The sequence below is a fragment of the Bubalus kerabau genome, chromosome 5 (assembly GCF_029407905.1).
Source record: "Bubalus kerabau isolate K-KA32 ecotype Philippines breed swamp buffalo chromosome 5, PCC_UOA_SB_1v2, whole genome shotgun sequence".
Classification (NCBI taxonomy): domain Eukaryota; kingdom Metazoa; phylum Chordata; class Mammalia; order Artiodactyla; family Bovidae; genus Bubalus; species Bubalus kerabau.
In genome coordinates this window covers 33,097,761-33,169,849 of record NC_073628.1, presented here as the reverse complement: position 1 = coordinate 33,169,849, position 72,089 = coordinate 33,097,761, and positions in this window count along the sequence as shown.

The window sequence follows — 72,089 nt, the reverse complement described above, 5'->3', positions numbered from 1 at the left end:
GACCTTTTCCAGTCCTGTGGCCGCTGCTGACTTTTCCAAATTTGCTGGCATATTGAGTGCAACACTTTCACAGCATCATCTTTTAGGATTTGAAATAGCTCCACTGGAATTCCATCACCTCCACTAGCTTTCTTCATAGTGGTGCTTTCTAAGGCCCACTTGACTTCACATTCCAGGATGTCTGGCTCTAGGTGAGTGATCACACCATCGTGATTATCTGGGTAATGAACATCTTTTTTGTACAGTTCTTCTGTGTATTCTTGCCACCTCTTCCTAATATCTTCTGCTTTTGTTAGGTCCATACCATTTCTGTCCTTTATCGAGCCTATCTTTGCATGAAATGTTCCCTTGGTATCTCTAATTTTCTTGAAGCGATCTCTAGTCTTTCCCATTCTGTTTTTTTCCTCTATTTCTTTGCATTGATCTCTGAGGAAGGCTTTCTGATCTCTTCTTGCTATTCTTTGGAACTGTGCATTCAGATGGGTATATCTCTCCTTTTCTCCTTTGCTTTTCGCTTCTCTTCTTTTCACAGCAATTTGTAAGGCCTCCCCATACAGCCATTTTGCTTTTTTGAATTTCTTTTCCACAGGGATGGTCTTGATCCCTGTCTCCTGTACAATGTCAGGAACCTCATTCCATAGTTCATCAGGCACTCTATCTATCAGATCTAGTCCCTTAAATCTATTTCTCACTTCCACTGTATAATCATAAGGGATTTGATTTAGTTCATACCTGAGTGGTCTAGTGGTTTTCCCTACTTTCTGTAATTTAAGTCTGAATTTGGCAATAAGGAGTTCATGATCTGAGCCACAGTCAGCTCCTGGTCTTCTTTTTGCTTACTGTATACAGCTTCTCCATCTTTGGCTGCAAAGAATATAATCAGTCTGATTTCAGTGTTGACCATCTGGTGATGTCCATGTGTAGAGTCTTTTCTTGTGTTGTTGGAAGAGGGTGTTTGCTATGACCAGTGCATTTTCTTGGCATAACTCTATTAGTCTTTGCCCTGCTTCATTCCGTATTCCAAGGCCAAATTGCTTGTTACTCCAGGTGTTTCTTGACTTCCTACTTTTGCATTCCAGGCCCCTATAATGAAAAGGACATCTTTTTTGGGTGTTAGTTCTTAAAGGTCTTGTAGGTCTTCATAGAACCGTTCAACTTCAGCTTCTTCAGCATTACTGCTTGGGGCATAGGCTTGGATTATTGTGATATTGAATGGTTTGCCTTGGAAACGAACAGAGATCATTCTGTCGTTTTTGAGATTGCATCCAAGTACTGCATTTCAGACTCTTTTGTTGACCATGATGGCTACTCCATTTCTTCTGAGGGATTCCTGCCCACAGTCATTGATAGAATGGTCATCTGAGTTAAATTCACCCATTCCAGTCCATTTTAGTTCGCTGATTCCTAGAATGTCGTCATTCACTCTTGCCATCTCTTGTTTGACCACTTCCAATTTGCCTTGATTCATGGACCTGACATTCCAGGTTCCTAAGCAATATTGCTGTTTACAGCATCGGACCTTGCTTCTATCACAAGTCACATCCACAACTGGGTATTGTTTTTGCTTTGGCTCCATGCCTTCATTCTTTCTGAAGTTATTTCTCCACTGGTCTCCAGTAGCATATTGGGTACCTACTGACCTGGGGAATTCCTCTTTCAGTATCCTGTCATTTTGCCTTTTCATACTGTTCATGGGGTTCTCAAGGCAAGAATATTGAAGTGGTTTTCCATTCCCTTCTCCAGTGGACCACATTCTGTCAGATGTCTCCACCATGACCCACCCATCTTGGGTGGCCCCACGGGCATGGCTTAGTTTCATTGAGTTAGACAAGGCTGTGGTCCTAGTGTGATTAGATTGATTAGTTTTCTGTGAGTATGGTTTCAGTGTGTCTGCCCTCTGATGCCCTCTTGCAACACCTACCGTCTTACTTCGGTTTCTCTCACCTTGAACAAGGGGTATCTCCTCACCGCCGCCCCTTCTGACCTTGTACTTGGAATAGCTCCTCTAGGCCCTCCTGTGCCCATGCAGCCACTGCTCCTTGGAGGTGGGGTTGCCCCTCCCGGCCACAGCCCCTGGCCTTGGACATGGGGTAGCTCCTCTTGGCCGTGCTAAGTGTGCCGGTCGCAGCCGCCCACACTAAATGCGCCAAAGATCCTTTGTATGGTATAAAGGAATAGTTATTGCATACCTCACGGCCCAAATCTTTGCTAGTCAATGAAGGTGATCTCTACCTGGGGTAACATAGGTTAAGGGGGAAAGTAGTTTTGATATAATTGCTATAAAAGCATTATAGATATGGGAGGGATTTATATAAATTGATGTGGAATTACATAGGAAGAAAAACAAGCACATTGCAATATACACAAACTAGGATAGTAATTTGAACTAAGTTTTAAGTTCATATTAGGCTTATCAGGCAGAAGATAATGAACTGTTTTAGAAGATATAAATCATTATCAGTTCAGTTCAGCCACTCAGTCATATGTGACTCTTTGCGACCCCATGGACTGTAGCATGCCAGGCGTTGCTGTCCATCAGCAACTCCCAGAGCTTGCTCAAACTCATGTCCATTGAGTCAGTGATTCCATCCAACCATCTCATCCTCTGTCGTCCCCTACTCATGCCTTCAATCTTTCCCAGCATCAGGGTCTTTTCCAGTGAGTCAGTTCTTTGCATCAGGTGGCCAAAGTATTGGAGTTTCAGCTTCAGCAACAGTCTTTCCAATGAATATTCAGGACTGATTTCCTTGAGAAAACAGTTTTAACTGTTGCTTCCTGACCTGCATACAGGTTTCTCAAGAGGCAGGTCTTGAGGTTGGTGGTCTGGTATTCCCATCTCTTTCAGACTTTTCCACAGTTTATTGTGTCCGCACAGTCAAAAGCTTTGGCATAGTCAATAAAGCAGAAATAGATGGAACTCTTTTGCTTTTTCGATGATCCAGCGGATGTTGGCAATTTGATCTCTGGTTCCTCTGCCTTTTCTAAAACTAGCTTGAACATCTGGAAGTTCACGGTTCACGTATTGCTTAAGCCTGGCTTGGAGAATTTTGAGCATTACTTTACTAGCATGTGAGATGAGTGCAATTGTGCGGTAGTTTGAGCATTCTTTGGCATTGCTTTTCTTTGGGATTGGAACGAAAACTGACCTTTTCCAGTCCTGTGGCCACTGCTGAGTTTTCCCAGTTTGCTGGCATATTGAGTGCAGCACTTTCACAGCATCATCTTTCAGGATTTGAAATAGCTCAACTGGAATTCCATCACCCCCACTAGCTTTCTTCATAGTGATGCTTCCTAAGGCCCACTTGACATCACATTTCATGATGTCTGGCTCTAGGTGAGTGTGAGTGATCACACCATCATGATTATCTTGGTCGTGAAGATCTTTTTTGTACCGTTCTTCTGTATATTCTTGCCACTTCTTCTTAATATCTTCTGCTTCTCTTAGGTCCATATGATTTCTGTCCTTTATCGAGCCCATCTTTTCATGAAATGTTCCCTTGGTATCTCGAACTTTCTTGAAGAGATCTCTAGTCTTTCCCATTCTATTGTTTTCCCCTATTTCTTTTTGCATTGATGGCTGAGGAAGGCATTCTTATCTCTCCTTGCTATTCTTTGGAACTCTGCATTCAAATGGGTATATCTTTCCTTTTCTCCTTTGCTTCTCTTCTTTTCACAGCTATTTGTAAGGCTTCCTCAGACAGCCATTTTGCTTTTTAGCAAGTCTGGGTCAGTCTCTTTTGGGGTCACTATTCCTTTCTCCTGGGTCCTGGTGCACACAAAGTTTTGTTGGTACCCTCCAAGAGTCTGTTTCCCCAGTCCTGTGTAAGTTTTGTAATCAAATCCCACTGGCCTCCAAAGTCAAATTCTCTGGGGATTCTCAGTCTCTTTGCAAGATCCCCAGGTTTGGAAATCTGTTGTTGGTCCTAGAACTTTCTTAACAGTGCAAGAATTTATTTGGTGTAAATCATTATACAACAAAGCAAAGGTGACTGGAATCATTTTTTAGACCTATATTGGCTTCAGATATACAGAAGCCTTGTTAATTTTGCTTGTGACTCTACGAGTCCATCTCTTAATTTTTTGCTCTTTTCTGTCTATACATGTTACATCAGTTGTTGAACTAAAAAGGTGAGATATCTAACAACCTGGTTATGCTGTATGGTATATATAAAGTATACACCAGAACATATGTACCGTTGCATATCTGTGTGTATGTGCTTTCACGCCTGACTTTTTGTGGCCCCATGGACTGTAGCCTACCAGGCTCCTCTGTCCATGGAATTCTCCAGGCAAGAACACTGGAGTTGGTTGCCATTTCCTCCTCCAGGGGATCTTACTGACCTGGGGATCAAATCTGAGTCTCCTGTGTCTCCTGCATTGGCAAATGTATTCTTTACCATTACACCACCTGGCAAGCCATATGCATGGTTAGAGGCTGGGAAATGATAGAATTTCTTAATATGTATATTGGAAAAAAGATTTCCTTTTTTTGTAATTTTAATCTATCTAAAAGTAACTATACATGATATTTGAATTTTATATTGTGTTTTTCTTTGGAGATATTTTATTGCCAGAGAACTCAGAGGTAGCCATTTTTATTTCAATATAGAAAAACAAAAACAAAAACAAAAAACAACACAATGGATCCATGCACATTAGAACTATATAAATGTAATATTTGGAAATGGAGTTTAAATATCACTTTTTTTTTTTTTTTTACTGAATTTTCAGCTCAATGCAGTGAAAAAGATAAATTAGAAAAAATAAGTTTATTCTATATAGCCTATCAGAGTAAGACATGGCAACCCACTTCAGTGTTCTTGCCTGGAAAATTCCACAGATAGAGGAGCCTGCAAGTCTATAGTTCATGGTGTGGCAACGAGTTGGACACAACTGAGCACAGCAGCAGCATATAGCCTATTATAGTTTAATTTTTGTGAATGATTATTTGGGTTAATATCATACAGCAGAATTTTAGGACCTTCTGACATTTAGATGTTCATTCCTTTTCTTTTTCTTTCAAATCAACTGCCAGAAATGAAGTCTCTCTAGAAAGATAATGTTTTAGCTGATACCCAAAGCAGTTAACCAACATTTTAGAAGAAAATATAACCTTTTAATGTTTCAGACTATAAATTATCATATAATCCTTACAAATTATATAACATTTATAAATTAAAAAATTATAGTTTAATTAGAAGTGTGTTTGATATAGATTCTCCTTCCATTAAAGCTTTCAAATATTCAACATATAAAAAAATAGGATATTTAAAGAATTCAGTATATCATTTAGTTCAAGGTAGATATTTAAAATATTAGTATTCCTTTCTTTCTCCACCATGTAGCCCTAAAAAGTGTAAGTGTTTAGGCTTCAATATCTCTGTTTAGTTCCTGTCACCATGAAAATATTTGTATATGTGTGTTTTTTAATGATGATTGATGATTCACGATGTAATGTTATGTCTGAAACTACTTGGTTTCTGCAAGCAGCAGCCTGTCACCCAGCAAGGGTTTAATAAGTAACTCCTTGATTTTTAAATCATGACAGAATTTCAAAATGGTTTCTGCATTTAACTAATTGGACCATTACCATTTTGTATAAAATTAATTGCCATGTGATGGTTTTGTTCATTGGCTTCCTTCTGTGCTAAATTCCCAACCAAATGTTATTAGAGGCATATGATTTCTGATTTCTTCATTAAAGATTTTATTTTGTGATAATGTGGCTAAATTTGAAATGTGTGGTTTACTCCTCAACAATTATTTAATAATAATTCTTAAGTATTGTGGGGGGGGGGGTTGAGGTTTTGCACTCTTTTTTTTTTTTTTTTTTAAGAAAATTATATATAGATGTAGATTTTTTTTTTAATAAAATTTCCTGATACATAAAGTGTTGAAATGTGAATTAAAATTGTAAGGCCTTATTTAGCTGTCCAGATGTTTTCATTTAGATTGAAAATAGTTTGCTTCTGTTGAAGACATTAATGAATTATGATGTAAAATTTATAACAGTTGCATTTTGCTTTCTCTGACTTAAGCATCTCATATAAAGAACTAGGGAATTTTAAGTGCTTTCAGTATTTCAAAGACATTTCCTTTGAGGGTTGGACAGATTTTAATGTGTTATTCTTGGTCAATGTTAGTTTTTTCCCTAACAAGCTCAAATTCAAAAGAGATTTCCTTTTGAAATACTGGCAAATTTGAAAGACTATGAAATAGATTTTCAAATGCAGTAAATTTACTTCAGTGATGCCTCTTGGAAGAGAGCAATACTCTTCTCCCCTCCAAATTTAGCCTTAACATTTAATCTATAAGGTTATTATTTTCTATATTTCTTTATATCCCCCTAACCCAGCAGGAGAGGGGGACACAGAGGACAAGATGGTTGGAGGGCATCACTGACTCAATGGACATGAGTTTGAGCAAGCTCTTGGAGTTGGTGATGGACAGGGAGGCCTGGTGTACTGCAGTCACCAGGGTTGCAAAGGGTTGGACATGACTGAGTGACTGAACTGAACCCAGGCTCTGAAACAAAGCTGTGCACTTAATAGGCTTACTTCTTTCTTAGTACTGGAATTGCCACTTGGAACAATTCTTGAGTGAAAATTTTCATCTCATCTTGAGACTATGTCTGCATATGAACTCAGTGCACAAGTCAAGGTCTTAGGGAGGAAGGCTGAGTGGGAAAGCCATTGGCTACTAAACTGAAAGACCTAGATATTAATCTTTGAACTACCATGAACTTCTATTGGAGAAGGCAATGGCACCCCACTCCAGTACTCTTGCCTGGAAAATCCCATGGACGGAGGAGTCTGGTGGGCTGCAGTCTATGGGGTCGCAAAGAGTCGGACATGACTGAGTGACTTCACTTTTCACTTTCATGCATTGGAGAATGAAATGGCAACCCACTCCAGTGTTCTTGCCTGGAGAATCCCAGGGACGGGGGAGCCTGGTGGGCCACCATCTATGGGGTCGCACAGAGTCGGACACGACTGAAGCGACTTAGCAGCAGGAGCAGCAGCAGCAGCACCTCTATAAGATCAGCAAGTCAGCCCAGATTTCTTAAACTTCCTTTTCCTCATCTCAGATCAAGAGGATAACCCCAATGTTCTTCACAGCACTGTTTACAATAGCCAGGACATGGAAGCAACCTAGATGTCCATTGGCAGATGAATGGATAAGAAAGCTATACACAATGGAAATTACTCAGCTGTTAAAAAGAATGCATTTGAATCAGGTCTAATGAGGTGGATGAAACTGGAGCCTATTATACAGAGCGAAGTCAGTCAGAAAGAAAAACACCAATACAGTATATTAAGGCATATATATGGAATTTAGAAAGATGGTAACGATGACCCTATATGTGAGACAGCAAAAGAGACACAGATGTAAAGAACAGACTGTTAGACTCTGTGGGAGAAGGTGAGGGTGGGATGATTTGAGAGAATAGCATTGAAACATATATATTATCATATGTGAAACAGATCACCAGTCCAGGTTTGATGCATGAGGCAGGGTGCTCAGGGCTGGTGCACTGGGATGACCCTGAGGGATTGGATGGAGAGGGAGGTGGGAGGGAAGGTTCAGGATGGGAAACACATGTGCACCCATGGCTGATTTATGTGAATGTATGACAAAAACCACCACAATATTGTAAAGTAATTAGCCTCCAATTAAAATTAAGTTAAATAAGCAGGGTGACAAAAAAAAAAAAAAGATGATAATACTTGCCTCATGGATTATAGTGAAAATTCAGTTCAGTTCAGTTGCTCAGTTGTGTCTGACTCTTTTCGACCCCATAAATCACAGCATGCCAGGCCTCCCTGTCCATCACCAGCTCCTGGAGTTTACCCACACTCATGTCAATCGAGTCGATGATGCCATCCAACCATCTCATCCTCTGTAGTCCCCTTCTCCTCCTGCCCCCAATCCCTCCCAGCATCAGGGTCTTTTCCGATGAGTTAACTCTTTGCATGAGGTGGCCAAAGTGTTGGAGTTTCAGCTTCAGCATCAGTCCTTCCAATGAACACCCAGGACTGATCTCCTTCAGAATGGACTGGTTGGATCTCCTTGCAGTCCAAGGGACTCTCAAGAGTCTTCTCCAAAGCATATATATGCTGGTTAACACTTACGGAGTACTCACTGTGTAGCAGATATCATGTTAAACACAGTAGAACACCAAAATCCTGTGAGACAGGTACTGAAATCCAACATTTCAGGGAGAAAACTGAAGCCCAGAATGAAAGTAAATTGCTCACCATCACTCAGCTGGTAAATCAGGCTCCAGACCTGTGTCCTTAACTAGGCTTCAGTCCAATTTCTGTCCAAAGTATAAGATCAATAATCAGTAGCCTCTCTCATCTCTGTCTTCTCAACTCACAGGTCAGGATGCTTATGAATGGTAATCCACAGTCCAGTGAATGTTGAAGCATTCATTTCAGGCCGTGGTATAAATCGCTTTCCTTTAGTGTTTTCTGTCTGGCGATTTATTTTTTATCTCATCTTTGACATACTCTGCCTCCATCTGGTGTTACTCTTTTCCCGATAGGAGCTTTAGGTGTTTAATTAATAATTTGGTTCTTTATTTCATAATATTGCTATTTTTTTGGTTTCTATGGTGAAACTTTTTCAGTCTTCTCTCTGGCAATTTATTCTCAGCCATTGTTCTCTCCTCATCCTCTGCCAAACCCTCTAATTACTGAAATGCTCCTTCCTACTCTTATATACAGGCTTCCCTGGTGGCTCAGATGGTAAAGAATCTGCCTGCAGTGCAGGAGACCTGGGTTTGATCCCTGGGTCAGGAAGATCCCCTGGAGAAGGAAATGGTGACCCACTTCAGTATTCTTTCCTAGAGAATTGCATGAACAGAGGAACCTGGTGGGCTACAGTTCTTGGGGTGGCAAGAGTTGAACACGACTGAGTGACTAACTTACACACTCTTCTACACTCTGTCTTTCCTTTCAAATGTATTCGTTTTAAATCAGGAAAGCAAATATTTTTCTCATAAGGACCCACACTAATTAGAACTGGGAGACAGAGTTGAGCAGGACTCAGTGTAGCTCTAGAGACGTGCTGCTTATTCCCTTCCCTTCATTTGTAACATGGCTTCCATTTCACGAGGTCTATAATTCTCACTTGTGTTCAGTCTATTTTCCTTACTCTGCTGATCATCTCTCTCAGCTTATTTGGAGTTTGCACATGGTTCATCATAAAAATGCATGATAGAGAGAGTTTTTAACCTAAAGTGCCACTGCCAACAGGTCCATTATTTTATTATTACATAGTTCACATTCCCAAGCAACAAACCTTTATAGTGATGTATTAGTATTTGACTTTTGCCTCTATCTCTGGCTGCACTTTGACCCTTCACTCCTGTGGTAACCATGTGCTGTCTCACTGGCTTTCTTTCTGTAACTGAAATGGGACTGGCTTATCTCCCCCTCAGGTTTTTTGTACTTGCTATTTTCTGCCTGGAGACTGTTTCACATCTTTACATGGCTGATGTCTGTGAAAAACTCTTTTTTCTAGATGTAACATTTAATCATCTTTATTCATCAAGCTGTGATTGATTTTTGAAATCAAGATTTCAAAAAGGACACAAAAAAGATGCATACGTTTTTATAATTTATCATTGATCTATGATTTAAAATTTTCCATTTCTTTGTTAGATTGACTTTTTTGTCAACTGTGGTTAATTATTTGTAGCACAAGCAGAAATATTTAATTTTATCCAGTAGCTTTTCTATAGAAATTTTTCATCTCTGGGGTTGACTTTGTCAAGTCACTCCAAGACTCAATAACCTTTCAAGCAGTGTATGGACCCTGAGATACAGTGGCTCATTTGTCATGGATGTCTGAGGCAGAATTTAGGCATATCATGGGGACTGATACTCAAAGTGAGTCTAGGTCAGTCAAAGAATGAGAATCGCTAAGCTATTAATTATCTGAAATCTCATTTTTCTCTCACAGTTTATTTTGAATTCATAGCTCTGGAGATCACTTCATCTTTTAAGCTCCTAGAGAGTGTTGAATTTATTTATATTAAGTTTCCTGCTTGTATAATTATTGTCATTAGTTCACTGATTAATACTCATTCATTGCTTTTTGTGTTTACAAGACACTTACCTAAATTTTTAATGTTTACTTGCTTAAATATGACAGGTCTTTATGGAGGCAGTTGGGGTTTTTCCCCTCATAAATTGTATTTGGCACTAAGGCAATGGCACCCCACTCCAGTACTCTTGCCTGGAAATTCCCATGGATGCAGGAGCCTGGTGGGCTACAGTCCATGGAGTGGCTAAGAGTTGGACACAACTGAGCGACTTCACTTTCACTTTTCACTTTCATGCATTGAAGAAGGAAATGGCAACCCACTCCAGTGTTCTTGCCTGGAGAATCCCAGGGACAGGGGAGCCTGGTGGGCTGCCATCTATGGGGTCACACAGAGTCAGACACAACTGAAGTGACTTAGCAGCAGCAGCAGTAGCAGCAGCAGGGGCACAAAATTTGCAAAATGTCTCTTTAGCTTGTGGATCATTTCAAGTTTTAAACAATCAAGGTCCAAAAGACTCAGGAAGAAACTTTGACCTTCCCCCTATAACTGCCTGAAATTTGATAGAGGGCCTTTGCTGAGATAGAGCTGTCACCAGAAAGGTGGTATATGGTGGGGGAAACTCGGCAAGGCCAAGGAAGCAGAGTGCTCTCTGTTTCCCATTATTTCTGCTGGTCCCAGCGAGCATGTGTTTACCAAACATTTGCTTTTCCATCTCCATGTCAGTTGCCTCCCTCCCCTTTGAAGTCCCAAACCACTCCTCTGAACATCCTCTGCAGTCTTAAGCTGACAGTGGTATTTAAGGTGAGAGTTTCAGCCTTTTGGTGAGTTACTTAGTTTCCCTGGATCTCCCCCATAGATACCTGTTATTAAGCTTTAGTCTGATTGTCTCCTGTCAGTTTAAATTTTAGACCAGCCAGAAAAGCCTAGAAGGATAGAGGAGAATTTCTTCTTCTTCAACACACTTTCCCCAAATTCCTTAAAGTTTGTGTGTGACAGTATTTAATGCAGTCTTACTCACTCACTGCATGGGCATGTTTGGAGACCTAGAAGATAGGAACCTTAAGAAGCAGGGGTTGTAACTGTGTACTGTTTACTTGCTATTAAGCAATAACTGAAATTGTATTAACTTCTCTATTTGACAAAAACTTACTGAACACCTATGTTCTGATTTCTTGGAATTATTTGGAACAGAGTTAGCAAAGATCCATGACCTCAAGAAATGTCTGCTATCTACCAAAAACAAAAAATAAAGAAGGCTGTAAATAAGGAGGAATTATTTGGTATCTTGGGAGTTACAATTCAAGAGACACAGATTTGAGTAATAACTTAAATGAGATAGGAGAGAAATAGAAAATGGTGAGGGTTTACAAACATGACAAAAATAAAAATATTCAAGAGGAGTTACACAGGTTGTTTTACAGAACTATGATTGGTGCTGTCAGGCATTCAGTTTCTTGTCAGCAAGTGATAACTTGCCAAACTGCATTTTCCAAGGGGTAAAGAAAATGAGTTCCAGGTGGCCTGTGAATGGCCTGGTCCAGGGTTTATATTGCATCTAGGTGAGGATATGTTTGAGCGCTGCATCCTCAGTGGCCTCCTGATTGCATTATAGGTCCCTTTGACATAAGTGACTCCATTTTGTGGTTCATAGTTAACACTATCCCAGTGACTTCTGTGGATTATAGAGGGGAAGAAATGTCAAAGTCACTTATGCATTTCTTTTTTTTTTTTGAGAGAAATTGTGATCTAAGGGATTTTGCTATGTTTAGAAATATGGACAGAATTCTGTGGAAGGCTTTTAGGTTTTGCACATTTAGATTTCAAGTTTCTTGCATCTAATAATCAAGTATGGTCAAAGCCATGGTTTTTATACACACACAGTGTGATACTCAAATAATGTACAACAAACTAGCAACATACAGTGGGCTCTGCTCTGTCTCCAGCACGTCTTAATTGTTATAAAGACCATCTTTGAGTGAAAGTCGCTCAGTTGTGTCCAACTCTTTGCAACCCCATAGACTATAGCCTGTCAGGCTTCTCTGTCCATGGAATTCTCCAGGCCAGAACACTGGAGTGGGTAGCCATTTCCTTCTCCAGGGGATCTTCCCAATCCAGGGATCGAACACTGGTCTCCTGCATTGCAGACAGATTCTTTACTGTCTGAGCCACCGGGAAAGCCCAAGGCCATCTTTGAAGTCCTATATTTGAAATCATGCTCCTCATTTTAGGCCTGTTACTGCTGACAGTTCTCACTATTATCCCTGGTAATAACATCATGTGGCTGCAATCTCTGCCCTCTACCAGAAAAGTAACCTCTCTAAACTCCAGAAACTACATTTCTCTCTAAAGGACCAGGTGTTTCTGTCCTGGTGCTAGTTGATTTTGTTGGTCCACACAATGGGATTAAATGTCCCTTTTTGTCTAGAAGTATCCTTTTTTTTTTTCTTCTTGGCTTAGAGCTATAATTTACTGTGCCCCTTTTAGCTCAATGAGGTGAACAGTCTTCCAGGGAGTATGTCTATAAATAGTTGTTGTTCTTGTTGTTCATTTGCTCCGTCATGTCTGACCCATGGTGACCCCATGGACTGAAACACTCCAGGCTTCTCTGTCCTTCAACATCTCCCGGAACTTGCTCAGACTCATGGCCATTGATTCGGTGATGCCATCCACCATTGAGTTGATGATGCCATCCAACCATCTCATCCTATGTTGTCCCCTTTTCCTCCTGCCTTCAATCTTCCCCAGCATCAGGGTCTTTTCCAGTGTGTCAGTTCTTCGCATTATGGCCAAAATATTGGAGCTTAAACTTTAGCATCAGTCCTTCCAATGAATATTCAGGGTTGATTTCATTTAGGATGGACTGGCTGTATCTCCTTGCTGTCCAAGGAACTCTGAAGAGTCTTCTCTAACACCATAGTTCAAAAACATCAGTTCTTCACTGCTCAGCTTTCTTTATGGTCGAACTCACATCCATATATGGCTACTGGAGAAGAAATAGCTTTGACTATATGAATGCTTGTCAGCAAAGTAATGTTTCTGCTTTTTAATATGATGTCTAGGTTTGTCATAGTTTTTCTTCCAAAGAGCATCTTAATTTCATAGCTGCAGTCACCATCTGCAGTGATTTTGGAGCTGCATATCTGAGGTTATTGATATTTCTCCCGGCAATCTTTATTCCAGCCGTGCTTCATTCACATTTCACATGATGTACTCTGTGTATAAGTTAAATTTGCAGGGTGACATGTCCACTTCTAACTGTTGCTTTTTGACCTGCATACAGATTTCTCAGGAGGCAGGTCAGGTGGTCTGGTATTCCCATCTACTTAAGGATATTCCATAATTTGTTGTGATCCACACAGAGTCTTTAGTGCAATCATTGAAGTAGAAGTAGAATTTTTATGGAATTCTCTTGCTTTTTCTATAATCCAATCAGTTCAGTTCAGTTCAGTCGCTCAGTCATGTCTGACTCTTTGCAACCCCATGAATCGCAGCACGCCAGGCCTCCCTGTCCATCACCAACTCCCGGAGTCCACCCAAACTCATGTCCATTGAGTCAGTGATGCCATCCATCCAGCCATATCATCCTCTGTCATCTCCTTCTCCTCCTGCCCCCAATCCCTCCCAGCATCAGGGTCTTTTCCAATGAGTCATGTGTTGGCAATTTGATCTCTGGTTCTTCTTTCTTTTCTAAATCCAGCTTGAACATCTGGGAGTTCTTGGGTCATGTTCTGTTGAAGCCTCACTTGGAGAATTTTGAGCATTACATGTGAGATGAAAGCAATTGTGTGGTAGTTTGAACAGTGTTTATCATTGTCCTTCTTTGGTATTGGAATGAAAACTGCCCTTTTCCAGTCCTGTGGCCACTGCTGAGTTTTCCAAATTTGCTGGCATATTGAGTGTAGAGCTTTAACAGTATCATGTTTTAGGATTTGAAGTAGCTCATCTGGAATTCCATCACCTCTACTAGCTTGGTTCGTAGTGATACTTCCTAATTCAGTTCAGTTCAGTCACTCAGTCAAGTCTGACTCTTTTCGGCCTCATGGTCTACAGCACACCAGGCCTCCCTGTCCATCACCAACTCCTGGAGTTTACCCAAACTCATGTCCATTGAGTCGGTGATACCATCCAACCATCTCATCCCCTGTCATCCCCTTCTCCTCCTGCCTTCAATCTTTCCCAGCATCAGAGTCTTTTCAAATGCATCAGCCCTTCACATCAGGTGGCCAAAGTATTGGAGTTTCAGCTTCAGCATCAGTCCTTCCAATGAATATTCAGGACTGATTTCCTTTAGGATGGACTGGTTGGATCTCCTTGCAGTCCAAGGGACTCACAAGAGTCTTCTCCAACACCACGGTTCAAAAGCCTCAATTCTTCGGCACTCAGCTTTCTTAGTAGTCCAACTCTCACATCCACACAAGACTACTGGAAAAATCATAGCTTTAACTTAGAGGGATCTTTGTTGGGAAAGTAATGTCTCTGCTTTATAATATGTTGTCTAGTTTGGTCATAACTTTTCTTCCAAGGAGCAAGTGTCTTTGAATTTCATGGCTGCAATCACTATCTGCAGTGATTTTGGAGCCCAGAAAAATAAAGTCTGTCACTGTTTCCACTGTTTCCCCATCTATTTCCCATGAAGTGATAGGAGCAGATGTCATGATCTTTGTTTTTTGAATGTTGAATTTTAAGCCAGCTTTTTCACTCTCCTCTTTCACTTTTATCAAAAAGCTCTTTAGTTCTTCTTTGCTTTCTGCCGTAAGGGTGGTGTCATCTGCATATCTGAGGTTATTGATATTTCTCTGGGCAATCTTGATCCAGATTGTGCTTCAGTCAGCCCAGTGTTTCTCATGATGTACTCTGCATATAAGTTAAATAAGCAAGGTGATGAAATATAGCCTAGACGTACTCCTTTTCCTACTTGGAACCAGTCTGTTGTTCCATGTCCAGTTCTAAATGTTGCTTCTTGACCTGCATACAGATTTCTCAAGAGGCAGGTCAGGTGGTCTGGTTTTGAGTGTCTCCTATGGAGGTACGGGTCACCAGTGGACTGCCACAGGGGCAGGGGATCTGGGTACAGCAGACCTGGGTGTGGCATAAGCCCTCTTGGAGGAGGTCGCCATTAACCCTACCATAGAGCTGCCAGAAGTTACACAGGACTGGTAAATAGACTCTTAGAGGGCACAAACAGAACCTTGTGTGCACCAGGACACAGGAGAAAGGAACACTGACCCCACAAGAGACTGACCCAGACTTGCTCATGAGTGCCCAGGAGTCTCTGATGGAGGCTTGGGTTGGCTGTGGCCTGCTGCAGGGTTGGGGGCACTGAGTGTAGCAGTGTTTGCATGGGATCTTTTGAAGGAGGTCTCTGCTTTTGAATATGCTATCTAGGTAGAGACATTACTTTGCCAACAAAGGTCCATCTAGTCAAGGCTATGGTTTTTCCAGTAGTCATGTATGGATGTGAGAATTGGACTGTGAAGAAAGCTGAACACTGAAGAATTGATGTTTTTGAACTGTGGTGTTGGAGAAGACTCTTGAGAGTCCCTTGGACTGCAAGGAGATCCAACCAGTCCATTCTGAAGGAGATCAGCCCTGGGATTTCTTTGGAAGGAATGATGCTAAAGCTGAAAGTCCAGTACTTTGGCCACCTCATGTGAAGAGTTGACTCATTGGAAAAGACTCTGATGCTGGGAGGGATTGGGGACAAGAGGAGAAGGGGACGACAGAGGATGAGATGGCTGGATGGCATCACTGACTCGATGGACGTGAGTCTCAGTGAATTCCAGGAGTTGGTCATGGACAGGGAGGCCTGGCGTGCTGCGATTCATGGGGTTGCAAAGAGTCGGATACGACTGAGCCACTGATGTGATCTGATCTGATATGTATATATTCTTAATATAAAATGTAGTAAAACACAAACAAACCTTTTGGCCAACCCAGTAACAGCCACAGAAGTTAAAGGCTTAATTGTAAATGTACCAATTCCCAAGCTATTGCTCCCAGATTTACTATTTTTGGTAGTGCATGGTGTCTGTGGATGAATTAAATATGATGTCTGGCCTCGGAGAGCAATTAATACCCTAAGATACCATAGGGCAAGGCAGATACACAACTATAAGCAATATTGTCAGACTAACATTTACTTAGTGTTTACTCTGGATTGGCATTTGCATACACTTGCATTTAATCATCACAACAAATCATCAAAGTCAGTGGGTGGCATGTGTTGGTACTAACCCGAACATAAGTTCCTTCTAATATATCCTGTCTTACGATGCATTGTGATTGGTCATAATCAGTTAAGACAGATAATCTGCGATTTCTGAGTCTTTCTTGAAGCCAAGGTCTGGCCACATTTTTCATTTCTGGACAGTGATAAATAAGGGAAAAACTTCTGGGTAGTAGGGACAACTTTATAGAATGTCTGCTTTCCTAGTGAAGGGAAGCCCAAATAAACAAACCATGGCACTGTCTGTTGAATCAACAACTGTAATGCCTTACATCTGGATTTTATTGTGTGTGAGAAAAATGCACCTCTGCTTAAATCAGTGATAGCTTCCTGTTATATGTAGCTAAACATATTTCTAACTAATGTTACTTTATATTTTTGTAGGAGGATAAAGGGAGAGCTAAGGTCTAAAGACACTAAATGACTCAAGGTGACAACAAAATAAGTGAGGGGGGGGCTAAGATCTGAGCTGACTCTAAAAGCCATGCTTATCCCATCACATATACCATACTTTAAGAGGATATAACAACTCATCCAGGACATCAAGGCGGATTTTACAGAAATAGAACAGCAAGATCTTCCCAATGGGCATGGGAAAATTCCACTGCTAATACTGAGAAAGTTATTGTCATTAGAAGACATCTGCTGAGGTCTGGTATTATCCAGAAATCTGTAACACGTTAAAAAACAGTATTACTAAAGATTAGGGATGAAGTAAAGAAATACTCGAGCTGGGTATACTTTAACCTTTCTAAATTTATTTTAGAGAAATTAAACATTTTCTTTGCTTAGTGGATAGATAGTTTTATCTAAGCTTTTTAAAAATGATGGATGAAAAATCAGCTCCTATCTGTGAAAACAACCAGACATCTCTGTGGACCCCATCTCTCTGCCTTCTCTGCAGCCAATGAATGATTTGCTGACAGTTTGCGTGAACTTGTCACTGGGCCAACTTTGCTGAGGCTGAGCATGTTGAGGCTCAGTGAGGCTAGTGTGTTGATGATTGTGCTCAATGAAGGTCATTTTATCCTGTGTCTGTCCATTTTGCCTGACTTGGTAAGCCAGAAGAGCAAAATAAATTGTGAAGCAAAGTAAAGCAGACTCCAATAGCTAAATAGACTCTGTGACCTCAGGGGTCATTCCCATCATGGATGTGTGTGGATATGTGATTTTTCTTTGAGTTTAAAAGGGTTTTGTTGATGTAATTGTTGAAAACCTTGTTTTGTTTTGAGTCAGCTTTCTATATACACTTTTCAGCAAGCCTTTCAAGATTTACCCTCTCTCACTCCTGTTCTCTTCCATTAAAAGTATCCATTTTATTTGTATTTACCAATCTTCCTTTACTTACAATGTGGCTACATCCCAATAAGCCCACTGTAAGCTGAGTATTACAATTAGAAAATGCATTTAATACACCTAACCAATAGTTTAGCCTAGCCTAATATGCTCAGAACAGTTACATTAGCTTACAAGTGGGCAAAATTATCTAACAGAAAGCCTATTTTATAATCAAGTGTTGAATCTCTCATGAAATGTATTGAGTATGTACTGCAAGTGAAAAGCAGAACGGTTGAATGGGTGCAGAATGGTTCTAAGTGTATCAGTTATTCGTGTAATTGTGTGGCTGGCTGGGAACGAGGGCTCTTTGCTGCTGCCCAGCATCACAAACATATTAGACCACATATCAATAGCCCAGGAAAAGATAAAAATTCAGACTTTAAAGTTTGGTTTCTACAGAATACTTCCTGCTTTTGCTGTACCTTGAAGTAAAAAAATCATAACTCAAAGCATCGTAAATCAGGTATCATCTCTAGTTACCTCATGGATATCTAAAGATGATTTTCCATGTTTTTTATTAAAAAAAAAAAAAAAAGTATTCCTCAGCACTAAAAAAAACTGAACTATCAAGGCATGAAAAACACACAGAAACTCCAAATATATATTACTAAGTGAAAGTAATTTGATTTCCAACTCCATGATATTTTTGGAAATGCAAACTTTTGGGAGTATTAAAGGGATCAATGATTTATAGTGTTGGGGAGGGTGCAGTAGGCAGAGCACAGAGGATGTTTAGCTAAGAGAAAATATACTGCATGATACTATGATGATGGACCTGTATCATGCATGATACACTTGTCCAAACCCATAGGATGTACAATACCAAGACTGAACCTTAAGGTAAACTATGAACTTTGTGTGCTTAACATGTGTCGATGTAGGTTCATATTTGTTTAAAAAAATTCTAGGGAGTGATGTTGATAATGGGGGAGACAATGCATGTGTGGGGGCAAAGAGTATCTGGAAAATATCTATACCTCCCTGTCAATTTTATTGTGAACTTAAAATTATTCTGATAAGGCCTTATTTTGTTAAGACAATACAAAATTTGAAAAAAAAAATCAAGGAATTGAATGGTAGCATATCTCTCTTCACCAATACTTATGTTTGGGTGGGGTTGAGACATTTTTACACAACAAAAAAATTGGAGACAGCTTTGAATTCAGTAAAGTAGCCTAAAATAGAGAAATTTCAAGTATGATATTGTGTTTGTGTGTGTTATTTGCTCAGTTGTGTCTGACTCTTTTGTGATTCCACAGACTGTAGCTCTCCAGACTCCTCTGTTTATGGGATTTCCCAGGCAAGAATACGGGAATGGGTTGGCATTCCCTTCTCCAGGGGACCTTCCCAACCCAGGGACTGAACCCGGGTCTCCTGCATTGCAAGCAGTTTCTTTACTGTCTGAACCACCAGGGAGCTTCAAAATGTAAATTAGGAAATAGAAACTTGAGGAGAAGTAGAATTTTCACCCATAGGTCAGTAGTTCTATAGTTATAGAATGAGGTTCAAATATATTTTCTATAGTTACCATTGATGGCATGTTATGTTGCAGACAGGATATTGTTTTCCAATACCTGTCAACACCATCATGTGCATATAAGATGCAACTAAAATAAGACATTTGTTGTCTGTGCATAATCAGGGCTGGGAAAGTCACTGTGTCACAATCTGCTTCTTATAACTTTGAATTTGGTCCAAACTAACTGTAATTTTGAATGATCTGAAATCTCCTTGCAATTAATCAAATAGGTTGAGTTGTACTCAAGTTAGTGAAAAATACAGGGTACCTATTTTATACATTAATATAGGTGTACATATATACACTCTGTACAGAAGCTTATCATTTCTTCATTTGCTAGAAGTGAATACAGTTTTTTAGCCAGTATTTTTGTCTGGTCAAAGTCCTCTATTTTCAGTGTGTGCTGATGCTCTCCTGGATAGCTTACAATTTTTTCTCCAAGAATTTGCATCAGTTCAGTTCAGTCACTCAGTTGTGTCCGACTCTTTGTGACCTCATGAACCGCAGCACACCCGGCCTCCCTGTCCATCACCAACTCCCAGAGTTCACCCAAACCGATGTCCATCGAGTCAGTGATGCCATCCAACCATCTCATCCTCTGTTGTCTCCTTCTCCTCCTGCCCTCAATCTTTCCCAGTATCAGGGTCTTTTCAAATGAGTCAGCTCCTCGCATAAGGGGTCCAAACTATTGGAGTTATGGCTTCAACATCAGTCCTTCCAATGAACACCCAGGAGTGATCTCCTTAAGGATGGACTGGTTGGATCTCCTTGCGGTCCAAGGGACTCTCAAGAGTCTTCTCCAACACCACAGTTCAAAAGCATCAATTCTTCGGCACTCAGCTTTCTTTATAGTCCAACTCTCACATCCATACATGACCACTGGAAAAACCATAGCTTTGACTAGACGGACCTTTGTTGGCAAAGTAATGTCTCTGCTTTTGAATATTCTGTCTAGGTTGGCCATAACTTTCCTTCCAAGGAGTAAGCGTCTTTTAATTTCATGGCTGCAGTCACTATCTGCAGTGATTTTGGAACCCAGAAAAATAAAGTCAGCCACTATTTCCACTGTTTCCCCATCTATTTGCCATGAAGTGATGGAACTGGATGCCATGATCTTCGTTTTCTGAATGTTGAGCTTTAAGCCAACTTTTTCACTCTCCACTTTCACTTTCATCTAGAGGGTCTTTAGTTCTTCTCTTTCTGCCATAAGGGTGGTATCATCTGCATATCTGAGGTTATTGATATTTCTCCTGGCAATCTTGATTCCAGCTTGTGCTTCTTCCAGCCCAGCGTTTCTCATGATGTACTCTGCATAGAAGTTAAATAAGCAGGATGACAATATACAGCCTTGACGTACTCCTTTTCCTATTTGGAACCAGTCTGTTGTTCCATGTCCAGTTCTAACTGTTGCTTCCTGACCTGCATACAGGTTTCTCAAGAGGCAGGTCAGGTGGTCTGGTATTCCCAACTCTTTCAGAATTTTCCACAGTTTATTGTGATCCACATAGTCAAAGACTTTGGCATAGTCTTATTTATATTTCTCTTTGCAATGTGCACAAAACGTGATATTTGCAAATTTACTTTCAAAACTGTCTTGATCCCTTAGGTTTTGTAAGTATTTTGCTTCTCTGCAATGCATTCAACATGATGCTAACGTTCCCATTCACCTGTAAGTGTCTTCTTAGTCTTCATGAGCAAGCCATTTTGGGTCTCTATTCCCTTCTGCTATTCCCTCTATTCCCTCCTCCTAGTCTCTGAGGCTCTTTGAATGAAAAACAGGCCATCCCCTGCTGTATTTGAGAGAGCCACATGTGGATTGGTATGTACTCCAGAAATTTGTTCCATTGCTTTATTGTCATGACCCCACTGTGTGTAACACCATTCAGTGCTAGTTATCAGCAACTTCCCTGGTGGCTCAGATGGTAAAAAGTCTGCCTGCAATGCAAGAGACCCAGGTTTGATCCCTGGGTCAGGAAGATCCCCCGGAGAAGGAAATGCCAACCCACTCCAGTATTCTTGCCTGGAAAAGCACATGGATGGAGAAGCCTGGTGAGCAACACCCTATGTGGTCACAAAGAGTCAGACACAACTGAGCAACTAACACACACACACACACACACACACACACCGGCAGCACTTCTTTTAACCTTTTTTTTTTTTTCCCCCACAACAAGTCTTCAAACTTCAACTTCTGCACTGAGGACAAGTGTTGTCTGGTAGCTATTTGTTAAATGAAAGAATGTAAGAATAGCATCCATTGGCTAGTTAGGAGACTTTAATATCAGTAAGAGTTTTGAGTTTTCACTATTTCCTAAAAAGTGTACTGAAAACATAAGCTAACATGTATGTGATTTGCTTTCTGATGCTCATGAACTACTCAAGAAAGATCTTACCTGGCCAAGGAGATTTTGGATTGGCTCCTCCATTTTCTTAGGAAAATGAATTACATGATTCTCAATGCAGTGAAGTATCCTTAGTTTACTTGTGTGTAACAACATCCTTCACATCCTCATTCACAGACTGTTCTGCTGTTTCCAAAGGCTTTCTAAGGGCTATGCCAGTAAGTTGAAAGAACAAATCAAGTAACCCTGAAAGGACCTTGAGGAAGATGAGGGAAATAAGAGGTTATTTTTGGTAGCTGTCCACTTTCTTGGGTCAGAACATTGGTTGATTCATCACAATCCAAATCTATTTCTTAGCCTTCAGGTTTAAGGATTTTTTTCCTTGGTCATTTCAAAGTATTTTAGTCAAGGGAACATGACAATGGGAGAACAAGAGTCAGTGTTTTTCCTTTTTAATAACTGAAATGTTTGAGTCCTTTAAAAATCTGGAAATCCCACTAGCAATCAGAATATTATTTTATAAATATAGACCAAAAAGGTAGAATGTTTTACCTAGATTCTGATAAAGCTGTATGAGCCATTCCTGCTCCACAGCACGCCAATGTCCTTTGGATTTTTATATCTCAATTCCATGGACAAGATGCTTTGATGAAAATTTAATGAAACCTTTTGATGAATATTTTAGTACATAACTATGAAGTTTATATTTGGCATAGAGTTTATTTGGCCATAGCCTGGACCTAATTATTATTAATAGTTATGATCAAGCTACAACTTACAATATTTTACATTCTTTGTATTATTAGCATCATATATGTATAACTATGTTTTTCTTGGCTTATGGTCAATTTAATGCATTTTGCTGTTATATCTCTTCATTATTCCATGGGTGTGAGTTAGGTTAATTTTTATTGACATCTTCTTACATCTAGTTTAAACTTTAGTGGTATATATAACTTAGTTGTGACTGGAAATCACATGTGTGCATTGCTTTAATCAATTTGCCTTTTGGGACCCAGGCTCCCTTTTATATGCTGAGTCAATTATGGAGTTTATATCCCAGTCTACTGAAGATAAGTGTGAGTATTACTTAAAATTTGTATTCAAAATATTCATGATGATACCTCATGAGGCATATGTTATTTTTAGGTAAAATAGGTGTGAGAGCACAGTGACATTAACTGATAAAGATCAGATAGGAGGAGTGTTTTATGTATTATTCAAAAAATGTGGATGTTGTCCTGGAAGCAAAGGAGGACATTCTGACATATTTTAGAAAGGGCACATGGAAATATAGAATAAAATTTAGAAGTAATGAGATGAGAAAGCAAAAGGGAAGAGAAAGACTAGTAAGAGTCTATTGCAATGATCTGGTGAATGGGAACACAGAATCACAGCATAGAGGGAATCATGGGATAAGTGTGGAAATGGGGGTTGTATTAGGATTCTCTAGAAAAACAGGACCAATAGGGTGTGTTTAGAGGATATTTATTACTAAGAATTTGCTTGTGCAGTTTACAGAGGCTGAGAAGTTCTGCCATATGCCAACTGGAGACTCAGGAAAGCTGGTGGTATAACAGTCCAAGTCTAAAAGCCCAAGAAATAGGGAGCCTCTGATGTAGATTGGGCTTCCTGGGTGGCTCACTGGTAAAGAATCTGCCTGCCAATGCAGGAGGCGCCAGAGACACAGGTTTGATAGTGTGGGGAAGGTCCCCTGGAGTAGAAAATGGCAACCTGCTCCAGTATACTTGCCTGGAGAATCCCATGGACAGAGGAACCTGGTCGGCTACAGCACATGGGGCCACAAAGAGTTTGACATGAGTGAACGACTGAGCAGACACGTGATGAAGATTATAATCTGAGTTTAGAGAACTGAGAACCAGGAGCACAGAGAGGTGTCCCAGCTCAAGACAGAAAAGCTGAATTCTTTCATCCTCTGCCTATTTGTCCTATTCAGGCCCATATTAGATTGGATTGTTTTCACCCATATTGAGGATGGCAAACCACTTTACTGAGTCTATGTATTCCAATGCCAATTTCACCCAGAAATGTCCTCATAGAGACCCAGAAATAAGGTTTAGCCTAATACCTGGGTACCCCATTATCTAGTCAAGTTGACACACACACAAATAACCATCATAAGTGGGAAACTGACAAGTGAGAATTTGCTGGTAAACGACTGAGAAACTTGAGGCAAATTATTTTTAATAATCAACTACATTTCTTAACTGATCGTTTCTGATTCACATAATCTGATTCCATTATCTAATAGCTTGCCATCATTATCCATTGTTATCTTTATAAAATATACAGTGCACCACTGCCTTGAGTTATTGGAATTTTGGTTGACATGGAGAAAAGAGAAGAGACTATCCATGAGTCAAGACAGAATACTTCTAAAAGTCTAAAGGAGTAGGACATTCGAAGTGGGAGTTGACCAAGAGACTCTGATAGTTCACAAACTATGAGTGAGGTCCTGGATTTATTATTGTATATGGGAGGAGCTCCCCATGGCCTTCTATTTTTTTCCCTAAATGTTAGGGAGAAAGCAATCCCCAAGTCCTAGCTAACTTGTGGACATACGAATTAGAGATATTCAAGTTACAATTTAAAAAATAATTTTAAAGCATTTTTCATGAGAAAGCTTTGTACAAACTATGAGATTCTTAAAATAATGTATATCTATGTTGGAAATCAGGCAAAAGCTCTAATTCTGTGATGCTTGTTCAGTGTGTAACTTGGGACAAATTAGTATGTCTCGTTTTACTTATCTTTTATATTCAAAAGTGATTATAGATGCTACAAAATGTTACTTCCTAACTGCTATTAAAACTCAGAAGATGAATATGATATGTGTTCTTTCTTTATATAATCCCTTACTATATCTCTAAACCTGGCAAAGTGTGCATTCAGCCAGTGTTGAAAGGCTCTGGAGCTATGATCTGGAAGAATAGCCAGATTAGATAATTAGAGTAATCACTTACTAAGCAGCCATTGCATGCTAGCTATTAATTTTGATAGTATTTAATATCCCACAAACTTTATATAGTAGGTTTTGTTATTTTCCTTTAGGTGGAAAATTGAGTTCTAACAGTATTTAAATAAATGATCAAGGGGAACAGCTTATTTAACTTCCAGGAGTACTCCAAACTCAGCAAATTATTTGTATTTGCCTCATCAATATGTCATTAGTTGTACCAGTTTTGTAGCACTCAGTTATGAAATGAAATGACTAGATGTCTCTTCCTGAGCTTCTTTCCCCTTTGTACATGTTAGAAGAAAATAAAGACTCTATGTCTTATCTATAGTCAAACTCAATATTCTCTATATTAAATATAGTGACAATCTCCACCATCAATAGTAAATCATTTCTAATGGTCTAAGGTGTTGAGTTACTAATAAATTAATAGTATCCTAAACTTATGTCTTTCTGTATATTAGTAAAATGTGTTGTCATAAAGTGTTTCCTGAATAGCTTAGCAAACATGATAAATATTCACAATCAGAAAGCTTAACTTTAGGGAAAGAGCCTTTCCTTATGGTGATGGAATGTTTCATAATAGACTAAATTTCTTTTTGCCCTTTTCATCCCTATTCTGACTCTCATTTATAAACAATGTGTAATATGACACAAGGACACAGATATAACAGAGGAAAGAAAGGAAATTCCATACAAAATGTATTTTCTATTGCTCATTTTTGTCTCCCCTTGCTCAGAGGAAATTCACTTGAGTATTTTGCCAAAACAAAAAATAGTAACAACAACAAAAAAAACCATTAAAGATTACTTGTTTTGTTTTGTTTTGTTTTTGCTGACTTTTGGAGATACTTACCTGATGTTGCCTGACATAAAAATGGCCAGAGGCAGATGTTAACTGGTATGTACAGTTTAAAGAACTGTTGAGATGTATGTGATCTCTTCAATTGGAGATGTCAAAAGAGCATCCACAGCTTTGCAATGTAACTGAAAGTAGGCACAGATAGATCTCGCTCTTAACATACTGAATACTGATAAAGATATTAATTCACAGGAAATACAAAGTTTCTTTAATGGTAGAAATATGATCCCTAATTGAGAAGAAAAAATAAGAGTTAAAGGGGAAGAGTCAGAAAGCAAATGTTCCTTGAAGTACAGATCTATTTTGATTTAGGTACTCAATATGAGAAAAACACCCAGACAGAAGGAAGAGCTAGCATTGTTTCTTAAAAGCTCAGCTTGTAACTAGTCTCCACCAGCATTTTACTTGCATCCTAAGGACTCTACTACCAAGCAGCCCCTCCCTCAGCTTAATGGCAGGGTAATGTGATATTAACTTTGGGAAGGCGAGTTGTTTACAGATGAAAACAAACTTGATTTTTGATTAGAGAAAGTTGGGAAAATCCTGAAATAAAAAGGAAGTTAGGCTTTCATGATGGTAGGAATAGGCCAGCTCAAGAAGGACCGTGAAAGACATACTAAGAGATTTCTGAGTTTATTCTAGAGGCAATCAATTGTACTTAGTAGGCATTCAGTTCCATTTAGTCATGCAGTCAACTATTTGCGACCCCATGAACCGCAGCTCGCCAGGCCTCCCTGTCCATCACCAACTCCTGGAGTCTACCCAAAGCCATGTCCATTGAGTTGGTGATGCCATCTAACCACCTCATCCTCTGTCATCCCCTTCTCCTGCCCTCAGTCTTTTCCAACATCAGGGTCTTTTCAAATGTGTCAGCTCTTCACATCAGGTGTCCAAAGTATAGGAGTTTCAGCTTCAACATCAGTCCTTCCAATGAAAACCCAGGACTGATCTCCTTTAGGATGGACTGGTTGGATGTCCTTGCAGTCCAAGGGACTCGCAAGAGTCTTCTCCAACACCACAGTTCAAAAGCATCAATTCTTCGGTGCTCAGCTTTCTTTATAGTCCAACTCTCACATCCATACATGACCACTGGAAAAACCATAGCCTTGACTAGAAAATATTAAGAAGAGGTGACAAGAATACACAGAAGAACTGTACAGAAAAGATCTTCACGACCAAGATAATCACGATGGTGTGATCACTTACCTAGAGCCAGACATCCTGGAATGTGAAGTCAAGTGGGCCTTAGGAAGCATCACTACAAAGAAAGGTGGTGGAGGTTGAGCTATTTCAAATCCTGAAATATGACACTGTGAAAGTGCTGCACTCAATATGCCAGCAAATTTGGAAAACTCAGCAGTGGACATAGGACTGGAAAAGGTCAGTTTTCATTCCAATCCCAAAGAAAGGCAATGCCAAAGAATGCTCAAACTACTGCACAATTGTACTCATCTCACATGCTAGTAAAGTAATGCTCAAAATTCTCCAAGCCAGGCTTCAGCAGTACATGAACTGTGAACTTCCAGACACTCAAGCTGGTTTTAGAAAAGGCAGAGGAACCAGAGATCAAATTGCCAACATCTGTTGGATCATGGAAAAAGCAAGAGAGTTCCAGAAAAGCATCTATTTCTGCTTTATTGACTATGCCAAAGCCTTTGACTGTGTGGATCACAATAAACTGTGGAAAATTCTGAAGGAGATGGGAATCCCAGACCACCTGACCTGCCTCTTGAAAAACCTGTATGCAGGTCAGGAAGCAACAGTTAGAAGGAAACATGGAACAACAGACAGGTCATGGCTAAGGTCATGGTATCTGGTCCCATCACTTCATGGCATATAGATGGGGAAATAATGGAAACAGTGACAGACTTTATTCTTTTGGCCTCCAAAATCACTGCAGATGGTGACTGCAGCCATGAAATTAAAAGATGTTTCCTCCTTGGAAGAAAAGCTATGACCAGCCTAGACAGCATATTAAAAAGCAGAGACATTACTTTGCAACTAATGTCCGTCTAGTCAAGGCTATGGTTTTTCCAGTGTCATGTATGAATGTCAGAGTTGGACTATAAAGAAAGCTGAGTGCCAAAGAATTGATGCTTTTGAATTGTGGTATTGGAAAAGACTCTTGAGAGTCCCTTGAACTGCAAGAAGATCCAACCAGTCTATCCTAAATGATATCAGTCCTGAATATTCATTGGAAGGACTGATGCTGAAGCCAAAACTAAATACTTTGGCCTCCTGATGGGAAGAACTGACTTATTTGAACAGACCCTGATGCTGGGAAAGATTGAAGGAGGAAGGAGAAGGGGATGACAGAGGATGAAATTCTTAGATGGCATCACCAACTCAATGGACATGAGTTTGAGCGAGCTCTGGGAGTTGGTGATGGACAGGGAAGCCTGGCATGCTGCAGTCCATGGGGTCACAAAGAGTTCTACACGACTGAATGAACTGAACTGATTTGACCACATGATATTTTGGCGTTAATATAAAAAAAATTTCTCTTTCTCATAATGCCTTCCTACCATCTACAAGGAAAATGTCATAGGGTATAGTACAATTTACTTTGACCTCATGGAAGATGTCACCATCCCTATTGTGGGGCCTATATCTTCAATACTGTATCCAGCCAGCATCATTAAAGTATTGATGTAAAATAAATGTAAACTGATTTCTTATATTAATTCTCAGTGACTAAAGCTGTAGAAGAATGATAGAAAGCAGTTACCTCCAGTACATGGGAGAATTCCAGGGCATAGGAGATGAGTTTGAGGACCGTCACCATGCACTCAGTATTTCCAGTTCCCTCTGCCTTCATCAAATCTCAAATTTTCTATGTACACAGTTTTCTTAGTAGGTCATTTTAATTCACCTACCAGGACACCATGAAGTGGTTTTTGAGTGCCGGATTTTGTAAGCATAGCCTATCCTAGGGAGGGAGGAGGTAGACTCGGCTTACTTTTCATATTGATAGTTCCATTTGACTTTTATCCTTGCTGTTCTTCTGTTGCCAAGTCATGTCTGACTTTTTGTACCCCTGTGGAATGCAGCATGCCAGGCTTCCCTGTCCTTCCTGACATCTCAGAGTTTGCTCAAACTCATGTCCATTGAGTCTGTGATGCAATCCAACCATCCCATCCTCTGTCACCTCCTTCTCCTCCTGCCTTCAATCTTTCCCAGCATCAGGTTATTTTACCATGAGTCGACTCTGTATCAGGTGGCCAGAGTATTGGATCTTCAGCATCAGTCCTTCCAATGTGTATTCCAGATTGATTTCCTTTAGGATTGACTGGTTTGATCTCTTTGCTGTCCAAGGGACTTAAGAATCTTCTCCAACACCACTGTTGGAAATCATCAATTCTTTAGCACTCAGCCTTCTTTACGGTCACATCTGTACATGACTGCTGGAAAAACCATTACTGATAAAAACCAATTTTATCCTTAAATTGTTTTATTCTGCATTATGTTCATCTTGTAAGCTGCTTCAAATAGTTTTGATTTAGGGAAAATGTGATATAAATCCTAAATAAATACACTAGCAAAAACAAATTATATTTGAATGAAAAATAAATGAAGCTTCCCATTTTCTGGAATTCTTAGCAGAGACACATTTTATGAATTGTGAGACTAGATTGAGTATAGAAATACTAATGAGGTAGCTAGACTCAATAAACTATTCCACATTCCTTCTACAATTAGGATTCTCTGTGCTTTTCGAAGCTGAGATTCAAGGATAAGCAGATGTGGTTTTCTTTGAATGACATGAAATGAATGATATTTTTTTTTGATATTATCACTTGCTTCTTTGTAACTGTACAGACTAAAGACATTATTCTTAACAGAATCCAAAAATAGATGAGAATATTTTTTGACTCAGAATTCTTTATAAGCCTACAAATTCTTTAGAAAGTCATTTGCTAATTGTGGTTAGTTTTCTCAGTAAACTTTAGGTTGATTCATTTTACTGTGTGCAAATATTTACTATTTATTTTAATTAATATTGTATTTTATGTTAGACACATCGTACTGAAATTGTTAGATTAATTAGCATGATTAATTCATTGCTTTACATTTTAGTGCCAAGCTTTAAAGGTGATCAACTTTAAATGTTACCATAAAATTTCTTTATAGCATTTAACCACTGAATATATATTATTAATCAGTTTATTGTTAATGTCAGCAATGATGGCTAAAATAGATGCACTAATTATGTTTGGAAATAAACTACATGCTGCTTTTTCACATTCAGAGTGTGATAAATTCCACGTGGAAAAGGGAATCTTTTGTTTTAGAGTTGTAAGGAATTTTAAATTTAATCAAATAAAAGTAAAACTATAATTTATAAAGGGATTAGTATATACCAACAATGGCACACAATATTGCATTTCATCCATAGTAGTCCCAGGTGGCAGACACTATTATTCCTAATTTCAGATGAGAACAGAGGGATAAACAGTAATTTTTTCCTATGTCACATACTAGTAAGTGAAAGACCCCAGATTTCAACCCAAATATCTTTAACACTAAAGTTTACCTAAATTTAAGAATTCTGTTGCCTTTTAGTTAAGGTATCATCAATCTAGAGAATAAAACCATATACAACTTCATGTAGTAGTTGAAAGTGAAACATTTTTCCAAGTAAGAATTACCTACTCTACTGTGGATATATAACTTAATATTATTGTCTTTACAATTTAGAAAAATAATTGTTTTAAGGAAAAAACACACCAAAGCCTTGGAGTAAGAACTCATACTTTCCTAATCTGAAGTTTTCTTCATGGACTCAGAGATTCTGATGATAATCTTACTTTTGCCTCCATCCTACTAGGGATGTATTTACTGGATCCTCAGGAAGGGTGCGGGGCGGGGGAGGGTTGGGGGGTGGCGGAAGACAAGACATATGCAATTCTAATAAAAAAAAAAAAAGACCTATGTGGTTCTAGAAAGCGCCACAGGTAATGGAAATTAAACTCTTGACTGATCAATTGAAGGCCACTGTCCTAGTTTGTTTTCATGGTCATATAATAAGAGACAAACCAAAGAGGAATATGGCTAATGGAGCAATGCTCTGCAAGGGGTGAGTTAAACTGGGTGAAGTGTGGTGACTATTCTGTCACTGGAGGCATCAGAATATTGATGCCATTGATGATCAGCAATTTAATTATAAATCTTCAAATGTATTAGAGCTTTCAATTCAATAGTATGTAAATTCTCTAGAATGGGCTAGGAGAATAATAAGACATTCTATGGAATTTTGGGTGTTAGAACTAACACCCAAAAAAGATATTCTTTTCATCATAGGGAACTGGAATGCAAAAGTAGGAAGTCAAGAAACACCTGGGGTAACAGGCAAATTTGGCCTTGGAATACGGAATGAAGCAGGGCAAAGGCTAATAGAGTTTTGCCAAGAGAACGCACTGGTCATAGCAAATACCCTCTTCCAACAACACAAGAGAAAACTCTACACATGGACATCACCAGATGGTCAACACTGAAATCAGATTGATTATGTTCTTTGCAGCCAAAGATGGAGAAGCTCTATACAGTCAGCAAAAACAAGACTGGCTCAGATCATGAACTCCTTATTGCCAAATTCAGACTTAAATTGAAGAAAGTAGGGAAAACCACTGGACCATTCAGGTATGACTTAAATCAAATCCCTTAAGATTATACAGTGGAAGTGAGAAATACATTTAAGGGACTAGATCTGATAGATAGAGTGCCTGATGAACTATGGATGGAGGTTTGTGACATTGTACAGGTGAAAGGGATCAAACCATCCCCATGGAAAAGAAATGCAAAAAAGCAAAATGGCTGTCTGGGAGGCCTTACATATAGCTGTGGAAAGAAGAGAAGTGAAAAGCAAAGGAGAAAAGGAAAGATATTCCCATCTGAATGCAGAGTTCCAAAGATTAGCAAGGAGAGATCAGAAAGCCTTCCTCAGCAATCAATGCAAAGAAATAGAGGAAAACAACAGAATGGGAAAGACTAGAGATCTCTTCAAGAAAATTAGAGATACCAAGGGAACATTTCATGCAAACATGGGCTCGATAAAGGACAGAAAAGGGAAGCAGAAGATATTAAGAAGAGGTGGCAAGAATACACAGAAGAACTGTAGAAAAATGATCTTCCTGACCCAGATAATCACGATGGTGTGATCACTGACCTAGAGCCAGACATCCTGGAATGTGAAGTCAAGTAAGTAGGCCTTAGATAGCATCACTATGAACAAAGCTAGTGGAGGTGATGGAATTCTAGTTGAGCTATTTCAAATCCTGAAAGATGATGCTGTGAAAGTGCTGCACTCAATATGCCAGCAAATTTGGAAAACTCAGCAGTGGACATAGGACTGGAAAAGGTCAGTTTTCATTCCAATTCCAAAGAAAGGCAATGCCAAAGAATGCTCAAACTACTGCACAATTGCACTCATCTCACATGCTAGTAAAGTAATGCTCAAAATTCTCCAATCCAGGCTTCAGCAATTCATTAACTGTGAACTTCCAGACACTCAAGGTGGTTTTAGAAAAGGCAGAAGAACCAGAGATCAAATTGCCAACATCCGCTGGATCAGTGAAAAGCAAGAGAGTTCCAGAAAAACATCTATTTCTGCTTTATTGACTATGCCAAAGCCTTTGACTGTGTGGATCACAATAAACTGTGGGAAATTCTTCAAGAGATGGGAATACCAGACCACTTGACCTGCCTCTTGAGAAACCTTTATGCAGATCAGGAAGCAACAGTTAGAACTGGACATGGAACAACAGACTGGTTCCAAATAGGAAAAGGAGTTCGTCAAGGCTGTGTATGTTGTCACCCTGCTTATTTAACTTCTATGCAGAGTACATCATGAGAAATGTTGGGCTGGAAGAAGCACAAGCTGGAATCAAGACTGCTGGGAGAAATATCAATAACCTCAGATATGCAGATGACACCACCCTTATGGCAGAAAGTGAAGAGGAACTAAAAAGCTTCTTGATGAAAGTGAAAGAGGAGTGTGAAAAAGTTGGCTTAAAGCTCAACATTCAGAAAACGAAGATCATGGCATCTGGTCCCATCACTTCATGGCATATAGATGGGGAAACAGTGTCAGACTTATTTTTTTGGGCTCCCAAATCACCGCAGATGGTGATTGCAGCCATGAAATTAAAAGATGCTTCCTCCTTGGAAGGAAAGTTATGACCAACCTAGACAGCATATTCAAAAGCAGAGACATTACTTTGCCAACAAAGGTTCGTCTAGTCAAGGCTATGGTTTTTCCAGTGATCATGTATGGATGTGAGATTTGGACTGTGAAGAAAGCTGAGCGCTGAAGAATTGATGCTTTTGAACTGTGGTGTTGGAGAAGACTCTTGAGAGTCCCTTGGGCTGCAAGGAGATCCAACCAGTCCATTCTGAAGGAGATCAGCCCTGGGATTTCTTTGGAAGGAATGATGCTAAAGCTGAAATTCCAGTACTTTGGCCACCTCATGCGAAGAGTTGACTCATTGGAAAAGACTGATGCTGGGAGGGATTGGGGGCAGGAGGAGAAGGGGATGACAGAGGATGAGATGGCTGGATGGCATCACTGACTCGATAGATGTGAATCTGAGTGAACTCCGGGAGTTGGTGATGGACAGGGAAGCCTGGCGTGCTGTGATTCATGGGGTCGCAGAGTCAGACACGACTGAGTGACTGAACTGATGGTATTTGACTTAATGCAAGCTTATTTAAATGACATGAACATAGACACACATGCACATACATGTATATATAAAGGTCATTGGGGGAAAAAAAGAGAAACTCAATTTTTAAGAATAGTAAAGTTCTGAAATTCCTGTCATGTGCCTTCTCCTCAGGAAACTAGAGAGGCTGTCAAGGGGGTGAGGCTAAGGGAAGCAGCAAAAAGTGATCATACACTTACTTATTTTCTAACTTTTCCTAATTCCATGCATCTTCAGTCTCTTCATTTTTATATCATTTTGTATTGAAATGCCTACACATTTTATTAGGCCTTTTATATTCTAAATAAATTTTTATCTACATAGTAAACCAAGTATGGTCCTCACCATATGTTTATATGGATCTACCTATTCTTCCATTTAGTTGCTGTATTGCTTTGGTTTGAAGCTGACACTGAAGCCTTATGGTGGTCATGTGCACACAACACTGCTTCTAAAGGCAGCCCTTATCTAATGACTGATCAACCCAAGGCTTTATGCGAATTAGCCAAAGTCCACTGTTGAGAGCTAGGGAAGTACTGATGAAACTGAAGTCAGAGGATGCTGGACCAAGCAAGGTGAAACACAGATTTTATCAATATGGGAACATTCACATGAATTACAGACTTCAACACCTTGAATCCTAGGAGATAAAGAGAGCCAGATGCTATGGTGGCTATGGTAGCTCCAAAAAAATAGAAAAAAAGCAATGAGGCAAAAATGCCAAATTGTCATGATAGGTGGTGGAGGAAAAATTAACATGCTTCATGGAAATAGTCTTGTTAAATTTGCTACATTATGTAATAAAAATCAGCAGAGGCCTATGTTTCAGGGGATGACTCAGAGGATCTTCCTTATACCAGTAAGAAATTTGTGCTTAGAGGGACATCAGTATCGACAAGCAGTTCAGTGGTTGGGATGGCAGGGGGCTGAAAGCTGGAACTCCTGAAATGACTCAGAGGTGCTTATCAGGGGAGATTTGCATTCTGCTTGTACCTTCTTCTGCTCTTTCTGCTTTTCTCTCATTTCTTCAGCATTCAGTTCAAATTCTTTCCACTTCATGAAGACCAGTCTGCACTCAACTACTTATCTGCTCAAATTCCTATGTTATTCTATATGTTATTCTATTCTATCCTATATGATTCTCATAATAGATCAGATTTTGCCTCTATCTCCAGACATTTAGATAGCATGTGATAAAAAGTTTGTTGACTGCATGGACCCAGGGATGTAGTAAAAGGAAAAATATGCCTTTTGATAGCTTGTATTTGCTGTATCTTTTATTTATTTTTTTCATAAATACGGTTTCTAGGCAGGAGCTCAGTTGGGTGCAAATGAGGACAAAGGAACTTTTAAGGAGGAGCAGTTACCTCAACACAGTCATCATATATGTAATACTTGTACCTGGGAAAACTAGGATCCGTGTGATCTGCTGAGCCACCAAGTAAAATCCAACCCAGAACAGAGATCCCAGGCTAGTATTTGATGTCTGAATAGAAGGATGCTGAATTCCTACCATAGCACTATCTTCCCAGGGCTTATAAATCCAACCTGCTTAAAAGTGCAACCCACAGAACTCAAGTTTTCTGTGTTTTCTTTAGGGAGGAGAAAAAAAATAAATCCCCAACTGTAACAACTACTTTTTACTGTAAGGAGAATAAGAAAGAATGCTAGCAGGGATATTATTCTCCTTAACACAGAGATCTCTGGTAGTCAGAGCAATGAACATACACTGGTTCTCATTGCATTGAGTGAGTAAATTCTCCTCTCTTGGTCCATGCTTCCTGTTTAAAATGGCAGGATTGGTCCAGATATATTGCATCACACTAAATCAAACTTTGTGTGGCCTCTTGATGGATAACAGAACTTAGCCCCATGACTTTAAACCTCAGAGTTCTCAAAAGAAATAATAGAAACAGACTATTTCCTACTATAGAAGTAGCTTTCGACTTTTCTATTTCTCATACCCTTCAGAATGGTGGTTTTTGCAACACAGAAGGGATAAGAGAAAGGATTGTGTGGTAGGCAATTTACCTATTTCTCTAAAATTAAAAATATTAATCTATAAGCTAAGGGCAAATGTTAACATCTTAGTCATATTTTTATTATTTTCTGAAATATGTTTGCTTGATACACTTTTAAACTAAAAGATTATTCTAACATCATTGCCAAAATATGACCTACAATCATAACAGATAAGAATTTTACCTAAATATATTTTTGAAATCACTCCAGGGATCCACACAAGCAAAGAAATGAAGCTTTGTAGTTTATGGTAAAAAAAAGTTAGGATCAGATTTTATAAAATCAGGGATAAACTAGATAAAATCTAAACCAAAGATAAAGCAGAGGTATATTAATACCATAATAAGTCTACTTCAAATTAAAGAATATTCATGATAAAGAGACACAACAAATGATAAGTTCAAGTCAATGTGTATATAATGAAAGTACATGAACATAGACTCAATAAAGAGCTATAATAGAGATGAAGCAAAACTAACTGAAGGGAAAAACAGGTGAATACTCCATTTTAGTTGGAGAGCACAGATTTCTTTCTCATTATTGTAGGAAAAGTATATAGAATTTCAGTATGAATAGGAAAGAAGGTAGAAAACATTATGAAGCAACTTGGCCTCATTGAAACGTACAAAACTTCCACACAAAAACAGCAGGATACACAGTCTTTAAAAATACTAGTAATGTGTTTATTAAAATACATATGCTGAGCCACATAACAAACCTCAAATTGGAAAGAATTGAATTGCACAAAGAGTATTATATGGCTGTTATATGTGCAATCACTAGCAATAATAACTGAAAAAAATCTCTATGGGTTATGGTTTTCTATTATCATGTCTTTGATATGATTAAGTGTAAAATATTAAAATAGAACTGATGAAAAAATAACCCACAACACCTCAGGAAGTAATTTCCTTTAACTGTATTTTTCCAATCATCCTGGGGTTTACATTATCATTTATATTAGAGTAAGAATTTGGGCTAGGGCTAAGTCACTTCAGATGTGTCCGACTCTTTGAGACTCCATGGACTGTAGCACCAGCCTCCTCTGTCCATGGGATTCTCCAGGCAAGAATACTGGAGTGGGTTGCTATGCCCTCCTTCAGAGGATCTTCCCCACCCAAGGATCAAACCTGCAACTCTTAGATCTCCTGCATTGGCAGGCAAGTTCTTTACGACTAGAGCCACCTGGGAAGTTAAGAAACTTTAAATAAACATATTTGTCACCCAGTTTTCCTAGACTTGATTGGCCTCATAATCAGTTTTTAAAAATTTATTTTTAATGTAAAGTTTAAAAATAAAATTAAAAAAAGAAAATGTTATCTTCTCTAAATAAATAGCTTTAAGTCTAAAATAAAATAAAATAAAATAAAAAATTTATTTTTAAATTGAAGGATAATTGCTTTACAGAATTTTGTTGTTTTCTGTCAAATATCAATAAGAATAAGCCATAGGTGGCATTCGAGATGTCTTTTGTTAGAAAGATTTTGGTAAAGAATCTGCCTGAAATATGGGAGACTTGGATTTGATCCCTGGGTCGGGAATATCCCCTGGAGAAGGGAATGGCTACCCACTCCAGTATTCTTGCCTGGAGAATTCCATGTACAGAGGAGCCTTGTGGGCTATAGTCCATGGGATCACAAAGAGTCAGACAGGATTGAGTGACTAATACTTGCAAGTTTTAGAAAAGTTAATCATGACAAATTCTTGCTTTCAAGAGAGAACTGACCTATCTTGCAAGTTGTCTACATCCTTCTGTTCCAGGAATTCCTTTCACAATCTCCATTTTATAACATGAAGTCCATGATTATATGTACTTCATCCACTAGGATTTCATCTTGATCAAACATATTAGCAATCCAGTAGCAATTCATTAACCAAATATCAGGTTGATTTTCCTCTGTCGTCCCCTTCTCCTCCTGGGAAAGATTGAAGACAGGAGGAGAAGGGGGACGACAGAGGATGAGATGGTTGGATGGCATCACCAACTCGATGGACATGAGTTTGAGCAAGCTCCAGGAGATGATGAAGAACAGGGAAGTCTGGCATACTTCAGTCCATGGAGTCACAGAGAGTCAGACTTGACTGAGTGACTAAGAACAGCAGTTCATTATCAATTTGAAGATCTGTAGGGAAATATCTTTTTTAAAAATAATTCTCATTCTGTGTCAAATAGAGGGTGTTTTCCTTTTGACATATATACACTATTATATATAAAACAGATAACAATAAAAACCTGCTATATAGCACAGGGAACTCTACTCAATTCTCTGTAATGGCCTTTAAGGGAAAAGCATTAAAAAAAAGAGTAGGTGTATGTGTTTGTACAACTGATTCACTTTGCTGTACACCTGAAACTAACATAGCATTATAAATCAACTATATTCCAATGCAAATTAAAAAGAAAGAGAAGGTCAGAAGAAGTGAATTTAAGCATATCTTAGAAGGGTGGACTAAGAAGTCTTGGTAGATCTACTAAACAGCAATTTGGAAATCATAGGCTATGAGTTCATCAAAATAACTGGGAAAACTAGACAATCAACCTGATACTTGGTTTAAAGATGACAAGCATAATTATGTTGAGTTTTGATATATACCTGCCCACTTGGTTTGACATTTTATTCAGAAACAGGTTGAAGACAAAATATGAAAAATTTATTCAGAAAATTTTTGAAAAATGGTACTAGTTCTTATTAAGCTTATGTTGCAATCTAATTTGGAATTTTCTGACAAATTTTAATAAGTGATGAACAGTGGCAGTTGAATTAAAATGAAAAAAAGCAAACGGACTAATTGCCAAGATGCTAATATCTGGTTCCTTAAGTTGTGAAACATCAGATATAAATTTAAATGAGATCTTGCTGGCACGTAGCATATAAATGAATAGTACTAGGAATAACAACTATATCTAATATTTTAGGGCTAATATTAAATATTTCCCTTGGGATAGGTGCTTGCATACATTCTCACTTAATTTTCTCAGAAACTCTACAAAGTACATAGGCATATCCTATTAGGGGCCTACACAACACCTGCTTCTCTGTCCAATGTGTCTATGTCTTGGATCACGATGGGTCAGAGTAGACCATGACAATCATATCCTGATTTTTCGAGTCATCTTACATTCACAGGTGGCTGTTTGAACAGATTCTGGCCAGTGACCTGTAAAATGCAGATCAGTTTCCATTGTCGCTAAAGCCTTTTCATGTAGAAATTCCTTACATTTTTCCCAGCATATTATGTTAAGATTAAAGACAGAAGTTATTTTTAGGAGTGCAAAGAGCCAGCATTTTGCTGCATATATTGGAGAAAAGCAACATTTCTAAAAATGTTACTTAACTAATCCTTTATTTAATTGAAACTTGAGCATTTACCCATTCACAGATTAAAAATTATTACAAATGGAACCAGATTTTCAGAATTAAAATATTAAGAATTCTAGCACAGAATAATCACTATGAACAAAGCTAGTGGCGGTGATGGAATTCCAGTTGAGCTATTTCAAATCCTAAAAGATGATGCTGTGAAAGAGCTGCACTCATTATATCAGAAAATTTGGAAAACTCAGCAGTGGCCACAGGACTGGAAAAGGTCAGTTTTCATTCCAATCCCTAAGAAAGGCAATGCCAAAGAATGCTCAAACTACCGCACAGTTGCGTTCATCTCAGTTCAGTTCAGTCACTCAGTCTTGTGTGACTCTGCGACCACATGAACCACAGGACACCAGGCCTCCGTGTCCATCACCAACTCCCGGAGTCCAACCAAACCCATGTCCATCGAGTCAGTGATGCCATCCAACCATCTCATCCTCTGTCATCTCCTTCTCCTCCTGCCCTCAATCTTTCCCAGCATCAGGGTCTTTTCAAATGACTCAGCTCTTCACATCAGGTGTACAAAGTATAGAAGTTTCAGCTTCAACATCAGTCCTTCCAATGAACACCCAGGACTGATCTCCTTTATGATGGACTGGTTGGATCTCCTTGCAGTCCAAGGGACTCTCAAGAGTCTTCTCCAACACCACAGTTCAAAAGCATCAATTCTTCAGCACTCAGCTTTCTTTATAGTCCAACTCTCACACCCGTACATGGCCACTGGAAAAACCATAGGCTTGACTAGATGGACCTTTGTTGGCAAAGTAATGTCTCTGCTTTTTAATATGCTGTCTAGGTTGGTCATAACTTTCCTTCCAAGGAGTAAGAATCTTTTAATTTCCTGGCTGCAATCACCTGCTGCAGTGATTTTGGAGGCCAGAAAAATAAAGTCAGCCACTATTTCCACTGTTTCCCCATCTATTTCCCATGAAGTGATGGGACCAGGTGCCACGATCTTCGTTTTCTGAATGTTGAGCGTTAAGTCAACTTTTTCGCTCTCCTCTTTCACTTTCATCAAGAGGCTCTTTAGTTCTTATTCACTTTCTAGCATTCATCTCACATGCTACTAAACTAATGCTCAAAATTCTTCAAGCCAGGCTTCAACAATATGTGAACCATAAACTTCCAGATGTTCAAGCTAGTTTTAGAAAGAGCAGAGGAATCAGAGATCAAATAGTCACCATCCACTGGATCATCGAAAAAGCAAGAGATTCCCAGAAAAACATCTATTTCTGCTTTATTGACTATGCAAAAGCCTTTGACTGTGTGGCTTACAATAAACTATGGAAAATTCTGAAAGAGATGGGAATACCAGACCACCTGACCTGCCTCTTGAGAAACCATGTGCAAGTTAGGAAGCAACAGTTAGAACTGGACATGGAACAACAGACTGGTTCCAAATAGGAAAAGGAGTATGTCAAGGCTGTATATTGTCACCCTGCTTATTTAACTTATATGCAGAGTACATCATGAGAAACACTGGGCTGGATGAAGCACAAGCTGGAATCAAGATTGCCGGGAGAAATATCAATAACCTCAGATATGCAGATGACACCACCCTTATGGCAGAAAGCGAAGAAGAACTAAAGAGCCTCTTGATGAAAGTGGAAGAGGAGAGTGAAAATGTTGGCTTAAAACTCAACATTCAAAAAACTAAGATCATGCATCTGGTCCCATCACTTCATGGCAAGTAGCTGAGAAACAGTGGAAACAGTGTCAGACTTTAATTTTGGGGCTTCAAAATCACTGCAGATGTGACTACAGCCATGAAATAAAAAGACACTTGCTCCTTGGAAGAAAAGCTATGACCAACCTAGACAGCATATTAAAAAGCAGAGACATTACTTTGCCAACAAAGGTCCATCTAGTCCAAGCTATGGTTTTTCCAGTGTTCATGTACAGATGTGAGAAATGGACTATAAAGAAAGCTGAGCACCAAAGAATTGATGCTGTTGATCTGTGGTGTTGAAGAAGACTCTTGAGAGTCCCTTGGACTGCAAGGAGATCCAACGAGTCCATCCTAAAGGAAATCAGTCCTGAATGTTCATTGGAAGGACTGATGTTGAAGCTGAAACTCCAATACTTTGGCCACCTGAAGTGAAGAGCTGAGTCATTTGAAAAGACCCTGATGCTGTGGAAGATTGAAGGCAGGAGAAGAAGGGGACGACAGAGGATGAGATGGTTGGATGGCATCACTGACTCAATGGACATGAGTTTGAGTAAACTCCAGCACTTGGTGATGGACAGGGAGTCCTGGCATGCTGAGGTGTATGGGGTCGAAAGAGTCAGACATGACTGAGCAACTGAACTGAATGAAGTACAAGACTGTGAGGATACACAGAAAGAATATCTGTAAAACTAGAAGAATACAAATATAGAGCAGGTGTAAAAGATTCATTTCTCTTTAGAACACTAGCAGAACACTTTACCACTTTAGGATGGATAAATTAAATGTATTACATTTACAAATATACCCCATATTTTACATAGTTTATATGTACATATGTGTTTAAAATATAAAGCAAATATCAATAACTTGTACCAACTTGAATAAGGTCATTCTTGACATTAGAGATAAACCTTATGTCGTGATTAAGTTGGAATAAAATCTTAATTATCCGGATCAGTAACTGAGATGTGGCCAGTTCCCAGTTGACAGGGAACAAAGATGTTGCCAGTTGCCAGGGAGCAAAGACAGGGAGGGTTTCCTTGCACTGGACTGCTTCTGTGTGAGTATATATGAGTGTGTGTGTGCACATGTTTGTCTTGCAGGATGTACACCACAGTGTCAGTTACAGAGTAAACAGTCAACCTATGGCCCAAGCACAGTGCATGGCAAATAGATCTTGCACATACGGAGATGTTTGTGCTATAGTAGAGGTATCCATGATGCTTAAGACACACATTTTATGGGATTTTGTTATACCAGATTGAGCAGATTGAAACGGATTACTAATACTTTTTTCATCTCACCTGGAGCCAAATTGCTTCCATTTCAGGGTACAGACCATCCCTCTTCCCTCGAGAAAATATTTATTCACATTTCAAGCTCTCCCTTTCAATGAAGAAGAGGAGGAAATAGATTAGCTCCTACATAAGCTTTATGATTCATAATTCTGGGACTGTTCTCCTATGTGTGCAAGGTCTATATGGTAAACACTGTGTTATGCCAAGGAGGAAATGAGCCATGGGAACTGGCACTAATGTATTCTGTAAATAAATAGTTCATCTGCCCCTGATCCAAAAACTTCATCCTTATTTTCAGGAAAACATAAATTAATATGGATATTGAGTAACAGTGAATTTGGGTAGTCTTTGTCCCAGGTTCTTGGGAAGTGACTTCTATATCCTTGTACTGTCTGAGTGATAAGAATGTTTTGATCCTACGTAATGTGAGCTGTTCAAAGAACAAAAAGGCTGTTGAATTAAAAAATAAAAGAATCTTCAGGACAAGCTTAAGTAATAGACTATATTTAAGTTCCCATCTAAAGCAATAATAGCAGAACACACAGCATAAGTGAAACAATAGTTTTCAAGATATTCAACATCAGTGATCCCTCAGAGGTTGGAAACAAATTAAGAAACCCCCCAAAATTTTTCATACTTTTGTTTTGAGAAAATTTCTGGGCCAGGGTTTAGATGGGAGTCCATGTAGAGTCAGCTGGCTCTGTAAACTGAGAATGTGGAGCTGAGAGGCCAAGTAGGTACAAAACAAGGAGATTATGAAGGGCACAGGGAAACTTTTGGAGTGATGTGTATGCTCATTTTCTTGACCATGGCAGCAGATTCATAGGCATATACTTATGTGGTCATGGTGGTTTAGTCACCAAGTCGTGTCTGACTCTTGCGACCCCATGGACTGTAGTAGCCTGCCAGGCTCCTCTGTCCATGAGATTCTCCAAGCAAGAATACTGGAGTGTGTTGCCATTTCCTTCTCCAGGGGATCTTCCTGACCCAGGAATTGAACCCAGGTCTCCTGCATTGCAGGCAGATGATTTACCGACTGAGCTATGAGGGAAGCCCATATACTTATGTCAAGATGCTCAGTTGTATGTTTAACTACAATAGATTGTGTATAAATTAAACCTCAATAAAAATATTTTAACCAAAAAAAATGAAAGGATATTCCCTTTCAGTAACTGCTGCTGCTGCTGCTAAATCACTTCAGTCGTGTCCGACTCTGTGCGACCCCATAGACGGTAGCCCGCCAGGCTCCTCTGTCCCTGGGATTCTCCCGGCAAGAACACTGGAGTGGGTTGCCATTTCCTTCTCCAATGCATGAAAGTGAAAAGTGAAAGTGAAGTCGCTCTGTCTTGTCCAACTCCTAGCGACCTCATGGACTGCAGCCTACCAGGCTCCTACTTCCATGGGATTTTCCAGGCAAGAGTACTGGAGTGGGGTGCCATTGCCTTCTCCGTTCAGAAACTGAGATGACCTTAAAAAGGAACTCTCCTTTCCTAGTATTGAAGCACTTAAGAAGCACCATTAGTCATTAGATTGTTGTTTAATATATGTGGCACTATGCAACTGGGTAGTTTCTGGAGCTTGATCTTCAAAATCCGTTGAACTACTCCTACTCTACAATATAACATTTGCACTCATGTCCTCTTATCTTGACTGCATGTAATCTCTACTCTAATAAAAATATCATAAACATAAAATAAGGTCTTATCACTTGTAAAATGAGCATAGACATTACAGTTGATTACCACTAACTTGTCATTAGTTATGTGTAACTAATTGCAGGTTTTAAAATTAAATACATTTAAGAATAATCATATCATAACCAGTTTGACATATTTAACTGTCCTTGTATTTCCTTATTATTATTATTGTCCTTATTTTATAAACATCTGTTCTCATCCTGTTTAACTTTTAGCAATTAACTCTAATAACTCATTTATGACTGTGGTTCACTTTCCTCCTTGTTATTAACAGAAGAATTCTGTTTAATTTCTGTAATGAAATATTCCTTTTGGAATCCAGGCATTTTGCTGTGGCCAGGTTCTGCTGCTGCCTCTGCTGTGGGTCAGAGGCAGGCACAGAGCCCAAATCCTCAGTACTGCACAGAATCTATGATGCACTTACCTAAAATTCTATGTTCAATATGTAACATAAGTCATGCCATTTGTTTTAGGTTTATATAAAAATAGTGGAGTTATTGGAATTGAAAGTTATCATAAGCAGAATTATTCAGAGTTGTTTTTCATGTTAGAAAAGATGTAAATTTTATACTGAAAAAAATACAGAATATTGAAACATTTTTTTTAATTTAAAGAATTCTTTTGTTTACTTACAAATAACAAAAACCCATAACACAAAACATATATGTTAACATAATTTTTCTTTTTTTTCTTTTTTTTTTTAAATTTTATTTTATTTTTAAACTTTACATAATTGTATTAGTTTTGCCAAATATCAAAATGAATCTGCCACAGGTATACATGTGTTCCCCATCCTGAACCCTCCTCCCTCCTCCCTCCCCATTCCATCCCTCTGGGTCGTCCCAGTGCACCAGCCCCAAGCATCCAGTATCATGCATCGAACCTGGACTGGCAACTCGTTTCATATATAATATTTTACATGTTTCAATGCCATTCTCCCAAATCTTCCCACCCTCTCCCTCTCCCACAGAGTCCATAAGACTGTTCTATACATCAGTGTCTCTTTTGCTGTCTCGTACACAGGGTTATTGTTACCATCTTTCTAAATTCCATATATATGCATTAATATACTGTATTAGTGTTTTTCTTTCTGGCTTACTTCACTCTGTATAATAGGCTCCAGTTTCATCCACCTCATTAGAACTGATTCAAATGTATTCTTTTTAATGGCTGAGTAATACTCCATTGTGTATATGTACCACTGCTTTCTTATCCATTCATCTGCTGATGGACATCTAGGTTGCTTCCATGTCCTGGCTATTATAAACAGTGCTGCGATGAACATTGGGGTACACGTGTCTCTTTCCCTTCTGGTTTCCTCAGTGTGTATGCCCAGCAGTGGGATTGCTGGATCATAAGGCAGTTCTATTTCCAGTTGTTTAAGGAATCTCCACACTGTTCTCCATAGTGGCTGTACTAGTTTGCATTCCCACCAACAGTGTAAGAGGGTTCCCTTTTCTCCACACCCTCTCCAGCATTTATTACTTGTAGACTTTTGGATCGCAGCCATTCTGACTAGTGTGAAATGGTACCTCATAGTGGTTTTGATTTGCATTTCTCTGATAATGAGTGATGTTGAGCATCTTTTCATGTGTTTGTTAGCCATCTGGATGTCTTCTTTGGAGAAATGTCTACTTAGTTCTTTGGCCCATTTTTTGATTGGGTCATTTATTTTTCTGGAGTTGAGCTGTAGGAGTTGCTTGTATATTCTCGAGATTAGTTGTTTGTCAGTTGCTTCATTTGCTATTATCTTCTCCCATTCTGAAGGCTGTCTTTCACCTTGCTAATAGTTTCCTTTGATGTGCAGAAGCTTTTAAGGTTAATTAGGTCCCATTTGTTTCTTTTTGCTTTTATTTCCAATATTCTGGGAGGTGGGTCATAGAGGATCCTGCTGTGATGTATGTCAGAGAGTGTTTTGCCTATGTTCTCCTCTAGGAGTTTTATAGTTTCTGGTCTTACGTTTAGATCTTTAATCCATTTTGAGTTTATTTTTGTGTATGGTGTTAGAAAGTGTTCTAGTTTCATTCTTTTACAAGTGGTTGACCAGATTTCCCAGCACCACACCCCAAGACACATATTAATCAAATTAACAAAGATCAAACACAAAGAACAAATATTAAAAGCAGCAAGGGAAAAACAACAAATAACGCACAAGGGAATACACATAAGGATAACAGCTGATCTTTCAATAGTAACTCTTCAAGCCAGGAGGGAATGGCAAGACATACTTAAAATGATGAAAGAAAATAACCTACAGCCCAGATTATTGTACCCAGCAAGGATCTCATTCAAGTATGAAGGAGAAATCAAAAGCTTTTTAGACAAGCAAAAGCTGAGAGAATTCTGCACCACCAAACCAGCTCTCCAACAAATACTAAAGGATATTCTCTAGACAGGAAACACAAAAACGGTGTATAAATTTGAACCCAAAACAATAAAGTAAATGGCAACGGGATCATACTTATCAGTAATTACCTTAAACGTAAATGGGTTGAATGCCCCAACCAAAAGACAAAGACTGGCTGAATGGATACAAAAACAAGACCCCTACATATGTTGTCTACAAGAGACCCACCTCAAAACAGGGGACACATACAGGCTGAAAGTGAAGGGCTGGAAAAAGATTTTCCATGCAAATAGGGACCAAAAGAAAGCAGGAGTAGCAATACTCATATCAGATAAAATAGACTTTAAAACAAAGGCTGTGAAAAGAGACAAAGATGGTCACTACATAATGATCAAAGGATCAATCCAAGAAGAAGATATAACAATTATAAGTATATATGCACCCAACAAGGGAGCACCGCAGTATGTAAGACAAATGCTAACAAGTATGAAAGGAGAAATTAACAATAACACAATAATAGTGGGAGACTTTAATACCCCACTCACACCTATGGATAGATCAACTAAACAGAAAATTAACAAGGAAACACAAACTTTAAATGATACAATAGACCAGATAGACCTAATTGATATCTATAGGACATTTCATCCCAAAACAATGAATTTCACCTTTTTCTCAAGCGCACATGGAACCTTCTCCAGGATAGATCACATCCTGGGCCATAAAGGTAGCCTTGGTAAATTCAAAAAAATAGAAATCATTCCAAGCATCTTTTCTGACCACAATGCAGTAAGATTAGATCTCAATTACAAGAGAAAAACCATTAAAAATTCCAACATATGGAGGCTGAACAACACGCTGCTGAATAACCAACAAATCACAGAAGAAATCAAAAAAGAAATCAAAATTTGCATAGAAACGAATGAAAATGAAAACACAACAACCCAAAACCTGTGGGACACGGTAAAAGCAGTCCTAAGGGGAAAGTTCACAGCAATACAGGCACACCTCAAGAAACAAGAAAAAAGTCAAATAAATAACCTAACTCTACACCTAAAGCAACTAGAAAAGGAAGAAATGAGGAACCCCAGGGTTAGTAGAAGGAAAGAAATCTTAAAACTTAGAGCAGAAATAAATGCAAAAGAAACAAAAGAGATCATAGCAAAAATCAACAAAACCAAAAGCTGGTTTTTTGAAAGGATAAATAAAATTGACAAACCATTAGCCAGACTCATCAAGAAACAAAGGGAGAAAAATCAAATCAATAAAATTAGAAATGAACATGGAGAGATCACAACAGACAACACAAAAATACAAAGGATCATAAGAGAGTACTATCAACAATTATATGCCAATAAAGTGGACAACGTGGAAGAAATGGACAAATTCTTAGAAAAGTACAACTTTCCAAAACTCGATCAGGAAGAAATAGAAAATCTTAACAGACCCATCACAAGCACAGAAATTGAAACTGTAATCAAAAATCTTCCAGCAAACAAAAGCCCAGGTCCAGACGGCTTCACAGCTGAATTCTACCAAAAATTTAGAGAAGAGCTAACACCTATCCTGCTCAAACTCTTCCAGAAAATTGCAGAGGATGGTAAACTTCCAAACTCATTCTATGAGGCCACCATCAGCCTAATACCAAAACCTGACAAAGATCCCACAAAAAAAGAAAACTACAGGCCAATATCACTGATGAACATAGATGCAAAAATCCTTAACAAAATTCTAGCAATCAGAACCCAACAACACATTAAAAAGATCATACACCATGACCAAGTGGGCTTTATCCCAGGGATGCAAGGATTCTTCAATATCCACAAATCAATCAATGTAATACACCACATTAACAAATTGAAAAATAAAAACCATATGATTATCTCAATAGATGCAGAGAAAGCCTTTGACAAAATTCAACATCCATTTATGATAAAAACTCTCCAGAAAGCAGGAATAGAAGGAACATACCTCAACATCATCAAAGCTATATATGACAAACCCACAGCAAACATTATCCTCAATGGTGAAAAATTGAAAGCATTTCCTCTAAAGTCGGGAACAAGACAAGGGTGCCCACTTTCACTGTTAACATAATTTTTATAAAAAAAGAATTATATGAACAAACTTGCATGATAGAATGTACTTCCTTGCAGCATTGTGCAGTCAGTATTTACCAGGATGAGATAATCACATTCATAGTAATAAGAGAGCCCTAGAAGATGTTGGAAAAAAAGTTAACAAGAAATTTTCATGACAGGAATGTCTTTAGGATGAACATACACTCATATATGTGTGCATATGTAACTATATAAATCCTTGTTGATCTATGGTATATTCTTATGAAAATTATTTAATAATGTTATGTCTATCCCAATTCTACCATGATTTCAAAACTTCAGTAAAGTACACTGCCAGCAAATCTATTGAGTTAATGAGCTCTTGAGGCTCAGTAGGGCTTCCCTATTGGCACGGTTGGTAAAGAATCAGCCTGCAATGCGGGAGACCTGGGTCCAGAAGATCCCTAAAAGAAGGGAACGGCTACCCACTCCAGTATTCTGGCTTGGAGAATCCAGTCCATGGGGTCGCAAAGAGTCAGACACAACTGAGCGGCTTTCACTTCTGGGGTCATTAAAGAAGCCCATATTTGCATTAATATTAGATAGAGAAGAGAACATAGGGAGTAGTTGAGGAAAAAAATCCCAAAATTCAAAAACAGTATGGAATTAAAATGAGATTTATCCAGTGAAGTCTCTTTGGGAACTTACAGAAAGACCTGGAATTAACAATAAACATGCAACTAGTTCTCTACAACTTTGTTCTGCCAAAAAAAATAAAGGAAAAGATGACCTCAAAATGTTGGAGAACATAAACACAAGAAGATTGGGGCTATATATTCTTTGAAAGAATTAATTAAAATTAAGGCTGTCCTGAGTCCAATTTTAAGGCTGTAATAAAGCATATGAGAACACTAAGTACAGCTCTGACATAACCAGCAGCTGAATATGCAGTATGATAGTTGGTAATCAGAAGGTATTTATTCCAGTTATACTCCCTGTGTTTCCTCAGTTTTGACACAGGAAAAGAGCAATTTAGAATTTGAGTTTTATTTTACATTTCTATAATATCAGCTTGTTGGAAATTCCTTACATAAGAAAAGATATTTTATGTGTTCTGCTTTCTCCAACTAATTGCCAAGTGTGTCTGTAGAGCTCTCCATAGTTTACTTGGAATCACTGATAGGAAAAACAAACGAAAATCAAAACTTTGTGATCTTTTGATTTAAAAGAGTCTTTAAAAAGTCCAGCTGAAATAATAATGACTATTTACTGAGCACCTTTGAAAAATTGCCAATAATAAGTTTTAGCTTTGTTGTTGGTATAAATTTCTAGATAACTCTTTCTTATTCTCATTTGACACAGATAAAAAGAAATCTAAAAGGGAATAATCAAGAGATAATCAAGGAAGAAGCTTGTTTATAGCATATGCCATAGAAAGCATTTAGAGGGACATGTTTCATCCATAGATTAGTAGGAAAAATAATCTTGCCAGAAGAGTCCCTTTGTACTCTGACTCTGTTAAGTCTAGAGGGACGTCTGTTCCTAGGAGCTCTCCATTGCCTTCTAGATGTTTGTCAGCATTTTTATTCTAAGGGAACAGCTTGAAATAGTGTGACAGTAACTCTTAAGGGAATTGTATGCACACTTTCCAGAAATCTAAAATGTAATGCCACTTAACTTCTCAAGTGTCCTGGGAACATTCCCAACTGTTAGTTTTGTGTATCTGCTTGCTGCAATCAATACTCTATTAAGTACAGCAGTTTTGTAGCACTGAGCCATGAAATGGTGTGACTGGTTTTTCCAGACTGTTGCTTCATTAAAGGACAAGGGGGCCCAATATGTTTTGTTACTAGAAAACTATAGAAAGTAAATCTAGTTAATGATTATGCATAAAATCAATCTTGTCTGACACTAAATTTGTTTGTGCTAAGATGCTTTAGTCATGTCTGACTCTTTACGACCCTACGGACTTAGACCACCAGGCTCCCCTATCCATAGGATTCTCCAGGCAAGAATAGTACAGTTGGTTGCCATGCCCTTCTCCAGGGGATCTTCCCAATCCATGGGTCAAAACCACATCTCCTGCACTGGCAGGCAGGTTCTTTACCACTAACACCACCTGGGAAGCCCGATATTAAATTTCATGAAGAGCAGTTCCCACCATCAGTAGTAGATCATCTGGATTTTCTTATTGATTTAGTTGAATTTGCTTAAGGGGCTGTTGGCATCATTGCATGAATTACTGACTTTTTACATTGCTCCACTTGACTCACAATTCAAAGTTTTGATGTCCACAGACTGCTTAGATCAGCTCTTAGTAGATAGGCAAAGTATTTCTAAGCCAGCTTAGGGAGAGACACAAAAAATTGTCTTTGTCATTATGGGAAATGCTTCACTGAGTTTTATATGGTTCAGAGAGTTATGAAGGCTTCTAACATTTGACTGTAAGATGATAGCCCAAGTATAGCAAATGTTCCAAATTAAAAACAGTAGTAGTGGCATATTCAATGGGCAAAATTATTGCCCATTAAAGACAAGGCTAATGGTAGTTCTTTAATTATTGATTTATTACTACTGTTCTTTCCAAAACTTTTCAAGGAAGTTGTCATAAAAGTTATGTGGGTAGTATTGATGAGATGGATATAAAACAAAATGACACAGAGGATATCTGAGTATTGTTAATTCAAAAACTGCTGGGCTGATAGGATAATGGCAGTTTGCCTTTACATTTACATCTGCTAAGCTACTTGGAAGTCATACATGGATGGATTAATGGATGGATAGATAGATATAGACTGATAAAATTTTCATATTTTCATTTTACTCATAATGGTTGGCAATAGCTGGATGTTTAACATTGCCTGAATATTGTGAGAAATTATTGTCCTCATTTAATTCTCATGAAAAATGTGAGATATGTATTGTTATCCTTTTTATACAGACAAAAACATATGGATTTATAAAGTTTTAAGGTACTTATCCAAGGTTTCAGTATCTAAAGACCAAAATTACAAATTCAGAGTATTTTGTTGTCATGATCTTTGAGTTTTTATCTACTGGGGAGAAATTATAGAAGGACATTGTATAAGAGCATTAAATTATATAACAGACAAGCTTTATAATTCTATTTCTGTTGTCCTTATTTCAGTAAGGAAGGTCCATAGTAAGCTGTTGATATGCAATTCATTGTTCTCAAATATACATATATATATTTGCCTATCTCATCTTGCAACAAATAATATTAACTACATCATAGTCCTGTATGATTTTTAGGCTCAGTTTTGAAATCTTTTTTTTTAATCATTAATATTTGCTTTATTGGCTATTTTGGTGAAGTGTTTAAAAATAAATAATAAGCACCATGACAATTCATTTCTAAACCCTTAAGCATACATTTTTTAAAAATAAAAATATTTTCTATATAACCCTAATACTACTTCACATCTAACAAAGTTAACAATTTCCTAAAATCATTTAATAACTACTCCCTGTTAAATTTTCCAACAAAATGTCCTTTACAGATGGTTTTTGGAAACCAGAAACCAGTCAAATACTATGTATTTAATTTGGTTTCTGAGTATTTTAACTTTCTTTAACCTGTAATAGTTCTCATTCTACAGCATTCCCTCCATTATACTTGTGTTTTCTTAAAAAGATATATTAATATCGAATTGTGAAAGTTTGTTTTTAAATTTGAAGGAGACAGTATTGCAAATATCCTAGTATATTAACTTACCTATTGTAAGATTTAATAAATGTTAATACTGTTTTCTTTGGACACTTTCTTCTTAGTGATAAAAATAAATCTATGTCCTTAGTCCTTCCATATCATAGACCTCTAAACAGTTGACTACAACTTACTGATTTTACTGATCTTTTACTTACCTTAGTGTTGCTTTTTGTTCATGATTAATTTATATTAAGCTGATGTTTTGATGGTTTATACCATGTTGATTTGTAAAGCTGGAAACTGTTGTTCCTGGCATCAACTTTGCCTTATGGCTCCAAGTTAGGGTGTCCAAAATGGAACTTCCTTTGAAAGATTTGAAAGGCAGAAATGAAGTTGAAGCATTTCACTTGGAAGGTGATTGCAGTTAGACACAGGACTGACAGTCACAGAGAAGCTCATTGAGTTCCATTTGAACACATATTCCTGACTTTGTATCCAACTCATTTTCCATCTTCAGGAATAACAACCCCTGGTGTTCCACCAGATGCTTGGCTCGAGTCTCATAGAAGCAGCACTTGCAGAGAGGGAACAGCTTCCCGTAGACTTATACACAAACTCCTTCTTTGCTATTTCAATTTATAAGCTAGATGTACTTTTCCTTTTTCAGATTTCCTAGCATGTTCCAACTTGTCCACTCAAGCCAGTGTTTCATATGTGCATATTAAGGACTCTCTCCACAATCTTTCAACTCTCTCTGCCATAATTTCACTTCCCTTGTTAACTCCTTTATGTGTATAAGATCTAATTCTTACATGAATGGGGAGAGAGAGAGAGAGAACACAGGAAGGAAGAAAGACAGTACCAACCATGCAGACTCTTTCTAGAGGATGATTTACTCATTAAAAACACTAATCATGAAAGATCCTATTCATCAAAACCTGTACTTAAATTATTTTTCATATGAGTGGTAAATACTCTAAGAAGACCAGTATAAATTGAGTCCATGGAAGAAAATATTTAACTTTTATTTCAAGGAAAATAGATAAAATTATACCATGTCTAACCAGGGAATCAGTTTACCTTTTCTATATAGTGGATTTCAGGTTTGATAAAATTATGTATTGGGACATAGCACCACAGCAAATTTTGGTAGCCTTTGTCTGTAGGGCCCAGAGTTATTGATGTGTATGTGTACTATTAATGTAATATGTTCTATATATTAGCACAATTTCAAACATTGTTATTATAAATATAATAGTGGATTGAGAAAGCATAATGAATGCTCAGTAGATGAAAGATCAACTTCACAAAAAGGAATATTTCCATATGTCTATGTAATTGTTTATTAATAGCATAAATTTTTATTCTCCTTCTATGGTCCTTGGCTTCCTAATCTGACTCATCTAAATATAGACAAATAATACTGAGAATATGACAGGAAAGAAGAAGGAGATAAATAATTTCATGTGAAAAGTGTACTCTGTTACTATATTTTTATCTCTAATACTTTATCTGAAAAAATGGAAATTAGTTGGAAGGTACAATATATTAGGCCCCATTCCCAAAGAAAGCAGTAATGATGTTTGAAACATATTTATGTGCTCTAAAACATGTAGCTAATTAAGTAACCAGGATTTTCTACAGAGGTTATAAAAATGTGATTTTATATGAAAATGTTTTAAAGTGCCATTAAACTAGCTTAACCTTGGAATTTCAAAGTCTGCTTATCTCTAGTTTCAAATAAGCAGAAGTTTTGTGAAGTAGCTAAGGCAAGACACATAATATGGATCCATATGAAGTCAGGTTTTCTTCAAAAAGAAGATATGAATTTGTCAGATATGCTTGATGTTGGAGTACTGTGAGATTACAGTGTAGGAGGGTTCCCTTTCCTCTTAACCGTCTCCTGAATGTATTTGTAGACATTTTCATGATGGCCATTCTGACCAGTGTGAGGTGGTGTCTCATTGTAGTTTTGATTTGTATTTCTGTAATAATGATATTGAGCACCTTTTCATGTGCCTTCTGGGCATCTATAGGTCTTCTGTAGAGAAATGTCTGTTAAGGCCTTCTGCCCACTTTTCGACTGGGCTGTATTTTTGTTGAGTTGCTTGAGCTGTTTGTATATTTTGGCAATAAAGCCCTGTTGGTCACATTATTTGCAAATACTTTATTCTGTAGGTTGTCTTTTCATCTGTTTATGGTTTCCTTTGCTGTGCAAAATCTTGTAAATTTAATTAGGTCCCATTTTTTTTGTTTTTGCTTTTATTTCTATTGCCTTTGGAGACTGATTTAAGAAAACATTGGTACAATATATGTCAGAATGTAGTTTGCCTGTGTTCTCTTCTAGGAGTTTTATGGTGTCATGTCTTATATTCAAGTCTTTCAGTTATTTTGAGCTAATTTTTGTGTATGGTTCAGGATGTGTTCTAACTTCATTGATTTACATGCCACTGTCCAACTTTCCTAACACAGTTTGCTAAAGAGACTGTCCTTTCCTCATCATATAGTCTTGCCTCCTTTGTTGAAGATTAGTTGGCCATAGGTGTGTGGTATTATTTATGGGCTCTCTATTCTGTTCTATTTATTCATATGTCTGTTTTTGTACCAATGACATGCTATTTTGATTACTGTAGCTTTGTAGTATTGTCTGAAGTCTGGGAACATTATTCTTACCTTTTTGAGTGTTATCTTCTTGAAGCCCAAGACAAAGTAAAAAGTATATAAAACGAATGAATAGCTGGTATATGACATAAAGATACTTAGATCAAAATTAATGAATCTAGACTGAGGCAGTATTTCTTAAAATGTTACTGTTTAAAATAACAAGTTCTAAGAATGTGGCTTACATTCTCCATAAATATTCAGCTAATATTTATACATTGAAGGATTGAAACCATGGAGCTTAGGGATGTTAGTTTTATTAACTAGAGAATAGGGAGACATTCTCTTGAGCAAAGGAATTATGTGTGATAAGTGCTGTGTTTTTTAGAAGAATAACCCGTTGGCCAGTGCTTCCCCCATAGCTCACTTGGTAAAGAGTCTGCTTGCAATGCAAGAGACCCAGGTTCAATTCCTGGGTCAGAAAGATCCCCTGGAGAAGGAAATGGCAACCCACTCTAGTATTCTTGCTTGGAGAATCCCATGGACAGAGGAGCCTGGCAGGCTACAGTCTATGGGGTTGTAAGAGTTGGACATGACTGAGTGACTAAGGACACACAACCCATTGGCTATGTTTTGAAAAGATTGGAAAAGAAGCTACATTTCAGCAAGAATTATCCTGGCCTAAAACAAAGTGGTTAACTATGGGAATTGATAAAACAACAGAAGAATAAGTTACATTTTATAACTTGTTGCTATATGATTTGATATTTGATTAAAAGACAAAATAGGAAGCAAATCTGAATTAACATTATAGAATAATGTTGAAGAGTAATGGTAGTGAAGTAAAAAAGGCCCATAAATATTTAATGACCAACACTTGATAGCTTTAAGATCTTAAATATGTCACACCTTTATCTTTGTCTTAATTTATTCATGATTAAAATATTAACAACTTTTCCCAAACCCACATTTATTGTGACCTATAAAGAGTATAAATATGATGGAGTACTTAGGGACTGACTTACCAGATGCTATAAATTATTATATCTAGTAATATTTTAAAAGGTTTAATCACATATTTCAGGTAATATGATTCGTTGCATTAGTCTAATGATCATCATTACATAATAAAGAACATCAGATAATGGATATGGTCTGGAAATCCTAAGTACAGTACATTCTTGGGCTGAGTCAATGTAACTGAGGGTTAGATCTTCCAGCTCTTTACAACGTAGTTTGAAGATTATGTATGTATATGTGTGTGCTCAGTCATGTCCAACTCTGCGACCCCATGGACTGCAGTGCACCAGGCTCCTCTGTCCATGGGATTTTCCAGGCAAGAACATTGGAATGTGTTGCCATGTCCTTCTCCAGGGGATCTCCCCGATCCAGGGATCAAACCTGGGTCTCCTGAATTGCAGGCAGATTCTTTACTATCTGAGCTACCAGGGAAGCCCCATTGAATGTTCAAATGCAAACTTGATGCTTACAGAAACATTTTGGCAACCTGAATCTTCAATAGTTTGGGAGCCAGTTGCTCGATATTTATGAAATAGTCAATTATAGACATAAGATATAAAAAGGCAGATGCGTTAAAAAATGGACTTTGAAAACTGTCAAGAAAGTCATTTGAAATTATTTTTTTCCATCAATGTGTCCTTATATTTAAAAAAATTGTTCCTTGCAGAAACTGATAATTAGATTTATTAAAAGCTGTCCATGTTTATTGGGCTTCCCTGGTGGCTCAGCTGGTAAAGAATCCGCCTGCAACATGACCTGCATTTGATCACTGGGTTTGGAAAATCCCCTGGAGACGGGAATGGCTACCCACTCCAGTATTCTGGCCTGGAGAATTCCATGGACCATATAGTTGACTCATGGGGTCACAAAGAGTCAGACACAACTGAGCAACTTTCACTTTCTTTCATCTGTGTTTATGGGTTAGGAACAAATAATCATATTGGATAAGTAGATGTGGCATGCACTGGCACATTGATGACTTGTCACAGTATGGTATCTTCAGAATAGTTTATGTGAAGCAACCTACTTCAGAGAGAGCGAGCCCACCTTGTGGGGGATTTTCTTCGTAATGTGGATGACATAGCACTGGCTTCCAACATAGTTGCTGCTCCTCCCAGTTTCTCTGTGTAACAACTACCTAACTGCATGCTGCCACATGCATTCTAAATATAATCCTGGACTCTTTCTTCACACTAAATTATTTATAGCTGAAATCCTCTATATTAATTCTTTTAATGTATAGTTTCAGTTGAAAATATGGGTTTTGTGATTAGAATACTTGGATTTCAAATCCTAGCTCTGTCAAGTAAACCCTTTTTTCTTCAGCAAATATCTACTTTTCTAAGCCTCAGTTTCTTCATTTGAAAAATTCAGTTAATATTTCTTTATAATTAGGGTATTTTAAGAGTAAAATGATAACGTATTCAATATTTAAGCACAGCTCTGGGAACTGATATCCTATGCAGTACTTTGTATGGTTCAAAAGAAGCCTCCTCTCCCTCAATACACTTTACTTCCATGTGCTGATTATTGTTATAATTTCCATGATCACCAGGTGAATAGGGCCTTCTAAAGTTGTATCTTATACAATTTACATAGCCTTGGCCACTCCCATGTTGCTGGCACAAAGTAGAGGCTCAGTGTGTGGTTATGATAGCAACGTCCCATTTATAAAGCCTTAAAATGTGGGAGGAATTTCAGACTTGTTTGTGGACAGCAGGTGAGTTTGAGGATTACTGAGTGGTAGCTGAACCTTGCTCTAATCAATATTTGGCTTTTCTCTATCCAAAATTATTCAGCACTATCAGTTAAGTGGTACAAACAGTATACTATAATTCCATTTATTTTTCTTCATCATCCTAGGAAGTGTGAGGTGGGTTCCCTGTGTTAAACTGCCATTATGAATTTCTCCTGGGAGAAGGTACTTGCCACTTAGACACTCCTCTTGACTTTGTAGCTCAATTTTGATACTCTCTGTGGACTTACATCCCTAATTGCCCTATCTTACATTTTATTTTCCCTGTAAGCTGCTCCAAATTATTTTGATTTGGAGAAAATGAGGCATAAATGCTAAACATATATGGAATCATAATTACACATTATATTTGAAACATAAAATGAATCTAGCTTCACATTTTCCACAATTGCTGGGAAGAAGCATGGTTTATGGATTGTGAGACTATATGAAAACTAATGAGGTAGTGAGACAAGTACCAGTAAGCTTTATCTTCCTTCTGCAATTCGGTTGCCTTATTTCCATACACTGAGATTCAAAAATAGTAGAAATGATTTCCTGTACATGTTGCAAAACTGTTGACTGTCTGCTTCACATATTATATCTCTGTTTTGAAGTTGCACTAACTACAAGCATACTTACTACAAATTCAAGAAGAGAGTTGGAAATATTTTATTCCTTTTTGATACTTATGTTTAAAGTATACTAATGCATATTTTAGAAAATAATTTTATACATTGCCCTTTTTATTTATATAACATCAAAAAGTCATTCATCATCATGAAATTAAGTCTCTTAGTTTATTAATATTGAATTTTACAAGTTAATTACCTTCTAATGAAGTAAATGTGGGTTAAATGAAATGCTCTATTGCTCAGTATTTTACTACCAAGTGTTAAATGTAATAAGCTTCAATAAGTTGTGCCATAACATTTCTCAATAGTCTGTGATCAAAATAAGTAGAGATAATGTTATACAGACTTCACTGTTATGGAAAATAGAGTATATTTTTTTTTAAAGTATTAAAGAGTTTTTCAGAGTAATTACTATGCATCAAGCAATTTATGTATACTATCTCATTTATTTCTGATGACAGTCTTATATTCACAGATGAGGAATTCAGACATAAATAATGTTGCTGCTTTGATAGGCAGTGGGTTAAATATATATCTTTAAAAACACCCAAAATTTCCATGTTACATGAAATCATTTGAATGGACAAAGAATAATTGAATCCCACCATATGGAATTAGAATTAATATAAACATGTATAACAAAAGCATATTCAATTATTAAATATGTGCATGTATATATACTTGTATTACATACCTTTACATTAATTCAGATGTAAGCATGCATGCATATGTATGTGAATGCTCATGCATGTGTAGAGAGATCTTCAGTTTTAAATAATGTTTAGTAAGTTCTCATATTGGTCTTATATTTTGACCAACCTAGACAGCATATTAAAAAGAAGAGACATTACTTTGCCAACAAAGGTCCGTCTAGTCAAGGCTATGGTTTTTCCAGTGGTCATGTATGGATGTGAGAGTTGGACTATAAAGAAAGCTGGGTGCCAAAGAATTGATGCTTTTGAACTGTGGTGTTGGAGAAGACTCTTGAGAGTCCCTTGGACTGCAAGGAGATCTAACCAGTCCATCCTAAAGGAAATCAGTCCTGAATATCCATTGGACGAACTGATGCTGAAGCTGAAACTCCAATCCTTTGGCCACCTGATGTGAAGAACTGACTTATTGGAAAAGACCCTGATGCTGGGAAACATTGAAGGCAGGATGGGAAGGGGATGACAGAGGATGAGATGGTTGGATGGTATCACCAACTCAATGGACATGAGTTGAGTAAACTCTGGGAATTGGTGATGTACAGGGAAGCCTGGTGTACTACAGTCCATGGGGATGCAGAGTCAGACACAACTGAGCGACTGATCTGAACTGAACTGAAGTCCTCATATTAATATCAAGTGCCGTCTCACTAGGTAATCAATGAGAACACTATGCAGATGTAACAACAAAAGAAAATAGCATAGATCTGAAGCTACCCATATCGTTTACTTTTCTAATTTATCATAATCTTGTCATCCATTGATCTTCAGATGAACAATTTAGCATTGAAAATGGCTGTTTTTTTTTATCCTTGAGCGTCTGTATTGTTTATAAAGAGATCTCAGTCCTTCTGTGTATAGTAGCTCAGTGAAGTCTCTGTTGGATATTACACTCATTTCTATAGTCTGGTCCCTATTAGCTACTGTGCAAGTTAGGTAAAGCATAAATTTGGTAGAATCTATTCTTCAAAAATGCCCATCATGCAGCTGGAGCACCTGCCCTGCAGCTCAGCAGCACTGAGAGAAATAACGGAGACTGAGTCTGAGCAGGAGGATCACCTATGAATAGAATTATCTCCATAAAACGGTCTTATTTTGTGCAGAAGTTATTGTTACTATGGCTTCCCTGGTGGCTCAGAGGTTAAAGCGTCTGCCTGGAATGCAGGAGACCTGGATTTGATCCCTGGGTCAGGAAGATCCCCTGGAGAAGGAAATGGCAACCCACTCCAGTATTCTTGCCTGGAGAATCCCATGGAGGAAGGAGCCTGGTAGGCTACAGTCCATGGGGTCACAAAGAGTCGGACACGACTGAGCGACTTCACTTTATTGGTACTATTACTTGGTCTATTACAATATCAAGTCTCCCATCCTTCTCACTGCATCCACCCAGGGTTTTATATAGTATTTATTATTTCTGCTCTTTTATGTGAAATAAAATAGAGAGTGATAACACTGATAGGTTGTATTGTCTATAATTTGCTTTAAGCCACTGCAGTATCCGTGAGGTGAAATGCCTTTGTATATTAGTCTTCCTGTTCACTTTGGGGCAGTTAATCTTGGAAGCTCTCTAATCGGCAATGTAACTCTTCAGTGGTGCTGTTCTCCAAATGTCTTAATATGATTTTGTGGTCTTCACCATACTGCTTGCTAATTATATTAAGAAAAAGTGAAAGTGAAGTCACTCAGTCGTGTCCAACTCTTTGCGACCCCGCGGACTGTAGCCCACCAGGGTCCTTGGTCCATGGGATTCTCCAGGCAAGAACCCAGGGAGACCTGGGTTCGATCCCTGAGTCGGAAAGATGCCCTGGAGAAGGGAATGGCTACCCACTCCAATATTCTTGCCTGGAGAATTCCATGGACAGAAGAGCCTGGTGGGCTATAGTCCGTGAGCTCGCAAAGAGCTGGATACAACTGAGTGACTAGTGTTTTATGTGTTTCTTATGTTCAAAGTGACTATCATTTTGTATTCATTTAACTTTTCAAAATTTAACACTAAGTATTAGTGGACATTACATGTGGACATTACATGTGGACATTTTCTCTGTATTTGGTAATTATGAACTGTGTAAGAGTTTTTTAAAAATAGGCTCACTTGGTATTTCCATGTGCAGCATTGCTACATTTGCTTGAATAAATAAGACACCATGACAGAATGCCAGATACTTGAAACATCCATAGGAATGTTGGTCTACAAAATTCCTAGAGCCTGTCGAGTGTTTCCATGATTCCAAAAGCTCTTCTGATAGAGCTGCCTTATTGATTGTGCTTAATGTTTAAAAGGCAGTAAAATTGAAAGAGTAAAGTTTAAAAGGGGCTTTCATACCACTAACCATTTGTCTAATGCCTTACTTTTAGCACACGTTATAAGAGTGAAATTGGATCACAAATTCTTCGCCAACATGCAGTCCACTATGTTGAATTTCTGTGGTACAGCAGATACTCATCCAACACATAAAATCTAGGGCAACATGACCTTTAAGAGTCTTTCTACATCTTACAATTTATGATTCTGTAGTTTCACTTTTTATTACTCAGAAGGTCTTATAATGCTGAAAGTGGGGATGGAATAAGGGGTTGTACAACCTTCAATTTAAAGAAGGTGAATGCTGTCTTCTTTCTGTAATATCAAAATTGTTAGGATCTTGAAAGCAGAGTATGGAGTCCCAAAACTTTAAACCTGATATATAAAGGATCCTTCCATCTTCTCCTGTTGTATTGTACTTCTCTGACTCTATTGTAACTATTACTCAGGAGAATAAACACTCTTCATAAACAAGCCCCATTTTATTATCTTAGTCTTAATATTTTATTTGAATATCATGTAAGAAAAATTCCTCTCTTAAAACCCTCACTATATAATTAAGAATCTTAATAGTCTGATAAAACCAATACCATCTGGTCCTGTTTTTTAGCCCAAAATGAGGGGCAGAGTGAAGCCCAGCCCATTGGCTCATGCCAGAATTGATAAATAAGGCTTGTGCCTGAAAGTAAAGACTATACCTGAAAGAAAGAGGTATATAACTAGACATCCATGGGATCACAAAGAGTTGGACACAACTGAATGACTACACTTTCACTTTTCAGTCTTCTTTGGACAGTAATGATATCTCACACCTTTTTATAACCCAAAGTAATTAGCTCAAGCCTGGCACATGGCTGGTTACCATATTCAGAGTTTTAACCAGGGGATCATGAAGCAGAATTAAGACATCCCATGTCCCATTGACATGCAGGATGTAGAAGCAGAGAATAGTAAATTATGAAAGAGAACAGTTGAGGAACCCATTTTTTAAAAGCAGACACCTTGTCTAACTTGTCCATTAATAAATCCCACAGCTTGAACAATATCTGGTACCCAGGAAAAGTTCAACGAGTCATTCATCACTGAATAAGAAAATGAACAAGTATATATGTTTATTGTCATTTTAATTCTATCAAGTAGAGAATTACAGATATAGCAAGATACCAACATGGCAATGGAGGAAAATGAATCTGGTGGTTCTTTAACCAGCATCCTCTAAACTGGCTGTCTAAATTGACCACAGTGACTTAATAGTTATTTAGATAACTATTTCAGATAAATTTTAGTCTTCCTTGTGGGAGTTATAGTGAGGGTGTGTAGGGGAGGAATAGTATTTTTCTTACCCAGGCTGGAGTGAAATTCAGCTGGATATTGGCACTTTTGATTGTTATGCATAGAACAAAGGGTTAATAATGGAAACATTCTGTGTGGGGATCTGAACACACAGATACAGGAACAGAATACAGAATACAGGAAAGACCAAGTAACAAGGTTTGGAAGATAGAATCTGGAAATAGTCTCTAAAAAATATACCAATGAATGTAATAGTTTCCTGTGCCAATAGTGAGAAACTTCTATATGCTCAGTTCAATTCAGTTGCTTAGTCGTGTCCAACTCTTTGCAACCCAATGGACTGCAGCATACCAGGACTCCCTGTCCATCACCAACTCCCGGAGTTTATTCAAACTCATGTCCATTGAGTCGGTGATGCCATTCAACCATCTCATCCTCTGTTGTTCCCTTCTCCTCCTGCTTTCAATATTTCCCAGCATCAGGGTCTTTTCAAATGAGTCAGTACTTTGCATCAGGTAGCCAAAATATTGGAGTTTTAGCTTCAGCATCAGTCCTTCCAATGAATATTCAGGACTGATTTCCTTTAGGATGGACTGGTTAGATCTCCTTGCAGTCCAAGGGACTCTCAAGAGTCTTCTTCAACACCACAGTTCAAAAGCATCAATTCTACTGTGTTCAGCTTTCTTTGTAGTCCAACTCTCACATCCATACATGACTACTGGAAAAACCATAGCTCTGACCATACGGACCTTTGTTGGCAAAGTAATGTCTCTGCTTTTTAATAAGCTGTCTATGTTGGTCATAACTTTTCTTCCAAGGAGCAAGTGTCTTTTAATTTCACGGCTGCAGTCACCATCTGCAGTGATATTGGAGCCCCCAAAATTAAGTCTCTCACTGTTTCCCCACTTGTTTGCCATGAAGTGGTGGGACCATATGCCATGACTTAGTTTTGTGAATGTTGAGCTTTAAGCCAACTTTTTCACTCTCCTCTTTCACTTTCATCAAGAGGTTCTTTAGTTCTTTTTTGCTTTCTGCCATAAGGGTGGTGTTATCTGCATATCTGAGGTTATTGATATTTCTCCCGACAATCTTGATTCCAGCTTGTGCTTCATCCAGCCCAGCATTTCTCATGATGTACTCTGCATACAAGTTAAATAAGCAAGGTGACACTATACAGCTTTGACTTCCCCCATTCCTGATTTGGAATCAGTCTGTGGCTATATGCTAGGCATCTTGAATACCTTATGCTTGTCTTACAGCAAGCATTATCCCACTCTTAGATCACAGAGGACATCAGCAATTACCTCCTAGTGAGAGCTAAGCTGTGTAACCTCTATGTTAAGGTTGGCATGGAACTAGGAATATTTGAATTAAAAGTTGAGATCTGTCATCTACCCTGTTTCTTGAAGGTTATAATAAGATATACTATGATAACAAAATTATATGTTTTCCTTCAATATGTTTCCTTCCTTTGTCTCATTGGAATTCAAGGCCATTCACCCTCATAGAAATTATTTAGGAGCAACAGAAAATCCCTTTGCTCCCATTTATGAAACTTTATTTCCTCTAAGCAACATCAACAGAAAACAATATTCTTTCTCTCCCTTGTGATGCAGTGTGAATGCACTTGGTCCACTAAAGATACGCATCCCTCTAAAGCACAGGCTAGACAAGAGGAAAAAAACTAATCAACAGTGTGGAAGGAAACTGTTATCTCTTCTAAAATGTCACGTTCTATGTTTACCATTCTCACTGTCTTCATTTGTTTAACATCATTCTTAGCATGGAATGGAGCTCACCACTAAAATTAAGTACAAGCCCAACAGGGACCTGGTGTACACATGGTCACTCAGTCTTGTCTAACTCTGTAATTCCATGAACTGGAGCCCACCAGCCTCCTTCTGTCCTTGGGATTGCCCAGGCAAAAATACTGGAGTGGGTTGCCATTTCTTCCTCCATGGCATCTTCCCAACCTAGGAATCAAACCCATGTCCCCTTAGGCTCCTGCATTGTGGGCAGATTCTTTATCACTGAGCCACCAATGGTCTGCAGATCCAACATGGCCACCCCCTTACTATTTTGCCCACATTTTTACTGCTAACCCCCTCCTCATATCTGTCCTAGACACACAGTCTTCCTTGCTGCCTTTTGAATACCCCAGATATGCTTTGTTTTAAGCCTTTACTCTATTTTCCCCTCTGCCAGGAACACTTTTGCCCAGACATTCATTCCACTTTTCTTTCCATCCTTCCATAGAGTAACTTTGAGTTTCACTTAGACTTCTCTTCTCAGTGGCAAGATTATTGACCCTATTTTTTTTTGCCTGATCACTTATACCCTCTGTATAACAAATGCATGTAATGTCAACAATTCAGTTCCTGATTTTGATAATATTTTTCAAATAGTTGAAGAAATGAGGGTCAAATGTATACATAATTATGTAAACCAAAAAGATCCAGAGAGAGATGTACATGATCTAGCCAGAGTTTTAAACTAGATGACAAGTAGTGTCATCTAAAGTGGATTATACACTCTCCTATGTATAAAGTGTGTAAAGATTATACACTTTCCATCCAGGTCTCTTAAGCCTATGAAAATATAGTGAGAGAATGTTTCTTGTTCATATGAGGAGACTGAGATAAGAAATATTAAACTTGCCAAAATTACACAGCAAATGACAGATGAACTCAAGGTTTCCATCAAAGTCTGTCTGCCTCTAGAACCAAGTCCTTAAATCACATCACTTTGGATGAGAACTAAAATGATCAGAATAGCTCCTTGTCTGGATAGAAATTGAGTGGGTCTTGCAAGTCATCAAAATTTAGGTTAGTGGAGAGGACAGGAAGGAAAAATAGCAACTCTGGCTCAGAGACAGTAAATTGATTACTGCTGTAATACAGCATGATCATGTAGCTTACCCTTGGTTAGTCATTTTAGGGAATTGCATAGGAAGTTATTTGAAATCTTGACTAAATAAATATCTCTGCTTCCATATTTGTTGCTACTCATCTTGGATTGGATGAGGACAGAATGAAGTTGACAGATATTCAGTTTTGAGGATGATCCAAATGCTGGAAAACCTGCATGATTATTTAAAAAAAAAAAAAGGCGTAGTTGATTCCTTTTCTTGGTTTCATTGTATAGAAGGAAAAAAGAAAAATTAATTTACCCTATCCAGCCAAATACATGAAATCTTATTTCAGTGTCTGAAGGATTCATCATTCTGTCAGGTCAGCTGCATTTCTATACACTGTTTTTAATCAAAACCCATACTAACAGAATTTGTGGTGGAGAAACTGAAGAAACAACTCAAATTCATGAAAAATATGTGGGAAAAAAATAAGTTCAAAACATGAACTATGAAGCACTTGTAAAAGTTTAGATATCATAAAGTTTGAAAAGATAAACTCTGGCCTTCCAGGAGGCACTGATTTGTTAGTATTACTAACAATGTGAAGGCAGTGGCTCCCTGGGAACACTCGGGAGGAAATCAGCAGCCATCACACCCACGTCCATTCATCAGCACAGACTATGCACTCCTCTACCACGGGAAATAAATCAATTTCAAGTTGGCTTTGTATTACCAAAGATGAGCATTTCATAGAGATATGTTATTATACATTGAGGCAAACACTGCACGGGCTTCCCTGGTGGCTTAGATGGTAAAGAATCTGCCGGTAATGCAGGAGACCCAAGTTGGATCCCTGGGTTGGAAAGGTCCCCTAGAGAAGGCAATGGCGACTCACTCCGATATTCTTGCCTGGAGAATTCCATGGACAGAAGGGCCTGGAGGGCTACAGTCTATGGGATCACAGAGAGTCTGACATGACTGACTAACATTTTCACTTTCTGCATGCTAAATATTTAAGAGAAAAAGAAATAGATAGCTGGTATAAGCCACAGGACATTAAGTCTGGTTCATTTATCGTAAAAATAAGGAGAAAGTTCATGCCTTGCATTTAGAACATACTAGAATCCCACGTCCCACCCAGAAACACACCTCTGAGTTCCTTGAGGGCAGTAAATTTCTTAGTGGCATTGTAGTGGGAGCCCCAGTGGCCAAACACACTGATGTATACATTGCAGATGATTCATAACATGGAGGGACTTAAAATACTTGCTTTTGGAGAATGCAGACCTCAGCAAAAGGAGTGGGTAGTCTCCAAGATATTTAAAAATGAAACAAAAACTCTTAGATTTTGACTCAGAGGAAAAAACCTCTGAGAGAGGTAACAGCCCTTGCCCTTTTCAGTTGCTGTTAATGACTTTATATTATCAGTGAATATTGTGTTTTTAAATGATGACATTGTCTCCTAGGCATTTATTCATTTATTCTCCAGATCTCATCTATGCAGTTTGTACCCCTTGTTATCTTTAACAATAAAAGATTCATTTAGATTCACAAAAAATGTCATGCAATTTAATTTGTTTTCTATTTTAAAATGGGAAAATGGAAACAGTTGGCTTTCATAGCAGCCTTCAGTGATTCTGACTTTGGTTCAATAATCCATTTAGAAGGTGGCAAATGATTGTGTAATGCAAAGCACATAACCCAGCTAAAATTATCATAGTTTTCCAAGTGCTAACATCTTTCCTTTTGAAAACTCAAAAGAGATTCTTCTTAAATTCTTTGTTTTTAAACATGTTTTTCTTTAGATTATTCTATGGTTATGTGTTCTCTCTCAAATACCTTGAGGATAAATAGAGATAATGAAAAGAAAACACAGGAGGTGTGGGAGGAAAATGCACATAGATAGCAGAAAAATATACAAGTAAGAAAATGAAGTAAAGGTTATTTTATCTGAGTGACATAGGCCACAGCATTCCCAGCATTTATAATGTCCTCTGGAAAAAGCAATTATAAATGGAGCTAATATAGGAAGGCTATTTTGAGGAATAGTCTTGGAATGTCTGCCCTGTATTGCCACAGGTCTCCCTCTGATGGATACTCTCATGCAGAAATACGTTTACTTTGCATTTCAATCTTGAATGTATGAATTCTTGTCTTTTCAAAACTACAAAATGGAGCAAATGAGTAATACAAAAAAAGTAGTGTAAGACAACAGCCCCAAACCCTTTTGGCACCAGGAACTGGTTTCATAGAAGACAATTTTTCCACAGACTGGGGGTTGGGATGGTTTGGGGATGATTCAAGGACATTACATTTATTGTGCACTTTATTTATGTTATTATTTTCTGTTATTATTACATCAGTTTCACCTCAGGTCATCAGGCTTAGATCCTGGAGATTGGGGACCCCTGCTGTAAGATATAAAAGAAGTGAAGACATGCTGTACACTTCTCTTATACTGTTAAGGCTCCTAGATTAGTATTGGGCTTTTTATAATACACTGGAAACTCTTACATAGAGAAATTCCTCCATTACTTGTATTGTCCAGGTCACTAGTTATCTTAAATATTGACATGTACCTTAGAATTTCAATACCAATAAATACCATTCAGATATGTTTGTTGAAAGGTACTCTTGAGATAAATTAGTCTCTAGGGATGGCAGGTATATATTGACACAGATTCTCTAGTTGATTAGTTTAGTTGCCTGGGATACTATATTTAACAGGACTCTGTTAGGCTTAGAAAAACATAATTTTGGGAAAATTTAGTAATGTCTTCTAAGGACATAGAATATTTGTAACCTTTGCACCAGATATTTGTTGTCACGTATTCCATTGAAAACTTATATAAAATTCGCATTACATACAATTCACCATTTTAACTATTTTGAAGTGTACAGTTAAGCAGGTTTTAGTATGTTTACAGTTCTGTGTAATCCTCATCAATGTCTTTCTAGAATATTTTTACCATCCTTAGAGGAACCCTATGCCTCTAAATTCCTCCGTTATCCCCATCCTCTGAAAACCACTAAAATAAACTACTTTATGTTTCAATGTGTGTATGTGTGTGTGCGTGTATTAGTTGCTCAGCTGCATCCAACTCTTTGTGACTCCATGGATCCATCAGGCTCCTCTGTCCATGGGATTCTCCGGGCAGGAATACAGGAGTGTATAGCCATTCCCTTCTCCAGGGAATCTTCCTGACCCTGTGATCGAACTCAGGTCTCCTGTACTACAGGCAGATTCTTTACTGTCTGAACCACCCAGAAAGCCCTAAAGTGAAAGTCTTAGCTGCTCAGTCATGTCTGACTCTTTTGTGTCTCCATGGACCGTAGCCTGCCAGGCTCCTCTGTTTATGGGATTTCCCCAGGCAAGAATTCTGCAGTGGGTAGCCATTCTGTCTCAATGGATTTGTCTAGTCTAGACATTTTATATAACTGCCAGCATAATTTTTTTTTTTATGACTGGCTTCTTCCACTTAGCATAATATATTTTCAACATTCACTCACATAGTAGTATATATTAGTATTTAATTTCTTACAACTAAATAATATTTCACTACATAGATATATCATATTTTTTCATCCATTTGGTGGTTATATGATTCAGTTTTGTAGTAAACAAGTAGCATCCTTTGAAAAATATCTTTTTCTATAATTATAATTTTTGTATTTATTTAATTCATATTTTTCCTTTGATATTAATATTTTAGTTAATATTTATATTAATAAATATAATAACATTTAGTTAAATATTATATTTAACCCCTGATTTTTCATGGTAATGGAAAAAGACCTTCCACATACATTACCTCAAATTTTTTAAATTAGATGCACATATGAATTAACATCAACATCACTGCATATTTTTTTCCCCTATTTGAGCTATGTTCAAAATTTGACATTAATGGAAAAAAAATAAAACTACAGTGAATCTTCTCAGAGTGGGCAAAGAGGAAACAAATGAATATCTAGTTAATACAAAGTAGAAATAATTTACTGTTAGAAATATCTTGTATATCTTATTAATATTTAAGAACTCAGTGCCATGGCCTGAATGATAACAATACAGATTTTGAAGTCAGAAAGATGAGGGCCTGAATGGTAGGTCCATGGTTTCTTAATTACATATTTCTTGTCATGTTGTTTTAAGTTCCTTATCTGTGAAATTTGGATAATAATAATCCTCCAAAGAGGGACAGAACAGAGATTAGAGGAGTTAATATATGTACAGTAACTAGTACATAACAGGAACTCAAGAAATATTAAGTCCCTTCCGTTTATAAACACTGCTTCTGCTTCATTATTAATCTTCTAGTGTTATTTGAATGAGCTGCATGATCATTCCCTCCCTGCCTTTAATGCATGCTATTTCATTTTATTAGGAAAGCTTTCTGCCATTTGCTTTGCTTTTCACTCTTACTTCTTTTTTAATCTTCAGGAAAAAAAAAAACTGACAAAAACAAAAACTTTCACTACTTATAGAGTTATCGGCATATTTCCTATAAGACTTCTTATATTCTTGGTGTCTTTTTAGGTCAAGGAATTTCTCAGAATTCACAGTGAAGGCTGGTACAGTTTTTAGCTGCTTTGGTATTCATCTTAGCTACTGTAAGCCCCACCAGACTGTAAGCTCTTTACGGAAGATAGCTTGCTAAGTTTGAAGCTATGAAGATTCATCCTTTACAATTTTTAAGCTAACAGTTAACCTGACATAGTGTGTTGTGTAGGTAGTATATGTATGTATGTATTTGTGAGGTATATATGATGCATATTATCTATATATATTCACACATATATACATATACATATATATGCATATACATTCTTGTGTGTACTTACAGGAGACTTCTGGATCAAAGCACACACCATTTACTCACAGAGCATCTTGTGCTTCCCATCATTGCTCCACTCCCGATTTTCCCAGGCCAGAGGTACCACAGGAGGAGAGGAACTCCTGAATTGAAAGGCTTAGCAACTTACGTAGAGCCATGGCATGTTTTCCTCTCCTCTCTTCCAGAGAGAGAGAGATCTTTGCCTTGGAACATAAAGCCATTCTGAGAAGAGAGCTTTCCCATCCTGGAAGGAAGCAAATGACTCCAGGGAAAATATGAATTAAGTCTCTTCAGAGCAATCTGCTATCTCTAACTTCCAAGGCATGTCTGCTATTCACTCATAAAGCCCAGACTGTGCAGAAATATGAAAATGTTCATGCTACTTTATTTCTCAGTATAACCATGTCTCTCTGAAGTTTTCATTTCCATTTCCCAAATGCTCCCAAATGGAAGAATAAATTAATTTATGTTATCTTCTTATTCCATGATTCTCTGTTTTTCAGGTATTCTAATTGATTTTAAAACTTCCTCTTGTGAACATTTTCTCTCCCTACTAGAGTGTAAAGCTTTTGTAAATATGAACTGTACATTATAGGTCTTTTGGAATTCATAGTGTTAATAACAGTGCTGACTGCAAGGAAATTGCCCAGTAATTACTAGTGGCTGTCCACTTATTCCTGGAGAAGGAAACAGCAACCCACTCCAGTATTCATGCCTGGAAAATCCCATGGACCAAGGAGCCTGGTGGGCTACAATCCATGGGGTCGCAAAGAGTCGGACACGACTGAGTGACTTCTTTGTGTGTCCACTTATTCCAGTTAGTCAACATAAGAAAGGAAACAGTATATATTTTTGATATTTTAATGTATATGACTTGATGATATGTTCTTAAAAGGTATTGTTGTTGTTCAGTCACCCAGTCAAGTCCAACTCTTTGCGACTTCATGGACTATGGCACACCAGGCCGGCCTCGTCCCTCACCATCTCCCGAAGTTTGCCCAAGTTCATGTCAGTTGTATTAGTTATGCCATCCAGCCATCTCATCCTCTGATGCCCTCTTCTCCTTCTGCCCTCAATCTTTCCCAGCATCAGGGACTTTTCCAATGAGTTGGCAGTTTACATCAGGTGACCAAAATACTGGAGCTTCAGTTTCAGCATCAGTTCTTCCAATGAGTATTCAGGGTTGATTTCCCTTAAGACTGACTGGTTTGATCTGCTTGCTGTCCAGGGGACTCTCAGGAGTCTTTAGCACCACAGTTTGAAGGCAGGAATTCCATCACACCCACTAGCTTTATTGACAGCGTGCTTCCTAAGGCCCACTTGACTTCATACTCCAGAATGTCTGGTTCTGAGTGACTGACCACACCATATAATTAACCAGTTATATGGTTAATTAAGATTTTTTTTGTACAGTTATTCTATGTATTCTTTCCATCTCTTCTGTATCTAAACACCAACATCTCAGGAACTGGTGAACTAAAATGGACAGGAATGGGCAAATTTAATTCAGATGACCATTATATCTACTACTGTGGGCAAGAATCCCTTATAAGAAATGGAGCAGCCCTAACAATCAGCAAGAAAGTCTGAAATGCAGTACTTGGTTGCAACCTCAAAAATGACAGATGATCTCAGTTCATTTCCAAGGCAAGCCATTCAACATTACAGTAATCCAAGACCGTGCCCCTACCACCGATGCCAAAGAAGCTGAAGTTGATCAGTTCTATTAAGAACTAGAAGACCTCCTAGAATTAGCACCAAAAGATGTTCTATTCATCATTGGGGATTCGAATGTGAAAGTAGGAAGTCAAGAGATACCTGGAGTAACAGGCTAGTTTGGCCTTGAAGAACAAAATGAAGCAGGGCAAAGGCTAACTGAATTCCACCAAGAGAATGCACTTGTCATAGCATATACCCTTTTTCAACAACACAAGAGATAACTCTATACATGAACATCACCAAGTGTTCGATACTGAAATCAAGTTGATTATATTCTTTGTAGCTGAAGATGGAGAAGCTGTATACAGTTGGCAAATACAAGACCTGGAACTGACTGTGGCTCAGATCATCAGCTTCTCATAGCAAAATTCAGGCTTAAACCATAAAGGAAGTGGGGAAAATCACTAGGCCAGCCAGGTACACGTAAATCAAATCCCCTATGAATAGGCAGTGGAGATGATGAATAGATTCAAGGAGTTAGATCTATTAAACAGAGTGCCTGAAGAACTATGGACAGAGCTCTGTAACATTGTACAGGAGGCAGTGATCAAGACCATCCCCAAAGAAAAGAAAAGCAAGAAGGCAAAGTGGTTATCTGAAGAGGCTTTACAAATAGCTAAAGAAAGAAGAGAAGTGAAAAGCAAGGGAGAAAAGGGAAGGTACATCCAACTAAATGCAGAGTTCCAAAGAATATCAAGGAAAGACAAGAAGACCTTTTTCAATGAACAGTGTGTAAAAATAGAGGAAAACAAGAGAAAGGGTTAGGCTAGAGATCTCTTCAGGAAATTGGAAATATCAAGGGAACATTTCACCCAAAGATGGGCACAATAAAGGACAGAAACGGAAGAGACATAGTAAATGCAGAAGAGATCAAGAAGAGATGGAAAGAATACATGCAAGAAATGTACAAAGATCTTAAAACGTATACAACTCTTTTATTTTTGATATTAATCTATGTGGTATGTCAGAGCATCTCCATAATATAATGTGGTGTGTGTGCATGCTCAGTTGCTTCAGTCATGTTTGACTCTTTGCAACCCCATGGACTGTAGCCCGCAAGGATCCTCTGTCCCTAGGATTATCCTGGCAAGAATACTGGAATGGGTTGCCAGTTCCTTCTCCAGGGGATCTTCCTGACCCAGAGATCAAACCTGTGGTTCTTGCATTGGCAGGCGGATTCTTTACCACTCCACTGAGCCACCCAGGAAACCCGATATAATGCAGGTGTCTGTCTGAATAGGA